Source organism: Vulpes lagopus, chromosome 6 (assembly GCF_018345385.1).
Source record: "Vulpes lagopus strain Blue_001 chromosome 6, ASM1834538v1, whole genome shotgun sequence".
Lineage (NCBI taxonomy): Eukaryota > Metazoa > Chordata > Mammalia > Carnivora > Canidae > Vulpes > Vulpes lagopus.
Window position 1 is genome coordinate 74,571,201 of NC_054829.1, and position 63,098 is coordinate 74,634,298.

Genomic DNA, 63,098 nt, shown 5'->3' on the forward strand with positions numbered 1-63,098 from the left:
TAAGTGTAAGAAACCAATAGACAGAATTGACGATTTAAAAGTGAAAGTACCCAAACTAATAAAATCATGAATGAATGAGGAGCGATCAAAATGATCACCCAAGAATTACAAGCCATATTAGAAGAAATTATGGGCAGTCAGCATATTCGATGATCTGGAGAAACGAATGCAATCCTAGGAACATGAAGACAACCCAAACAGAAATAGCAATGAAGGGACAAGCTGCACGGAACTGGAAATAAAAATCAATCATAATTAAGAGTCTCCCAAAAGCAGGATTACATGAACAAATGGTTCCCCGGGAAAATTCCACAGAAACAATCAATATCTATTCTGCTAAAACTATTCCAAGTAACAGAGATTGAAGGAAAACTTGCAGACTCATTCTGTGATGTTGGTATTACCTTGACCCCAAACCAAACATCCCAGTAAGAAGGAGAATTACAGAATAATGAATTAATGATACTCAGATGATGAATCTGGATGCAATTTTCTCACCAAGATCCTAACCAGCAAGATCCAACAGTATATTGATAGGATTATTGACGACAATGAACAAATAATCTTAATTCCCGTGCTGCAAGGTGGTTCAGTATGTGTAAACCAATCAATGTGATAATCGCATTAATAAAAGGAAGGATAAGAGACATTATTTCCTCTCAACTGATGCCCCAAAATAATATGACAAAAGACATTATTCTTTCTTAATAAAAATCCTTTTCCTGTGTAGGGATAGGGGGATACACCCAAATTCATGAAAGCCATCTACAGAAGATACACAAAGAATGTCATCCTCAACATGGAAAACTGAGAGCTTATCTCCTAAGATCAGGAACATGACAGGAATGCGCACTGTCAGCACTGTTATTCAACATAGCACTAGAAGTCTGAGACTGAGCCATCAGACAAAAAAAAGTGAAAATCATCCAAATCAGCAAAGAAAAAAAAATCAAACTTTCAGTATTCACAGAAGACAAGATCCTTTAAAGACAAACCCCCAAAGAATCTATCAAAAAATTGCTGGAACTGATACAGGAATTCAGCAAAACTTGAGCATACAAAATCAATACAAGGAAGTCAGTGGTATTCCTATATACTACAAAATGAAACAGAAGAAAGAGAAATCAAAATCAGTGAATCCCATTTATAATTGCATCAGAAACTTCAGATAATGAGGAATAAACCTAACCAAAGACAGAAAGGATGTATTGTCTATAAATACTAAAATACGTATGAAAGACAGTAAGGAAGGCACAAATATGTAGAAAACATTCTATTATTATGCATTGGAAGAATAAATATTGATATAATGTCTATCCTACCAACAGCAATACGCATTCAATACAAACCCTATCAAAACACCACAAATATTTTTCTAGGAAATTCAACAAACAATACTAAAACTTGTAAGAAAAGAAAAAATATTCTGACTAGGCAAAAGAAACTTGAAATAGCCCAAAGCAGAAGGCACCAAAATTGTGGATTTCAAAGTTCTGGTCATCAAGAAGGTATAATGGTGGCAGTAAAATATGCACATGGTCAATGGAATAGAATAGAGAACCCAGGAATGGACACACAGCTCTGAGGGCAACAAATCCTCAACAAAGTAAAAAAAACTATCGATTGGAAAAAGGACAATCTCTTCATCAAGTGGTGTTGGGAATATTGGACGACTGCAAGTAGAAGAATGATCCTGGGCCACATTCTTACACTCCACACAAAGATAAACTCAGTAGATGAAAGACCTAAATGTGAGGCAGGAAACCATCAAAATCCAAGAGATTTTGTGATCTCAGCCACAACAGGTTCTTGGCACTATAATCTCCAAAGGGAAGGAAAACAAAAACATAAATGAATTCTGTGAACTACACCAAGGAAGGAGCTGTCATACAGCTATGGAAACAGTCAAAATAATCAAAAGTCAACCTAACAAATGGTAAGAAATAGGGACGCCTGTGGAGCTTGAGCATCTGTCCTTGGCTCAGTGATTCCAGGGCTCTGGGATGGAGACCAGCATCAGGCTCCCTGTGGGGAACCCACTTCCCCCTCCGCCTATGTCTCTAAATCTCTCTCTCTCTCTCTCTCTCATAAATAAATAAATAAATAAATAAATAAATAAATAAATAAATAATTCCCTCCATATATAAGAATGGGAGAATATATTTGCAAATCTATCTTCAGATTAGGGCGGGTTTCAAAAATTGATAAATAAATTATCAAACTAAACCACAAAGTGAAAACTACAATCAGGTAGCTCAACTACATGCAAAATGAAATTTATTGTCTCCTCTAGGTCGGCCTTATATCAACTGCATGATTTAACCAGATAATAATGGATCCAAAAGGTGAGATGAAAGTATTTTCTGCCCCAGTTGAAGGACCTAGCAGAAAACCTGGAAAGGAAACTACAAAAAAGAAATGAAAAATTGGTAAATGGAAAGAAAATAATTTGTTTGCCTATGACAATGTTTTAATAGAGTCAATGAGTAAAAACCTCACATAACAACTAGAAGAAATAACTAATGAACTCAGGAAAATTTTAGGATTCAAAATCAGCAAATAAAGATACGGTCCTACAAACAAACAACAAATTACCTATACAAAATTACTATATAATCTGCTTTACCCTGGTATCAAAAATAAATATTTAGGATTAAAATTTACTAAGGAGATAAAATATTCTATGGGAAATGACCTACACTGATGAGAGTCTTGAAATTGCAGCGAGAAATGCAAAGATAACTCTGCTTACAATTTGGAACTTCAAATAGTCATAGTGCCATCTACACAAATTGCTAGAGAATTGTGGTGTAAGGTTTGTGTTGACTTTAAAGACTCGAATGTAAGTCTGGAGCTGAATATATAGTCAGAGGACATGCAAATAGGGCCCTCCTTGCACTGATTAAACCAGCCCAGCCCCGACCCTGCAGCTGGGAGTGGAGCCCCAGCCCTAGGATTCCAACGTGACCCCATTCAGTGCTCAGGACACAACACAGTCACACAACCATGGAGTCTGTGCTCAGCTGCATTTTCCTTGTCATTATTTTAAAAGGTAATTCATGGAGAACAAGAGACCTTAAGTATGTGAGTGGAGATGAGTAAGAGAAACAGGTGATGGGGGACCATTTCCTGACCAGGATGTCTTGTGTCTGTAGGTGTCCAGGATCAGGTGCAGCTGGTGGAGTCTGGGGGAGACCTAGTGAAGCTTGGGGGGTCCCTGAGACTCTCCTGTGTGGCCTCTGGATTCACCTTCAGTAGCTGCTGGATGCATTGGGTCCGCCAGGCTCCAGGGAAGGGACTACAGTGGGTTGCAGAAATTAGTGGTAGTGGAAGTAGCACAAACTATGCAGACGCTGTGAAGGGCCAATTCACCATCTCCAGAGACAATGCCAAGAACACGCTGTATCTGCAGATGAACAGCCTGAGAGCCAAAGACACAGCTGTGTATTACTGTGTGAGGCACACAGTGAGGTGACCTCAGCGTGAGCCCAGACACAAACCTCCCTGTAGAAGGGGATTAGGACCACCAGGGGTGCACACTCCTCACCACTTCTGTCTTGAAGGCCCAGGAGCAGGTGCAGATGGAGGTTCTGGGCAGGTTTCCTTTCAGTGCCTGGGCTTCCTCTCCAAGGAGCAGTTTCCCCCAAGGAGCCTCTCTGGGCACAGGATTCTGTGCTTACATATTCAGGGATAAATTTTGATACATAGACCAAGTATTAGCCCCTTCATTATAGAGTACAAGCTGATGGTTACCACATGGGAGGTAAGTGGGGGATGGGTGACCTGCCAGATGAGGATTAGGGAGTGTATTATTTTGCAGGACACATTGTAGGAACCCACATCCTGGGAGTGTGAGAAACCCTGATGAGAGAAGAGCTGTGGGGGAGGGCTGAAGAGGTGACAGGGACAAGGATTCTCCTGACTTCCTCACACCAATGAGTCAGGGGTTTGGGACAGAGATAATGCTCTTGTGTGCATGACATTCTCTCTAGGAAGGTTTGAAGAAACAGCTACACTGAAGGAATGATACAGGTTAAACACTTTGCATCAAGAAAGAAACATTAGTTTTGTAGTGGGGATATTTTCAATCACATATGGATAGAAGATGATTAACCTTGAGGCACCATCTGGGAAGACTTGGGAGGTGTCAGGCTGCAGAGTCTGGGACTGTAGATCCATCATTATCAAGCCTGGGATATCTCCCTCCTCTCCTTTTTTTTGAAATGTGATAATTTTCTTCAGGAAAAGAAACAATGTGAGCACCATGGGTGAATTTCTCTGTCCCAGTCTCCGTGTGAGCATTACAACCATCACATTCTGTTAGGACATTCATGAACTCATGGTCACAAGTCCTGGGCTGACAGGTGTACCAGGTTCAGGCTCAGTTAGGTCAGCACATCATCTTTGCAGTTCCCCTTCACTGCTGAGTTCCTGCAGAGGCTCCTCCGCACACAGCTAAACCCATGTGTGGTCCCGTCCCTGGGACAGTACTGGTGTTCACCACAAACTTGGGCATTGTCTGACCTGGAATGTGACACTGAAATCCAACCTTTATTCTTTCCATGACCACAGGGTCCAGGTACCACACAAAGAGCTCATGTCTACACACCTTTATTCCCCTAACGTCTCGAGGTCTATCTGAAGTCAGCTCCACCAGCTAGTCCATGCTTGCAGGGCTACATCCTTGCAGATTCCTGGGTGCTCCTTGTGGGTTCCACCTGGCATCCTGAAATCAGGTAATGTTTTTTTGAGAATCATGCATCCTCAGGTTTAGAGGAGACTTTCCCAGGGTGATCATACGCTGAGTCCTGCCCACATGTGTTTCAGATAATGAGAAGTGGAAATTTGGGATGAGGATATTTAGACAGATTTGGAGTGGAGATTATTTCCCCTCCTTGTTTCCAGAGCAGCCCTCCCTGAATTTTCATGTCATGATTGTTCATCAACCTTCACATAGAAAAGACCATTGACCACCCATGGTCTCATTACTTCTTCTGGGGCCTTACATCCCTCTATTACCTCTCATAAAAACACTGACATTACTTGAGGAGCCACCAAGATGCTCCATAAGGGATATTCTTTCCTTTTCTGTCGCTATGTGTACTTCTCACACACTGTTTCATGTTTTTGGAGTACAGCATAGTGACAGGATGGAATGGTGGACTATGTTTTGCCCAGGGGCTCCACCATCAGGAAACTATATTAATCTTAGGATGTCTAAATTAAAGAGACTCAGAAATGTCCCTTTTACCACGTAATAAAATATTCAGTTTCTGTCCATGATCAGGACACCACATTCAACCGTGGGACTCCAAGCTCCACATTCAGGCCACATGCTAAGTCACTTATCACATCCCTACAGCCCTCAAAACTTCATCTTAGAAATGCATAATCTCCACTCCAAATCTGTCTAAATATCCTCATCCCAAATTCCCACTTCTCATTATCTGAAACACATGTGGGCAGGACTCAGCGTATGATCACCCTGGGAAGGTCTCCTCTAAACCTGAGGATGAATGATTCTCAAAAAAACATTATCTGATTTCAAGATGCCAGGTGGAACCCACAAGGAGCACCAGCTGTAAAACCTTCCCAGTGTGGGGATCATATGGAGGGGATATAGGAGTTGGACAGATATTTCTAAGAATAACTCAGAAAGAATTAGGTTCTGAGGCCTGGGATTCTCTCTGGTTCCAGGATCTACATGGGGTCTGTGGCTCTTCCCTTGGGGAGCTCTATCCCTTTCATGATCGGTGCAAATGTGAGAATATGTGTGTTTACCAGCATGCCCTCTGTTCTGAGAATTAGGGGGGCCCGTGGCCATCTTTCAAGTTATCCTCTCTCTCCCTGTCACCCCATGGGGGTGTGATCCTACCTCTACACCTTCTTAAACACTGTGCAGGGCTCTGCTGCATGAGCAGGGATTCATTGCACATGAATAAAATCAACTCACAGCCACACTACGACACTGGAAATAATCATATTTTATTGAAGATATAATCCCCAACTTTCACAAATTCTGGTGCTTAGTTTGTCCACCATTCAGATGTCTAACATGGTAGTGATTCAGTATCATCAGTTATCTGCATTTAGTTATACATAGTGTTGAGGACAATCTCCATGGAGGAATTCTCCAGGACTGACGTGAAATGAGACCGTATCCAGTTCAGGGACAGATGAGGATAGGGGTGAACATGCTGCCAACCAGCTGCCCAGCGACCCTATGCAGTATTGGGCTGATGAACAGGGAAGGGGATCATATGTGGTATCCTGAGTCTCAAACCTGACTATGCACATCAAGATATTCATGAATTATTGTTAAGGGAAAGTACACACTGTGCACATATCTCAAGAACATGCCCTTACTTCCACAGTCTATGAAAATGGTCTGTCCATTGACCCCATCTTATTGAACAATGTCATCCCTCTCTCTCCTAATCACAGTGACGCTAGTACAAGGTCCCCACAATAGATTCCTGCTCTTTGAAGGATGACACCACCACCTCAGCAGGCAGGAGGAACGGGCCCATTCTACACATCTACAGTAAATCCTCTAGTCAAGAAGCCCCAGGGTGAGGGTCCCTGGATCAAGTTGAGGAGAGGGTTTCGTGTCCTGAGGGCTCCAGTCCTGAAGGTTGGAGTGGTCCGTTTGGGATCTAGGACATGGGTTCCCAGATGTAAGTGCTTCTCTGTTCCTCCCAGGCAGCCTCAGTCTCTATGTGGCAAGGCCCTGAATCCCATGCACATGTGAGTCAGGACATTTGTGAGGATGGAATAATCCACAAATCCTCCCCTTGGTTGAAAAGCCAAGCATTGTGTTTAGGGAAGTGACTCTTGCATGCCCGCCTGGGCATCCTGTGCTCCTCACGCCTGCTGCTGACCATCATTCCCTCTGAGTGCTCATGTTGGAGGCTCACTCAGGGAAGGCAAGTCCTGTCCCCATCCTGTGGTGCCCTTGTCCACAGGAGATCTGTCCCAGTTTCCCCTGCAGGACTCTGGATCTGGGCTGGGGAAACCCAGGCAGACCCTTACACTCACCTGCCCCTTCTCTGGGTTCTCACTGCGCATGTCACTGAGGGTGTCGTATGGGTACATCAGCCGCCAGGGGAAGGCCCTGGAGTCAATGCCAAAGTCTGGAGGGAAAAGGCTGAGTACCACAACCTGTCTCTTAACAGCAGCAAGATGTATAGAAAGTCCAACACCTGGAAAGATAAATGATAATGTTTCACAGCAGAATCACATCTATTCAACGTGATGAACAACCAGCTGATGAGATACAGCAGAGCATCTGCCATGAAATCACAAGTTCACATTTGAGCATGGGAACAGAATTGCTATAGTTTATGAAAACCATACCATGAAAATCAATTCCCAGAATCTATATTTATATAATATGTAAACACTGAGTTACTACAGACCAATTACGGAACAGGTCAACACTGAGGAGACCAGGAAAAAAAAAACCACAAGACTTTTCAATATATTGTCAACAGAGAAACTATTCATAGGCAATCATTAATCATGAAATAGGAATGTTATAGATAAAATATCAATATGCATAATACCAAATATTAAGAATACACTTTGTGAAAAATCAACTAGGTGAACCTGTTGAACAACCAGACTGATCAGATACAACAGAGCATCTTACATTAAATCACAAGTTCACGTCTGAATATGAGAAAAAAATTCGTACAGCTTACAAAAAGAGCAACATGAAAATCAATTGCCAAATTCTATATTCATATAAAAAAATAACACTGATATAGTAGAGACAATTAGGGGACAGGTCAACACTGAGGAGACCAGGAAAAAGAAAACAAGACTTTTCAATATATTGTAAATGGAGAAACTATTCATAAGCAATCATTAATCATGAAATCAGAATGTTATAGGTAAAAATAATTATGCATAGCATCAAATATTAAGAATACACTTAGTGAAAATCAGCTACATTTTTTTACCCATATATTAATCAAGGTAATACAAGATATGGACCAAGAGAAAACTTGCACAAATTTCATAACCAACAAAGAACTTTCACCTGAATATCATAAGAACCCTCAAAACTCAATGGAAAAAAAAACAACAGAATTCATCTATAAAACAGGCAGAGCCTTGTGTGGACATGTTATACAGGAGGGTACAGATACATGAAGTAAGCACAGGAGAGGACACATCCCACCAGGATATTTCAGGGTAATGAGATGCTCTATACACTCATCATGGGGGCTCAGGCATGAAAGAAGCAATGACCAGAATATCCGGGGAGCATGCAGGGCACCTGGGTTTCAACCCTGCAAGTAGAAATGAAAAATGGAACAGAAGCCCTGGAAAATCATTTTTCTGTTCCTCCTGAAATTAAAGATGGATAACCTACCAGGGGACCTGGAAATCCCACTCCTCAGTGATTGCTCCAGAATAAAGAAACCCAATGTTCTTGTAAAAATGGCATGTGATGAATTATAATGTCTTCATTTCTGTTAGATGCCTAGAAAACCCCCCAAAAGCCTGATTTAAAGAATAATGCCAGTGGAAAACATCCATTAATGGGACAGGATTCTGCAACAAGAACCACACTATTGATGCCCACCTATGATCCCAGGGGAACATCAAGGACATGCTGTTCCATGAAGGTCAGCAGTCTCAGACATGACAGGCCGTGCAGCCTGGGGCATTTGTACAGCCAGGCCAGGGTCACAATTGTTTGGTTGGGCTTTCTCTCCATCTCTCTTCCCCAAACCCAGATGATGAGCTCCTCTGCATCAGGCTGCATGCTGCCCTCCTGTGCACACTGAAACAAACCTGCATCAGGCTACATGCTGCCCCCACTGAATCAAACCACCTCTTGTCCTCTGTTGGGGGGTTCCTGAGAGTCTGACGTGTCTTGTGATAGGAACTGTCCCCTCCAGCATCTCTGGCTCTGGCTCTCTCCTGTAGATGAGCAGGACTAGGTTAAGACACCTCTACTGATTCCATCTGTCTCCAGCTACCGTCTCTCCCCACAACCTGAGGTCTAGACCTTCCTCTCACTCAGATGGAAATGAGGTCAAGTGTTTGGGAACAGAGTGAGGTCACAGTTTTAATCAACTGTCTGCACAGGATCCCAGTACTGTTTGTTTTCTATACAGAAATAAATATAGAAGAACTTGTCCAGATTAAAAAATCATATTTTATATATTTATTTAGAGAGAAAGAGAAGGAGAGGAGTCGGAGAGAGAGAAAGAAAATCTCAAGCAGATTCCCCATGACCAGAGCCTGACTTGGGGCTCAATTCCAGGATCCTGAGATCACGACGTGACTCACAACCAAGAGTTACATCAAGAGTTAGATGCTTAACCATGTGAGTCAACCAGGCGACCCATCCTTGAGCAACTGTTTAAAGAGAGATTTGTGTTTGTTATTATTGTGTTTTGTCAGACTTTCTATTGAGGTTATAAGTCTCTTCTGTATTTTGGAGACTAAATCCGTCTCAGTATATAGTTGAACACACTGTCTCCCATTTCATAGGCTACCTTCTTGCTCTGCTAATATTTGTTCTGCACACTTTGTGCATGAGGTAGGCTCACTCATCGGTCTTTGTTTTTTTGGCTGTGATTTTAATGTTATATCAAATAAATCATGAAATGCCTGGGTGGCTCAGGAGTTGAGTGACTGCCTTTGGCTCAGGGCGTGATCCTGAAGTTCTGGGATCGAGTCTCACGTCGGGCCCCCTGCATGGAGTCTGCTTCTCTCTCTGCCTGTGTCTCTGCCCCTCTCTGTGTCTCTCATGAATAAATAAATCTTAAAAAAACAAATAAATCACAGCCAAGTTAATATCACAATGTTTTCTGTTTAGTTTACCTGTATAAGTTCTAGGGTTGAGGCTTCTGCTTAACTTTTTAATCCCTTTTGAGCTTTTCTTTGTCCTTGTATCTGTGTGATGTTTGATAAGGACCAATTATCATTATTTGTATGAGGTTGTCCCACACCATTTTGCTATAGAGACTATCCTTTCCCACTTTGCATTCCTAGATATCTTGTGGTTGAAGGAATTCTGACTCTATATGCACACATTTACTTCTGGGCTCTGTAATGTGCTCCACTGTCTCCATGTCTGATGTTAGGCTGTCACTGAAATGTTTAATGTGTGACTGAAATCCATTTCTGTAGAGGGATGTGTGATGTCTGACTATTGTTCTTATTTCTTCAAACTGTATGGTGACTTTCATGTGATTTTATTTTCCATATGAATGTGGAGTTTTTCTATTATGTAAGAAAACAATTAATATTTGATAACTTAACATTAAAACCATTAGAACAAAATATATTTGTGTATTTGTATAAACCAAGAAAAATACTCAGAGAGAGTTAATAAGTATATAGAAAATAAAAATGAAATTTAACTCATAGGCACTCTAGGAAAATAGGTAAGCCTTAATACATATAAGAAGATTTCAAAGAGAAGAAATTACTGACACAAAAAAATAGAAAGGACCATGAAAAAAATTCTAAGATTTTAATAGTGCAAATAATGGATAACCAAGGCAAATTAAAAAATTCCTAGTATTATCAATAAACGAAAACTGTTTCATGAAGAAATAAAAAATGAACAAAACAGAACAAATATGAAGCCTGAAACCATTATCTAAAAATTATGCCTGGGGCAGCCCAGGTGGCTCAGGAGTTTAGCTCCACTTATGACCCAGGGCCTGATCCTTGTGACCCAGGATCGAGTCCCGCATCAAGCTCCCTGCATGGAGCCTGCTTCTCCCTCTGCCTGTGTCTCTGCCTCTCTCTCTATGTCTCTCATGAATAAATAAAATATTTTAAAAAGTTCTGCCTCAAAAAACACAATGAATAATTTAAAAAGAATAATGCAATGAAAAAAAAACAAAATCAGAATGCTTTATCTACGAATATTCAAAATATTTTAAGAATTAAGGCCAAACATTTCAGTGTCTTTCAAAACGTATTTAGAATGGATCGTGACCAAATTGATTTAAGGAGGCCGGGATGAGTCTGACAGCAAACCCACACCACGGACCCCACAAGGTGGGTCTCATGGGTAATATCTCAGATGCATATAAATGCAAAAATCCTTGCATCCTGAATCCAACAGCATATGGACAGATCGCACAGGATGACCTAGAGGGAATCATCCCTGGGATGCAAGGATGCTTCAGTATGCCCAGACATAAATGGGAACCCTGTATTGACAGAATGAAGGACTGATTGTACATGATTCTTTCCTATGATGCCTAAAACCGCTTGAAAATGTCTAACATGGTTTTATCTTGAAAACATCTTAACTGTTGAGGCAGAAGTGATTGCCTCCACAAATTAGTCACATTTTATGAAAAACCCAACACTGCATTCAAAAGTTAAAACCTGAAGCCCTTCTGTCAAGTCAGGACCCACAAAAAGTCAAAAGGAAATGAAAAGTCCATTTTTTCCCATATATTTGAACACTTCATAACGTCAAAAGACATTACACACAGTGGGCTAGAGACGTAAAGCAATCCCTGTTAATAACTTGTATAGAATCACATCTAGGTGTGGTGCTGATTATATATTCAAAGGACATGCAAATAGGACCCTTCCTCCACTGATTAAACCAGCCCAGCCCCAACCCTGCAGCTGAGAGAGGAGCCCCAGCCCCAGATCCCCAGGTGAACCCATTCAGGGATCAGGACAGAACACAGACAAAACACCACGGAGTCTGTGCTCTGCTGGGTTTTCCTTGTCGCTATTTTAAAAGGTAATTCATGGAGAACTAAAGACCCTGACTATGTGAGTGGAGGTGAGTGAGAGAAACAGGGGATGTGGGACATTTCCTGACCTGGATGTCTTGTGTCTGCAGGTGTCCACGGTGAGGTGCAGCTGGTGGAGTCTGGCGGAGACCTGGTGAAGCCTGGGGGGTCCCTGAGACTCTCCTGTGTGGCCTCTGGATTCACCTTCAGTAATTATGGCATGAGCTGGATCCACCAGGCTCCTGGGAAGGGCTGCAGTGGGTCGCAGGTATTAGTGAGAGTGGAAGCAACACAGTCTATGCAGACACTGTGAAGGGCCGATTCACCATCTCCAGAGACAATGCCAAGAACACTCTGTATCTGCAGATGAACAGCCTGAGAGCCGAGGACACGGCCGTGTATTACTGTGCAGACACAGTGAGGGGACCACAGTGTGAGCCCAGACACAAACCTCCCTGTAGAAGGGGATCAGGACCACCAGGGGTTGCACACTCCTCCCCACTTCTGTCTTGAAGGCCCAGGAGCAGGTGCAGATGGAGGTTCTGGGCAGGTTTCCTGTCAGGGTCTGGGCTTCCTCTCCAAGGAGCAGTTTCCCCAGGGAGCCTCTCTGGACCAGGAATCTGTGCTTAACTATTCAGTTTCTGATTTTAAAAGTTAGATTCTTTAGGAAAACAGTTATTTTATATGCACAGAAGACAAAGGTGCTTACACTTATTTACTATTTCCCTAAATATGAAAAATATACAAATGTCTCCATGTATCTCAAGGGTGAGAAGGATCCGGGGATCCCTGGTTGTTGCAGTGGTTTAGCATATGTCTTCAGCTCAGGGCATGATCCTGGGGTTCCGAGTTCAAGTCCCACATCATGCTCCCTGCATGGAGCCTGCTTCTCCCTCTGCCTGTGTCTCTGCCTCTCTTTGTGTGTGCGTTTCTCATGTATAAATAAATAAAGTCTTCAAAAACATAAAGGAAAAAAGAATACAAAAATACAAATTCAAAGGGACACATGCACCTGGATTTTTAAACTTTTTTTTTAAATTTTTATTTATTTATGATAGTCACAGAGAGAGAGAGAGAGGCAGAGACACAGGCAGAGGGAGAAGCAGGCTCCATGCACCGGGAGCCTGACGTGGGATTCGATCCCGGGTCTCCAGGATCGCGCCCTGGGCCAAAGGCAGGCGCCAAACCGCTGCGCCACCCAGGGATCCCGCACCTGGATTTTTAAGCAACATTATGTACATTAGTCAAACTATTGAAACTATTCATACATGGGATGAACTCTAATCCATTTCGAACTATGTGGATGGAGGTAGCAATTATAATGCTAAGTGAAGTGAGTCAATCAAAGTAAGGCAATCACTGTATGACTTCAGTCATATTTAGATATGTCATTAATGAGCTTGGAATATCTCCTTTTTTTGAAATCTGACAACGTGCTTGGGGTAAAGAAATGATGTGAACCCCATGGATAAATTTCTCTGTCCCTGTCTCCGTGTGAGAAACACAAACATCACATTCTGGTAGGACACTCATGAACTCATGGTCCCAATTCCTGGCCTGAGACGTGCCAGGTTCAGGCTCAATCTAGGTCAGGACATCATCCTTGCCATCACCCCTTCAATGACCAGTTCCTGCAGAGGTTCCTCCTCACAGGGCCCTGTCCTGGACAGGTACTGGTGGTCACCACAACACAGGGCAGTAGTGGAGCTTGCAGGACGCCAGGAAATCAAACCTGCAGGTGTGAAAGAAATATGAAACAGAAGCCCTGGAAAGTCATTTTTCTGTAATGGTAATGAACTGTTTTTTCCTGGAACAGGAAGACAAGAGGACGGCTTTCCTTTAGGAGATTGATTTCAACTCAGACATCGAGAGGGTCAATATATCTCTGCATTGGCTCTTTCTCGAGGAGTGTAAATTCCAGGTACACACTTAGGGTGTCATATTCTGTGCCCATTCACAATGTACTACTGGAGTAGAGACACTTCATCTCTACTGCAGTAGAGATTTAGTGCAGTAAATACCCTGTGAGCCCAGACAGGGTCCTCCAATCAGAGTCGGGGTCTGGGCTACAGGGGGCTCTCAGGACCACCCAGCACAAGGCTGGTGTCCCAGGAGCAGGTGCACAGGGATCTGGGGAGGGCTTGCTCAGAGAAGTTGGGGTCGCCTTGTTCAAGGAACTACCTAAAATTCAGGTAGGACAGAGAGTGCTATAGGATGTGTAATATTTTTATATAAAATACTTCCATAAATAATACTTAAAAGTAAAATTTATTGGTGGACAAAATACTGAAAGATGTGATTACTAACCATTGACTCTATATCGATAACTACATGAATTGATCTTTAAAATTTCAATTCATTATTGTACTCATTTTATTAGAATATCTCTTAGTCAAAATCATTATCTGCCTGTCTTACATACATGATGATATCACCCTCAGATCACATCTGCACTTCCCTGTCCTAATCCTGCATGGTTTAGGAATTTCTCCCAGGATGAGCAGAAACTGTCTTCCCCCAAGTGAGTCCAAGCTCGAGATGTCTCTTCCTTCTGGATCATGAGGCTTCTCCAGGATCTCATAGCTGCTCATTATCCTCAACCATCTCTGGTCCCAAACACACAAGATGATGCTTAATTCATAGCAATTTGCTTCTCAGGACTTTATAGGATGGCATCTTTCTGAAATTACTTTACCCACAAGAGGTAATAGCATGCATTTTGAAGGGTTCTCCTGAGGAAATGGACCCATAGCCCATTGGGTCCCATGACTGAATAGGCTGACAGGTCCTTGATCTACATTCATGAGGTGGGGACCCAGGGGAGCCAGTGGAGTAATTCTCGTCTTACTGTGAAGGAGTCTCTCAGTGGAGAATCTGGAGACGTGCATGTGTAACTGTCTCCAAGGCAGGAGGACATGGATGTTCAAATCAAGCCTCCAGGCAGAAAGAATGATGGAAGTCTTCATCCTTCTGCTATTTATTCTATTCAGAATAACTCAGGTATCCCTTTTTCTTTTCTTTTTTTGAAAATTTTATTTATTTATTCTTGAGAGATACAGAGACAGTCGCAGAGATGGGGCAGAGGGAGAAGCAGGCTCCACGCAGGGAGCTCAATGAGGCTGTTACAGCAGCCAGAACAGGGTATGGCCCTAGTGAGACATGAACCCAAGTAATGATGCTCTGGCATTTTCACAAGTCATGTCTCTGATGACCCTGAGGGATTTGAGTGGTACCATCTCCTTCCAGAGTTGTGTTATGCTGACTGCTGTGAGGTGTGCACCTCACCACTGGGAAAGACATTGGTCCCCCACGTCCCCAACCAAATACTCACCTACATCTGTTACTCTCCCTCCATAGACGAAAGAGGTTTCACTAGGTGATTTCATTACTGGAATCCCTCAAACACCTACAATAACTGTTTATCCTTTATCTATGTTTATATGCAATCATTCTTCTAGAAGGGTTCTACACCATCCTAGTGGCATGACCTGATGTTCACAGTGTCACTCAGCTCTTCCATCCTATTGCATAGTTTACACATGAACAAACTGGCAGAGAAGCTGTTTCAGGAAGTGAAATCCACTCATGGAAAATGAGTACCCCTGAGGGCAGGAAATATATCTCTGGTGAGAACGACCCCTTCTTTGGATCATGAGGGAAAAACTATACTCAGAATCAGAGTAGAACATACGCTGTTTGTCCAAGGACAAACAGTGTATGTTCTCATTCATTTGGGGAATATGAATAATAGTGAAAGGGAATATAAAGGAAGGGAAAAGAAATGTTGGGAAATATCAGGAAGGGAGACAGAACATAAAGACTCCTAACTCGGGGAAATGAACTAGGGGTGGTGGAAGGGGAGGAGGGCGGGTGTTGGAGGGGAATGGGTGACGGGCACTGAGGTGGACACTTGACGGGATGAGCACTGGGTGTTTTTCTGTATGTTGGTTAATTGAACACCAATAAAAGTTAATTAAAAAAAAAAGAATCAGAGTAGAGTATGTAGGGCCCAGAAGGCTCTGCAAAAAACCCTTGTCAGTTCCTCACTCATTCACTGACCCAAACCTAAATCCAGGCCTTAAATATCCACCAATATAATGTCATATTGTCTAACAGACAGAAGTGTTGCCTACAGTGGTCATTGGGTGTCGTATTTTACATATTCATGCACGTGGAAAATGAAATGCATCTCTCCATAGATATGTCTTATATCTGCTGATTTATTAGATGAGAAAAAGAAAGCAGAAGAACAGAAGAGAAATCTTTTGGCCACAATAGGTTGAAGACCTACTAAGGGAAATTTAGCACTTAAAAAATTAATCAGAAGAGGGAAGAAAAGTTATTTGTTTCTATATGACATGATTGCTACAGAGGCAATTTCTACAAATTTCACAAACTCTAGGAATTAATTAATGATATCAGGGAATGTTCCAGATATAAAATAAACAAATATAGCTATGATTCCAAAGACTAAGGAAAATTATCTATATAAAATTCACAAAAATATGACTTTAGCTAGCATCAAAAATAAAGATTTAGGATTAAATTTCAATAGGGGATAAAATACCATAGTAAAAATGATGTATTTTGACAAAAGGCTTTTTTTTAAGAAAACAGAAATGAAAAGTTAACAACGCTCACAGATGAGAATATCATATTTTCACAGTGACATCTGCACAAAGTGATCTGCAAAGGTAATGCAATCCTTGCTATTAACTTGTTAGAATCGAATTGTAGTCAGAAGCTGAATATATACTCAGAGGACATGCAAATAGGGCCCTCCCTCCGCTGATTAAACCAGCTCAGCCCCAACCCTGCAGCTGGGAGAGGAGCCCCAGCCTCAGGATCCCAAGGTGACCCCATTCACAGATCAGGACAACACACACAACTCACCATGAAATCTCTGTTCTGCCAGAGTCTCCTTGTCGCTATTTTAAAAGGTAATTCGTGGAGAACCAGAGACCTTGGAGGTGAGTGGCAGAAACAGGGGATGTCAGACAGCATCCTGACCAGGATGTCTTGTGTCTGCAGGTGTCCAGGGTGAGGAGCAGTTGGTGGAGTCTGGGGGAGACCTGGTGAAGCCTGTGGGGTCCCTGAGACTCTCCTGTGTGGCCTCTGGACTCACCTTCAATAACTACTGGATGTACTGGGTCCACCAGGCTCCAGGGAAGGGGCTTCAGTGGGTCTCAGAAATTAGCAGTAGTGGAAGTAGCATGTACTACGCAGACTCTGTGAAGAGCTGATTCAGCAACTCCAGAGACAGTGCTAAGAACACACTGTATCTACAGATGAACAGCCTGAGAGCTGAGGACACGGCCCTGTATTACTCTGGAAAGGGACACAGGCGACCTCAGTGTGAGCCTAGACACAAACCTCCATGTAGAAGGGGATCAGGACCACCAGGAGGTGCACACTCCTCACCACTTCTGTCTTGAAGGTCCAAGAGCAGGTGCAGATGGAGGTTCTTGGCAGGTTTCCTGTCAGGGCCTGGGCTTCCTCTCCATGGAGCTGGTTCCCCCAGGGAGTCCCTCTGAATACTTCCTTATATGTTTACCTCTTCGGTCTTTCTTAGAGACTTAGAAATTCAAGTATAGCACTTACACTTACTTGTACTTAACTTTTCCTGTCCAGAAATATTAATCAATTACAAATAACTCCATTCACATCAACTGAACATTTTCATGAGTCCTAGTGGCACTCACTGTGTATCACAGGACCCCAAACTGACATACTGTCTTGCACATCATGGTATAGAGGAGTCTCCAATCAACTTAATAGAAAGAGACATTCTGCAAAAATGTTAATAACATTTGGGGAGTGAGAGAGATTCCCAATATGACATGGTAGGGAGGTGGACTCAGAGGTCACTCTCACACACACACAATCACAAGAGTATAAGCTTTTATCACCTTCACCTTCATGTCTGATGAGAGCCAGGCAGGCTTCTCATTATGTCATAAATACCTGGATGGTGCTAGGGAAGGACACTGACTTAGGGTGTGTGTTGTGGGTCAGTGGTGGGGATGGGGTCCTGCTCCATGGGATTTGTGGAGGAGGTGGTGCCTTAGGGGAACACTTAGGTCAAGAGGTCCAGTCTCATAATTGCATTAAAGCCTTTATGCACAGGGACTGGATAAGCTCCCTGCACCCTGACCCCATGTGAGGTGACAGGGAAAGGATGGGCTAGGACGTGGGTGCTCTCCCAAAACCACACTTGCCTGCACCTGGACCTCAGACTTCCCAGACTCCAGAACTATGGGAATGAGTGTCTGTTTTTTGATCCACCCAATCCATGTAGGTTGTTCCAGCTGGGGGCACATGCTAATCTCAATTTTTTCTTTGTTTAAATTGAATTTACCACGTTTACTTTGCACTCAGTGCTCATCACATCATGTACCCTCTTAACACCCATCACCCAATTACCCCATCCCCAGCCCTCCTTTCTAGTGAACCTTAGTTTATTTTTTCCCAGAGTTAAGTGTCTCTCAAAATTTGTCTTCCTCTGTAGTGTTACCCCACTAGGTTTCACTCCTTCCCCAATAGTCTCTTTTAATATTTCTTATATTCCATGAGTGAGGCCATATCATTGCGTTTTGATGATTGATTTATTTCTCTCGAAATAGTGCCTCCAGTTCTATCCATGTTTAAGGAAATATTATTTCATGCCATGCATCATTTCTGATGGTTGTGTAATATTCCATTGTATATATAGACCATATCTTCTATATCCATTCATCTGTTGATGTACAAGGAGGCGCCTTCCGCATCTTCTTCATCACTCTTCTGTAGAAGGGCATCATGACTCCTCCCAGAGTTTTGCTATTGTGGCCTTTGCCTCTGTCAACTTTGAGGTGCAAGTGTCCCTTCGTTTCATTAAAACGAACATCCTGAGAGGCAGACTGATTCCCACCAGGGCATGATATGAATATGGACCCTGAAGGACACACACACACATACACTCTCTCTCACACACACATCACACACACACAAGTATATAAAAACTTTATCATCTTCCACCTGATGTATTATTTATTTCCCTTAACCTTTACTCATGATCTTCTAATACTTTTTCTGTTTTCTCCTCAGCTGTCTTCATTGCCATCAAGTTGTCTTCTATGTTGCTCACTCTTTCTTCCACCTCATTAACCCTCATTGTTGGGACCTCCAATTTAGATTGCATCCCATCTAATTGATTTTTAATTTCAGCCTGATAGATCTAAATTCTGCAGTCATGAAGTCTCTTGAATCCTTTATGCTTTTTTTTTCCAGAGTCACCAGTTGCTTTATAATCAAAAGATGAATGGATAAAGAATATGTGGTCTATGTATACAACGGAATATTACTTAGCCATTAGAAACGACAAATACCCACTATTTGCTTGGATGTAGAGGGATCTCGAAGGTATCGTGCTGAGTGAAATAAGTCAATAAGAAAAGGACAAACATTATATGGGCTCATTAATTTGAGGAAAATAAAAATTAGTGAAAGGGAATAAAGGGAAAAGAGAGAAAATTAGTGAAAATATCAGTGAGGAAAAAAAAAAAAAGAAAATATCAGTGAGGGTGACAAAACACGACAGACACCTAACTCTGAGAAATGAACAAGGGGTAGTGGAAGGGGAGGTGGACAGGGATGTTGAGGTGACTGGGTGATGGGCACTGAGGGGGGCATTTGGTGGGATGAGCACTGGGTGTTGTGTTAAATATTGGCAAATTGAACTTCAATAAAAAATAATAAAAAATAAAATAAAATAAAGACTGTAATAAAGAATGAAGAAGGATACTATATTATAAACATGGTTTATCCAACAGGAGATCTACCTTTTCTAAAGGTTCTTACCGCTAACTTTGGAGAGGACAAGTGCACAAACCAATTAACCCTAAATTTAATGATACATATGGCTACTATTACCTTAACAGCAGGGACTTCATTGTCCCCCAGACATCAGTGAGAATCATCTAAGCAGAAGCTCAACAAGGAAACAAGAGGTTTGGGAGACATACTGGATTGGACATACTTAAAAAATGTATCGGAACATTTTTCCTAAAGCAGAATACACGTTCTTTTTTGCACGTGGAAATACTGCAGAATTGATCATATACATGGTCACAGGTCATGTGTCAAGTGGTACAGAATGGTTGAATTCACTCCATGCATATTTTCAGACCAATATGCTATGAAACAAGAAGTCAAACACAATAAAACATGGAAGGGCCCTAAGAGACAATACCACCTCATACCAGTGAGAATGGTGGAATTTAACAAAGCAGGAAAAAAATGTTGGAGAGGATGTGGAAAAAGCGGAACCCTCTTTCTTGTTGGTGGGAATGTGAACTGGTGCAGCCACTCTGGAAAACTCTGTGGAGGTTCCTCAAAGAGTTAAAAACAGATCTGCCCTACGACTCAGCAATTGCACTGCTGGGGACTTACCTCAAAGATACAGATGCAGTGAAATGTCAGGACACCTGCACCCCAATGTTTATAGCAACAATGTCCACAATAGCCAAACTGCGGAAGGAGCCTTGGTGTCCATCGACCAATGAATGGATTAAGAAGATGTGGTCTATGTATATAATGTGATACTACTCAGCCATAAGCGAGGAGGAATACTCACCATTTGCTTCAACACGAGTGGAACTGGCGGGTATTATGCTGAGTGAAGTAGGTCAAAGAAGGACAAACATGATATGGTTTCATTCATTCGGGTAATATAAAAAATGTGTAAAGTATTATAGAGGGAATGAAGGAAAATAAGTGGAAAAAAATAGAGAGGGTGACAAAACACGAGAGACTCCTAACTCTAGGAAATGAACAAGAAGTAGTGGGAGGGGAAATATGAGGGGCTTTGGGATGACTGGATGACAGGCACTAGGGGGACACTCGACGGGATGAGCCCTGGGTGCTATTCTATATGTTGGGAATGAATTGTCAATAAAGAATGTATAACAAATAAATAATTGCAGATAAAAGAACATCTAACTGAAGAAGATATTGGTCAATGAAGAAATTAAAGTAATTAAAGAAAATTTTAATCAATGAAAATTAAATCACAACACGGTATGGCTTTGGGACACATCAAAAGCAATTCACAGAGGGAACTGAGCAGTACAGGTCTTCCTCAAAAACAGGAAAAATCTATAACAAGCAAGATAAACTTGCACCTAAACGAGCTGGGGAAAGAGATTAAAGAAAGCCTAAATCTAACAGAAGAGAAGTGGGATCCCTGGGTGGCGCAGCGGTTTGGCGCCTGCCTTTGGCCCAGGGCGCGATCCTGGAGGCCCGGGATCGAATCCCACATCGGGCTCCCGGTGCATGGAGCCTGCTTCTCCCTCTGCCTGTGTCTCTGCCTCTCTCTCTCTCTGTGACTATCATAAATAAATAAAAATTAAAAAAAAAACTAACAGAAGAGAAGTAATGAAAATTAGAGTAGAACTCAATTATATAAGAATTACAAAAAAGAAGATAAAGAAACCTCAGAGCTAATATTATGAAAATGTTAGTAAGTGTAAGGAAACACTAGACAGATTTGACAATTTAAAAGTGAAAGTACCCAAACTAATGAAATCATGAATGAATGAGAAGAGATCACAACGAACACCCAAGAATTACAAGCAAGTGTTAGAAGAAATTATGAGCAGCTATAAGCCAAGATACCGGGTGTTCTGGAGAAATGGATGCAATCCTAGGAACATAAAGACAACCAAAACAGAAACAGCAATGAACGGACAAGCTGCACAGAACAATTACTTGGATATAAAAATCAATCATAATTAAAAGTCTCCCCAAAACAAGATTACACAGACAGAAGTTTCCCCAGGAAAATTCCACAAGAACAATCAATATCTATTCTTCTAAAACTATTCCAAATAATAGTAATTGAAGGAAAACATCCAGACTTGTTCTCTGATTTCAACAATAGCTTGACCCCCAAACCAAACATCCCAGTAAGAAGGAGAATTACAGAAAAATACCATTGATGTATCTGGATCCAAATTTCTCACCAAGATACTAACCATCAGGATCCAACAGTATATTAATAGGATTATTCATGACACTGAAGAAATGAGCTTAATTCCCGGGCTACAAGGGTGGTTCAGTATGTGTCAACCGATCAATATGATAATCACATAATAAAAAAAATGATAAGAGCCATTTTATCCTCTCAACTGATGCCCAAAAATAATTTGACAAAAGACATTATGCTTTCTTCATAAAAACCTCTTCCCGGAGCAGCACAGGTGGCTCAGTGGTGTTGTGCTGCCTGGCCCAGGGCATGATCCTGGAGTCCTGGGATCAAGTCCGCATCTGGATCCCTGCATAGGGCCTGCTTCTCCCCCTGCCCCTCCGATTACTAAATAAATAAAATTTATAAAAAATACCTATTTCTGTGTAGTGATACACCCAAATTCACAAAAGCCATCTACAGAAGATACAAAAAGAATGATCCTCAACCTCAAAAAACTGAGAGCTTTTCTCCTAAGATCAGGAACAGGACAGGAATGTGCACTGTCACCACTGTTATTCAACATAGTACTAGAAGTCTGAGCCTGAATAATCAAAAAAAAGTCAAAGTCATCCAAATCAGCAAAGAAAAATCAAACTTTGACTCGCCAGAGAGGACAAGATTCTTTAAGGACAAACACCAAAGACTCTATCGAAAAATTGCTAGAGCTGATACAGGAATTCAGCAAAACCTGAGCATACAAAATCAATACAAGGAAGTAAGTGGCATTCCTATATACTACAAATGAAACAGAAGAAAGAGAAAACAAGGACAATGAAACCCATTCATAATTGCATCAAAACATCAGATAATGAGGAATAATCTTATCCAAAGACAGAAAGTATGTGTAGTCTAAAATTTCTAAAATGCTTATGAAAGACATTAAAAGGACACAAATATATAGAAAACATTCTATTCTCATGGATTGGAAGAATAAATAATGTCTATGCTACCAACAGCAATCTACACATTCAATACAAACCCTATCAAAACACCACAAACATTTTTCTAGGAAATGGAGCAAACAATCCTAAAATTTGTAAGCAAACAAAAGGATTATGACTTGGCAAACGAATGTGGACAAAACAGCCAAAGGCATCACAATGCGGAATTCAAATTTATGGAAGGAGCCTCAGTGTCCATCGAAAGATGAATGGATAAAGAAGATGTGGTTTATGTATACAATGGAATATTACTCAGTCATTAGAAATGACAAATACCCACCATTTGCTTCAACGTGGATGGAACTGGAGGGTATTATGCTGAGTGAAATAAGTCAGTTGGAGAAGGACAAACATTATATATGTTCTCATTCATTTGGGGAATATAAATAATAGTGAAAGGGAATAGAAGGGAAGGGAGAAGAAATGGGTAGGAAATATCAGAAAGGGAGACAGAATGTAAATACTCCTAACTCTGGGAAATGAACTAGGGGTGGTGGAAGGGGAGGAGGGCAGTGGGTGGGGGTGAATGGGTGACAGGCACTGAGTGGGGCACTTGATGGGATGAGCACTGGGTGTTAATCTGTATGTTGGCAAATTGAACACCAATAAAAAATAAATTTATTATTAAAAAAATCAACGTTGTGGTCATCAAGACAGTATAATAGGGGCAGTAAAACAAACACATAGGTCAATGGAATCGAATAGAGAACCCAAAAATGGATTCACAGCTCTGTGGTCAACTTATCCTCATCAACGTACAAAACTCTATCGACTGGAAAAAGGACAATCTCTTCAAAAAGTGGTGTTGGGAATATTGGACACCTCAAGTAGAAGAATGAACCTGGGCCACGTTCATACACTCCACACAAGCATAAACTCAGAGTAGGTTAAAGACCTAAATGTGAGGCAGGAAACCATCAAAATCAAGGAGATTTTGTGACCTTGCCTACAACAGGTTCTTGGGACTCGAATCTCCAAGAAAAGGAAAACAAAAGCAAAAATGAACTCTATGGACTACACCAAGGGAGGAGCTATGGACAGCTATGGAAACACTCAACATAATTAAAAGACAACCTAACGAATGGGAAAAGCTAGGTATGCCTGTGGAACATGAGCATCTGTCTTTGGCTCAGGGAGTGATCCCAGGGCTCTGGGATTGAGACCAGCTTCAGACTCCCTGTGGGGAACCCACTTCTCCCTCTGCCTGTGTCTCTGCATCTCTGTCTCTCATGCATAAATAAATAAAATCTTCCAAAAAAAGAATGGGAGAAGATATTTGCAAGTCTATCTTTAGATTAAGGGTTTCCAAATTCGACAAACAAATTATCAAAATAAACCACAAAGTGAAATCTACAATCAGAAATGAGCAGAAGACATGAAGACACACCCTTTCCTGGTATGAGTTGCTGACTCTAACCTTATATTAGGTAGGTCCTCCACATGCAAAATGAAATCTATTGTCTCCTCTAGGTCAGCCTTATATCAAATGCATGATTAGACCAGACAATGAATCCAAAAAACCAGAGGAAAATATTTCTGCCCCAGACTGGAGGATCTAAAAGAAAACCTGGCATAAATACTACATAAAAGAAATGAAAAGTTAACTGGAAAGAAAGTAATTTGTTTGCCTATGACAATGTCTTACTAGGGTCAATGAGAAAATACCTCACATAAAAACTGGAAGAGGAGATCTCTGGGTGGCTCAGGGGATTGGCGCTTGCCTTCAGCCTGTGGCGTTATCCTGCAGACCCAGGATTGAGTCCATGTCAGACTTCCTGAATGGTGCCTGCTACTCCTCTGCCTGTGTCTCTGCCTCTCTCTCTCTTTCTGTGTCTCTCATGAGTAAATAAATAAAATTCTTTTAAAAAGTGCAGGAAATGATGAATGAGCTGAGGAAAAAAATCAGGATATAAAATAAGCAAATAAAGATATTTTTCTACAAACTAGTAACAAATTACCTACACAAAAATAACAAAATAATCCGCTTTACACTGGAATCAAAGATAAATATTTAGGATTAAAATTTACTAAAGAGATAAAATATTCTATGGAAAATGACCTACATTGATGACAGCCTTTTGAAACTGCACTCAGAAATGCAAAGATAACTCTGCTTACACATTAGAACTTCATATAGTCATAGTGCCATCGCACAAATTGCTAGAGAAATTGTGGTGCAACACTTGTGTTGACTTTTAATGACTCAAAGGCAAGCATAGATCTGTTATATAGTCAGAGGACATGCAAATAGGGCCTCCTCTCCTCTAATTATACCAGCCCAGCCCCAATCATGCAGCTGGGAGAGGAGCTCCAGCCCCAGGATCCCCAGGTGACCCCATTCAGTGATCAAGACACAACATAGACAAACCACCATGGAGTCTGTGATCAGTGGGGTTTTCCTTGTCATTAATTTTAAGGGTAATTCATGGAGAACAAGGGACCATGAGTATGTAGGTGGAGGTGAGTGAGATAAATGGAGGATGTGGACAGTTTCCTAACCAGGATGTCTTAGTCTGCAGGTGTCCATGGTGAGGTGCAGCTGGGGGAGTCTGGGGGAGACCTGATGAATCCTGGGGGGTCCATGAGACTCTCCTCTGAGGCACCTGGATTCACCTTCAGTAGCTACAGCATAGACAGGGTCCACCAGGCCCCAGGAAGGGGCTTCAGTGGGTTGCATACATTAGCAGTGATGGAAGTAGCACAAGCTACGCAGATGCTGTGAAGGGCCGATTCACCATCTCCAGAGACAACGCCAAGAACACGCTGTATCTGCAGATGAACAGCCTTAGAGCCGAGGACACAGCCATGTATTACTGTGCAAATGACACAGTGAGGTGACCTCATTGTGAGCCCAGACACAAACCTCCCTATAGAAGGGGATCAGGACCAACAGGGGATGCGCAGTACTCACCACTTCTGTCTTTAAGGCCCAGGAGCAGGTGCATATGGAGATTGTGGGCAGGTTTCCCATCAGGGTTTGGGCTTCCTCTCCAGAAACTGCTGGGGATTTACCCCAAAGATACGATGCAGTGAAACAGCAGGACACCTGCACCCTAACGTTTATAGCAGTCATGTCCACAAGAGCCAAGTTCTCAGAGAAGCCTAGATGTCCTTTGCCAGATAAATTGATAAACGTGATACAGTTTATATATATACAAGGGGATATTTCTCAGTCACCAGAAAGGATCAATAGCTATTATTTCCTTCAAGGTGTACAGAACTACAGGGTTTTATGCCAATGAAATAAGTTAATCAGAGAAGGACAATCATCATGGTTTCACTCACATGTAGAATAAAGAAATAGTGAAAGGGATCATAAGGGAAGGAAGGAAACTGAGTGGGGATAAATCAAAGAGGAATACAAACCATGAGAGATTCCTATCTCTGTGACTCAAACAAAGAGGTGCAGAGGGGAGGTGGGTGGTGGGACATGGTACCTGGGTGATGGGCACTAAGGAGGGCACATGATGAGATGAGCACTTGGTATTACTATATGTTGGCAAATTGAAATTAAATAAAATATTTAATAAATAAATGAAAAATAAATTACTGAGGAGAGACAATATTATGAGCAATAACATGCCAACATATTCAGCAATCTGGAAGAAATGGATGCCTTCCTATAAATGTAGAAACAACGAAATCTGAAACAGGAATGAATAGAAAAGCTGTACAGACCCAAAACATGGAAATGAAAATCATATATATTTAAAAGTCTTCTAACAATCAAAAGTCCAAGGACAGAGGGCTGCCCATAGGAATGCAACAAGCATTTAAAATGACTTAATACATATCATGAAAATTTTTCAAAAAATAGAAATTAAAGGAAACTTCTAAGCTCATTATCCAATGGTAGCATTTCCTTGACCTCAAAAGCAAAGATCCAACTGAAAAGGAGAATTACAGACTAATATCCTTGATGGATATGGATGAAAAATTCTCACCAAGATCCTAACTAACAGCATCCAACTGTACATTCATAGTATAATTCATCATGAACAAATGGGATTAGCTTCTGGTTTGCAAGGGTGGCTCAGCATCTGAAAATCAAAACATGGGATTTGACTCATTCATAAAAGAAAGAATAAGGACCATTTTGTCCTTTCAACTTAAGCCCAAAAATCTTTGTCAAAAGATACTATACTTTCTTCATAAAAACCTTTTGCTGTCTAGAGATAGGGAGACATCCTCAACATCATAAAAGCCACCTACAGAAGACACATGGAGAATGTAATCCTCAAGAGGAAAATTTGAGAGATTTTCCCCTAAAATCAGCAACAGGACAGAGATGCCCATGGTCACAAGTGTTCTGCACCATAGTACTAGAAGTCCTAGCCTCAACAATCAGACATAAAACAGATGCAAAAGTCATCTAAATCAGCAAAGAAAAAATCAAACTTTCACTCTCTCACATGACACAATACTTTAAGTTCAAATCCCAAAGATTCCTTTGAAACAACTGCTGGAACTGATACTGGAATTCAGCAAAATCAGTGCATGTAAAATAAATACAAGAAAGACAGCAGCTTTTCTATATAGTGCAAATGAAACAGAAAAAAAGAAAATCAAGGACTGGATGTAATTTATAATTGCACCAGAAATAATCAGATAATGAGGAAAAATCCTAACCAAAGAAGGATGGATGGATAGGTTAAACATTCCAGAACACTTATGAAAGACAGTATGGAAGACACAAGAGCACAGAAAATATTATTCTCATAGATTAGAAGAATGAATATTGATAAAATAACTATGCAACCAGGAGGAAGCTAAACATTCAAGGGCATCCACATAAAAATATCACCAGCGTTGTTCACAGATCTAGAGCAACCATCAGAAAATTTTTAGGGAACTAGGAAGACCTCAAATATCCAAAGCAATCCTGTTGAAGTAAAGCAAACCTGGAAACATGCAGATTCTGGTTGTCTAGATAAATTACAACGTTGTGATCATCAGGACACTATGGCACTGGCACAAATATAGAAAAGTTTGAGAACCCAGAAATGGACCCTAAACCCTAAGGTCAAAAAATCTTGACAAAGCAAGGAAGAATATACAAATGAAAAAGAAAGTCTCTTCAACAAATTGTGTGGGGAATATTGGAGAGCCACATGCAGAAGAATGAAAGGGGACTGTTTCCTGAAATCATTCACAACAGTGGACTCAAAGTTGATGAAAGACCTAAATGTGAGTCAGGAAACCATCAGAATCCTCACAAGAACACAGGCAGCACCTTTTCTACCTCAGCTGCAACCACTTCTGGATGTGTCTCCAGAGGCAAGGGAAAGAAAAGGAAAATGAAGTATGGGGACTTCAAGGAAAGAGCATTTTAATAGCAAAGGAATCACTCAGTGTAATTAAAAGGCAACCTATAGAATGGGGGGAGATATTTGGTAAAGTTTTATTAGATTAAAGGCTCAAATTCAAATCTAAAATAAACTTATCAAGCTCAACAGCCACCAGTATCTCCAATGAGAGTTGGGCAGAAGTTGTGAACAGACTTCCTGTCCTGACCTGATATCTCACATCACATCATATATTAGGGAGCTCATCCACATGCAAGAGGAAATTCTTTTGCTCTCCTAGATCTGCTATATATCAAATGAAATATTAGAACAAAGAATCTGACCGAAAAGAGGGAAAACTTTTATGCCCCCTAAGTCAAAGATTACCATAGAAATTAAGCAATAATAAAGTAAAATATATTAATATCATTCAATAGGAAGAAAAGTAATTTTCTTGTATATGACATTGTCGAATAAATAGTGAATGAGGGCAAACCTTACAAAAAACACTTGAAGTAACTACTGAGCTCAGGGAAAATACAGGATATAAAACCAACATATACAATAAAGTTAATTTCTACACACTAACAACAAATTATCTGTACAAAATTTAAAAAACAATCCCCTTTACACTGGTACCAAAAATAAATATTTATGATTAAACTTCATTAAGGAGAGAAAATACTTAAAATGACCTATATTAATCACAGAGTTTTAAAAAGACACAAAGGCAAAGATAAATACATTGATGGATTAGAACATAATAAATCCACTGTGAAACCAAAAGAAAGTGATCTACAGTTGTGAAGTAATGCTTGTATATAACTTGTAAAGAATTGATCAGAGTTGGGAGCTGACTATATAGTCAGAGGACATGCAAATAGGGCCCTCCCTCTAGTGATTAAACCAGCCCAGCCCCGACCCTGCAACTGGGAGAGGAGGCTCAGCCCCAGGATCCCCAGGTGACCCCCTTCAGGGATCAGGACAGAACACAGACAACTCACCATGGAGTCTGTGCTCAGCTGGGTTTTCCTAGTCGCTATTTTAAAAGGTAATTCATGGAGAACAAGAGACCTTGAGTATGTGAGTGGAGGTGAGTGAGAGAAACAGGATGTGGGACCGTTTCCTGACCAGGATGTCTTCTGTCTGCAGGTGTCCAGGGAGAAGTGCAGCTGGTGGAGTCTGGTGGAGACCTGGTGAAGCCTGGGGGGTCCCTGAGACTCTCCTGTGTGGCCTCTGGATTCACCTTCAGTGACTATGCCATGGACTGGGTCCGCCAGGCTCCAGGGAAGGGGCTGCAGTGGGTCGCATACATTAACAGTGGTGGAAGTAGTACAAGCTATGCAGACACTGTGAAAGGCCGATTCACCATCTCCAGAGACAACGCCAAGAACACACTGTACCTGCAGATGAACAGCCTGAAAGCCGAGGACACGGCTGTGTATTACTGTGCGAAGGACACAGTGAGGCAAACTCAGTGTGAGCCCAGACACAAACCTCCCTGTAGAAGGGGATCAGGACCACCAGGGGGTGCACACTCCTCACCACTTCTGTCTTGAAGGTCCAGGCGCAGGTGCAGATGGAGGTTCTGGGCAGGTTTCCTGTCAGGGTCTGGGTTTCCTCTCCATGGAGCAGTTTCCTCCAGGGAACCTCTATGTTTCAAATTATTTTTTTTTCAAATATTACCAAGTGACCTTTATTTCACAAAACTATCTCCATTAAAATTATTTCATATACCACTGTTATAAATTATAAGATTGTATTTAAATGAAACACAATTGGCAAACTCACAAATCACCCACTTTAAGTCCTTTCTTGTACTCTGAGGCTGCCCACATCAGACAGAGTTCATTCCCAAGCCTGAGTAACCTAATGTTTTTAAATTGACATTAGTTAGGACTTCCGTATTGGGTTGAGTGTGCATTACACCAAAGGAGCTTTGGAACCATCTGTCACCTAATTCAGTTCGCCAACATATATCATATCATCCAGGGCTCAGGGGGCCTGTCTTGACACCAGGTTCTGTGTGTACCAATGCAGTGTCTCACTTGATAATTTGTTTCATGGAAAAACAACTATTCTTATATGCACAAAAGATAGAGTTTCATAGACTTATTTAAGTTCTCATAAATATATATCTAAGTTCTCCCTACATATGAGTAATACATATGAATTATACGTATGATTAAAACACAAATGTCTACATGTACCTCAACTTCTATAGGGATCAACAATCCAAGCAAAACAAAACAAAAAACTGAACTCTGAGAAAATGAGCATTAGGATCACTCACACACATACACATGCACACACACACGAGACTCTAAACCTTTATCACTTTCACCATCATGTCTTTTGAGAACAAAGCAGTCCTCTCAGGAAGTCATAAATACATGCTTGGAGCAGAGGACCCTGGCTCAGGGTGTGTGTTGTGGGTCAGTCAGTTGTTTTGATGAAGTACTAATCCAGGGAGCGCCTATGTGGAGTCAGTGTCTCCCCTGAATGAAAGGAGGGAACTCGAGGTTTCCTGCTGGATTTCCTATATGTGGGGCAGGAGGTGAAGATGGAAGATTGGTGATCCAGGTGGTGGTAAGTAATACTCCAAGAATATGGTGTGATGGCAAATTCCACTATACATTTATGAGAACTTAGAGAACAAAAATGGAGGAGGACCTGCCACCTGCAGAGAATAACTCTTAGATCCTTCAGGTGCTGATATCAGCTCACGGTGTGGGACCTCTACCATCCCCATATTGGAAACTAGTACCCATGTGATGGGAAGAGGAAGTGTGGTCTTATGGGAGTTCTTAGGTCATGAGGTGCAGCCTCATGTTGGGATCTGGTCCCTTATACACCAGGACTGGGAAAGTTCCCGGCCTCCTGGCCCCAGGTGGGTGACAAGGAAAGGACCTACGAGGACATGGGAGATCTCCAGACACTGTGTGCCTGCACTTGGACCTCAGAGTTCCCAGACTCTAGATCTCTGAGAATGAGTGTCTGCTGTTTATTTCACCCAATCCATGTACGATGTTCCAACAGTGGGCACAGGATAAGGTAGTCTATATTTATTTATTTTAACTCAATTTGCCAACATATTGTAACACCTAGTTCTCATCACATCACGTGCCCTCCTTAATGCTGGTCAGTCTCCCCAGCCCCCAATCCACCTCCCTTCCAGAGACCTTCACTTTGTTTCCCAGACTAAAGTGTCTCTCATGGTTTGTCTCTCTCATGAATTTTCCCAACTCAGTTCCCCTCCTTTCCCTTTTAGTCCCTTTCACTATTTCTTATATTCCACGTATGAGTGAGACCATATGTTTCCTTTCTTTCTATCACTGACTTGGATGAACTGAACACTGTTCTAGCAGTGTTCATCCACTGGACCTGAGCTGGGGTTTGGAATCATGTCTAAGATGCACAGTGCATTTGTTATTAGATTGTTATGTTTAAATATTTTGCTTCCTATGTATATGCCCCACCCTACCTTGGTGAGGATTGTGCCGTGGGCTGTGTGGCTCTCTCCCTGGCTGCACTGGAGAGCTGTGCTGGCCTGGGTGTCAGTTGTGAAGTGTGTCTCTCTGTGTCCACCCAAGACTTCAGATTCCTTCAGGGATCCCCTGTTTCATTCCCTGAATGGCTTTGTGTTCTCCTTGTTCTCTTCCATGTAGAACCTCCCTCAGCTCCCTCCAATACACCCACTGCTCTACTCACGTGACAATGGTTAATGTGGGGGAAGGAGTGGGACCACCAGGATGCTCTTACATGCTGAATGAGCCTTATCATCAGGTGTTCATGGGACCCTGGGTCTGGAGGAAGGCTGCTTGGGCCCCTGACCCTCCTCCATCAGGAGTCCATTTCCATTGATTCGTGCCCATCTCTGGGTACAGAGCCACTTCTTTTATTCCCTTGTTCCCTCCCACAGCTCCAGCTCTCCCTGGGTGTCTTCAGTTTCCTCCTTTTTAATATTTTTATTAAATTTCAATGTGCCAACATGTAGTAGAACACACAGTGCTTATCCCTTCAAGTGCCCTCCTCAGTGCCTATCACCCGGTCAACCCATCCCTCCCTGCCTCCCCTTCCACTACCCCCTGTTCACTTTCCAGAGTTAGGAGATTCATGTTTTGTCACCCTCTCTGATATTTCTCACCCATTTTCCCTCTTTGCCCTAATAGTCCCTTTCAATATTTCTTATATTCCTCATATGTGTAAAACCATATAATCTTTGTCTTTCTTCATTTGACTTACTTCACCCAGCAAAACACCCTCCAGTTCCATCCATGTCAAAGCACATGGTTAGTATTTGTGATTTCTAATGACTGAGTAATATTCATTGAATATATAGACCACATCTTCTTTTTTTAAGATTTAGATATTTATTCTGAGAGACACACAGAGAGAGAGAGAGAGAGTCAGAGACAAAGGCAGAGAAAAGCTCCATGCAGGGAGCCCAATGTGGGACTTGATCCCGGATCTCTAGGATGATGACCTGGGCCGAGGGCACTAAACCTCCAAGCCACTCGGGCTGCCCTACACCACATCTTATTTATTCTTTCATCTGGAGATGGACATTGAAGCTCTAAGTTCCCTCTTTTCCTACCTTTCCTCACACTAGAACTTTCTTTTGAAATGAAACATCTGTTCAGTCCTCAAGAAAACTTTGCTGTTTAAATCTGTTCCACTTTCAGGAAGAGAGGGATCCCATGTGATCCCTCCTGTTACTACAGGATGCTGGATTGGAAGGTGTTCTATTGCAGGCAAATTCTGTTTCTGGACTGGACACAGGCCATGTGTATCTCAAAGCATTTCTTCTCAGTGTCATCTTGCCCCCCTCCAGCAGGAACCATTGGTGAGGGTTTTATGTGATAGGTTCCCATCCTACAGGGGAGGGAAGTATGAGTGTGGAATCAGTTTAATGATGTGGTCTTGGATAACATCATGCTATAGCACCATCATCACAAAGGATGTCAAGAAACCTATTAAATGTTTAGGATGAATCTCGTGATCCTTTTTGTGCTTCTTTTGTGCCAGGGTCTGGGGCTTCTTCTCCATCAAATATGTAACCCAGGGAGACTCTTTGGACACAGGATTCTATGTTTACCTATTCAGTGCTAACCTACAAATATACTTGTCATAGGAAGAGAAATACCCTAAACTACACACATGAAACATTCATGTGTATTGCTTATTCATGTCTCTAAATACAAATACACAACCAATATCCTGATGCTCATCAACTTATTATTCGCAGGAGACATACTGACTCAGTGTGCATCACAGGACCACCAGATCAACTAGCAAGCATGCTACAAGGAGCATAAAGTGCATACTGGACACGAAGCTCCAGAAACATTAACAATCCAAGCATCAGAGTAAAGGACTCTGGTGTGTTCACTATCTTGGACCATGATCACAGCACCATCATCAGTGTTCTTCATGTTCGATAGCCACATTAATTCGGAAGAAGTGTTCTTCTTCATCTCTTATTTCTGTCTTCGTATTGAAACCAGTTTTCTGATATAAGAATTGTTACTGCAGGTTTCATGGATGTCCATTTGCAAGAAAAAAGGTTATCCACTAACTCAATTTCAATTTAGAGGTGTATGGATTTAAAATGACCCCCTTAAAAGCAGAGAAAGATGATATCATGCAATAAGGTCAGGAACATGATGGGAACCTCCACTCTCCAAAATGTTCTTCAATATAGCGCTGGATGCCCTTGCCTCAGAAATCAGACAATAAGAAATACAAGTTCCCAAATCTAGAAAGAACAAGTCAAAACTTCATTCTCCATGTATGAGATGCTACTCAACATAGAAAACTCAAGAGACTTCAGGAAAATATTTTATATCTGAGTCAGCAATTTAGCAAAATACCAGGATATACATTCAATGCACAGAAGTCAGGCACATTTTACACTAACAATAATAGAGGAGAAAGAGAAACCCAGGAGTCCATGGCATTTACAATTGCAACTACACACAGTGAACCAAATCAGATGTGTACACTGAGAAGTCTAAAACACTTAGGTTGAAAATTGAGAAAGACACAAATATATGAAAAACCTTCCATGTTAAAGGATTATAAAAAATAAATCCTTCAATCTCTATGCTACCCAATGAAATCTACATAGTTACACAATCTCTATGAAAATACCATCAACATTTTTCACATATAGTACAATCGTAAAATTTGAATGGAACCAGAAAAGATCCTAAATATCAATGGGATGTTGATAAAGACAACCAAAGCTGGCAGCATCGCAATGCCTGATATCAGGCTGTATTACAAAGCTGTGATCATCAAGACCCTGTGGTACTGCACAAGAACAGACACATAGATTAATGGAACAGAGTAGAGAACTCAGAAATGGACCCTCAACCCTATGGTGAACACATCTTTGAAAAGAAGGCAAGAGTATCCAATGGAAAAATTGAGGCTCTTCAACAAATGATGTTGGGAAATTTGGACAGCCATATGCAGAAGAATGAAACTGGTCCAGGTTCTTACCAGACACACTGATGAACTGAGAATGGATGAAAGACCTATATGTGAGGCAGGAATCCATCAGAACCCAGGCAGTAACCTCCCTGATATTGTCCAGACCAAAATTTTACAAGACATTTTTCCAAAGACAAGTGAAACAATTGCAAATATGAATTTTTCGGTGTTCATGAGGATAAACAGGTCTGTGAGAGAAAAAAGTCAAGAAAACATAAACACAACCAACAGAATGGGAGTAGATATTTACAAATGAGGAATTATTTAAAGGGATAGTAGCCAAAATCATTAAAAACTTAGTAAATTCAACACTCAAAGAACAAAAACCCCAGGCAAGACATGAGCTGAAAATACAAATTGGTATTTCCCCATTAAAGATATATAAACATGCAAGCAACTTGAAAAATGATTGTCCTTCTCTGAAAGACTTATTTCACTCAGCATAATAGCCTCCAGTTCCACCCACATCTAATCAAATGGTGGTTATTCTTCCTTTCTGATGGCTGAGTGATATTCTTTTGTATATAAAAACCATATCATTTTTATCCATTCACCTGTCGAAGAACATTGTGGGTTCTTACACAAATTGGCTATTGTTGGAATTACTGCTATAAACACTGGGGGGGCATGTGCCCCAAAATTACATTACAACTGTACCTTTGTGGTAAATACCACAGAGTGCAATTGGGAGGTCACAGGTTAGCTCTATTTTTCTTTTGCCAAATTTCAACATGTGTTCCTGATTAAAACTCTTCAAGTGGAGGATACAGGGAACATTCTTCTATATCATAAAAGCCATCTATGAACTTTCACAGTGAATCTCATTCTCAATAGGGGAAAACAGAGTTGTCCCTATGTTCACGAAGACATCAGGGATTCCCAGTCTCAACACTTGTGTTCACCATAGAAGTAGAATTCCTACCATCAGCAATCAGATAACACAATAAATAAAATCCATTCAAAATGGCAAAGAAATAAGTCAATCAGAGAAGGACAAACATATGATCTCATTCATTTGGGGAATATAAAAAATAGTGAAAGGGAATAAAGGGGAAAGGAGAAAAAATGAGTGGGAAATATCAGGAAGGGAGACAGAACATGAAAGACTCCTAACTCTGGGAAACGAACTATGGGTGGTGGAAGGGGAGGTAGGCGAGGAGTGGGGGTGACTGGGTGATGGGCACTGAGGTGGACACTTGATGGGATGAGCACTGGGTGTTATTCTATGTGTTGGCAAATTGAACACCAATAAAAATAAATTTATTAAAAATGGCAAAGAAGAAATCAAAATCTCCCTTTACAGAGGACATAATATTTGTATCTGAATCCCAAGAGACACCACCTAAATTTTCTAGAAATCACATAGCAATGTAGCGATATGATAGGAGACAAAACCAAGGCCTAGAGGGCAGCTGAATTCATACACACAAACAGTGAGACTGATAAAAGAGAAATTATGGAATTTAACTCATTTACAATGACACCAACCATAAGATACCTAGGAAGAAACCTAAACCATGAGGTAAAGGATCTGTCCTTTAAATCTAGAAGACACTTATTAAAGAAATAACTGAAGACACAAATAAATGGAGAAACATTCCATGCTCATGGATCAGAAAAATAAACATTCGGCAAATGTCTATGCTATCCAGCGCAATCTAAACATTGAATGCAATTCCTATCAAAATACCACAAGCTTTCTTCCCAGTGATGGAATAAATAATCCTCAGATTTCCATAAAATCAGAAAAGAGCTCCAATGGCCAGAGTAAGGTTGAGAAAGAAAGCCAAAGCTGGGAGCATCAGAATGCCTGCTTTCAAGCTGTTCTACAAGGCTATGATCATTAAGACGGTGTGGTCCTGGCACAAAAACAGACACATAGATAAATAGAACAGCAGAGAGAACTTGGAAATGGACCCTCAAATGTATGGTCAATAATCTTCGACAAAATAAGAAAGAATATCTACTGGGAAAATAAAACATTCTCAAAAAGCATTAGCATGGTCAGGATTGAACAGCCCTTGTAGAAGAATTAAAGTGGAACAATCACTTGTACCAGATAAAAATATGAAGTCAAAATGGTTAAAAGATCTAAATGTGAGAAATGTGAGACAAGAATCCATCAAAATCTCTTTGAGGAGAAGACAGGGAACAAGTTTTTGGAATGTAGCCACAGCAGTTACTTGCATGTCATGTCTATAATGGTGAGGGAAATGAAAGAATAAATGCATTTGGGAGCTCCATCAAGATAAAAATTGTTCTGCAGAGCAAAGGAAACTGTCAACAAAACTAAAACACAACATACAGAAGGTAAGGTGATATTAGCAAATGACATATCAGACAAAGGGCTTGTATCCAACAACTATAAAGAACTTATCAAACTCAACACCCAAGAGCAAGGAATCCAGGCAAGAAATGGTGAGAAAAACATGAACAGAAATTTCTCTGAATAAAACCTTCATATTGCCAACAAGTCCATGAAAAACATGCTCCACATGATTTGCTATCAGGAAAAAACACAACCGAACCACAATCAGTTGCCACTTTACAAAACAGAGAATAGCAAAAATTAATGAGAAAGAAAAGATCAAATATAGGAGAGTATGTAGATAAAGGGAAACACACTTGCACTGGGAATGTTGGTGGGAATGTGAAGTGGTGCAGCCACTCTGGAAAACTGTGGAGGTTTTTCTCAAAGACTTAAAAATAGAGTTACACTCCAACCCAGCAATTATACTACTGGGGACTTATCTGCAAAATACAGATATAGTGAAAGGCTGGGACACCTGCACCCCAATGTTTATACCAGCAATGTCCACAATAGTCAAATTCTGGGAGAAGCCACGATGAACTTTGACAGATGAATTGATAAACATGCTATGGTTTATATATACAAAGGGATATTTCTCAATCATCAGAAAGGATTAATAGGTACCATTTCCATCAACGTGTATGGAATGACAGGATATTATGCCAATGAAATAAGTCAATAGAAGAATAATCACCATGGTTTCAGTCATACATGGAATATGAGAAATAGTGAAAGGAATCATAAAGGAAGAAAGACAACAGAGTGGGATAAATCAGAGAGGAAGACAAACCATGAGAGACTCCAATCTCTGGGACTCGAACAAAGGGTTGCAGAAGGGGAGGTGTGTGGTGGGACACGGTTCCTCGGTGATGGGCACTAAGGAGGGAACATGATGAGATGAGCACTTGGTGTTAACATATGTTGGCAAATGGAACGTACATAAAATATTGAATAAATAAATGAAAGATACATTATTATAGAGAGAGAACATTATGTGCAATAACATGCCAACAAATTCAGCAATCTCAGAGAAATGGATGCCTTCCTATAAATGTAGAAACAACCAAATCTGAAACAGGAATGAAGAGATAAGCAGTACAGACCCAAAACCAGGAAATGAAAATCAAACATATTTAAAAGTCTTCTAACAATCAAAAGTCCAGGGACAGAGGGCTGTTCAAGGGAATGCAACACGTATTTAAAAAGAATTAATGCTCTCCTGAAAATGTTCCAAAAAATAGAAATTAAAGTAAACTTCCAAACTCATTCTCTGAGGGCAGCATTACCTTGACCTCAAAAACAAAGATCCAACTTAAAAGGAGAACTACATACTAATACACTTGATGGATATGAATGTAAATTTCTCACCAAGATCCTAACCAACGGGATCCAACTGTACATTCATAGGATGATTCATCATGAACAAATGGGATTAATTTCTGGTCTGCAAGCATAGTTCAGCAACTGCAAATCAAAGAGTGGAATTTGAGTCATTAATAAAAGAAAGGATAAGGACCATCTAATCCTCTCAACTGATGATGAAAAAGCTTTTGGCAAAAGCGATTATACTTTCTTGATAAAAACCTCTTGCTGGAGCTCCGCCCCCTCCAGCTCCTTTCCCCTGCGCTCCTCCTTTGGTCGACAGCCGCGCTTTCCCGCTCGCGTCGCAGCCTCCGGTGCCACCGCCGCCTCCGCCATGCCCAACATCGTGCTCTTCAGCGGTAGCTCGCACCAGGACCTGTCCCAGCGCGTGGCCGACCGGCTGGGCCTGGAACTAGGCAAGGTGGTCACTAAGAAGTTCAGCAACCAGGAGACCAGCGTCGAGATCGGTGAAAGCGTGAGGGGCGAAGATGTCTACATCATCCAGAGTGGCTGCGGAGAAATCAATGACAACCTGATGGAGCTCCTCATCATGATCAACGCCTGCAAGATCGCGTCATCATCCAGGGTGACTGCCGTAATCCCGTGTTTTCCATACGCCCGACAGGATAAGAAGGACAAGAGCCGAGCTCCGATTTCTGCGAAACTTGTGGCCAATATGCTCTCGGTCGCTGGGGCCGATCACATCATCACCATGGACCTGCATGCTTCTCAGATCCAGGGCTTCTTTGACATCCCGGTGGATAACCTGTACGCGGAGCCCGCCGTCCTGCAGTGGATCCGAGAGAACATTGCTGAGTGGAGGAACTGTATCATTGTCTCGCCCGACGCCGGGGGAGCCAAGAGGGTCACGTCGATTGCAGACAGGTTGAATGTGGAATTCGCCTTGATTCACAAAGAGAGGAAGAAAGCAAATGAAGTGGACCGGATGGTTCTGGTGGGCGACGTGAAGGACCGCGTGGCTATCCTCGTGGACGACATGGCTGACACCTGTGGCACCATCTGCCACGCCGCGGACAAGCTGCTCTCCGCCGGAGCCACCAAGGTTTATGCTATCCTTACACACGGGATCTTCTCTGGGCCAGCTATTTCCAGAATAAACAACGCCGCCTTTGAGGCTGTTGTGGTCACAAACACCATTCCGCAAGAGGACAAAATGAAACACTGCCCCAAGATTCAGGTCATTGATATCTCGATGATCTTGGCAGAGGCGATCCGAAGAACGCACAACGGTGAATCCGTGTCCTACCTGTTCAGCCACGTCCCGCTATAGGCCCAGACGTGAGGTGTGGAGCAGGCCTGCTCGGGCCGCTGCCTTGTGTGCGTTTGCCTGACTTTAGTTTTAGGACTCAGCAATCCTAGGATAATGCAAAAGCGTCCGATCTTTGTACCCTGCAAGATCCATTGTTTCCCTCCTCTCAAGCTCAAGACCATTTACTTCTGGTTTGGGAGGGGGAGGGGGAGGGTGGTGGTTATCTGATCTTTTTACGTGAACTGTCCTTAAGGTCATCTTGGCTCATTCTGACAGGTGACCTTTCTTTTGTTTTACCAGTACTCCGAGGCCACAACTTTCAAGTATGTAATTCCACTGCGGAAGGTCATAGTCTATTTCGAGGTCGCCAAAGGTGACTTCAGATTAAAGCCTTCTGTGTAAATACTGATAATGCCTATGGACATTTGGGTCAAACCCTGTATACAGAATTAGCCTTTTCCTTCCGAGTGCACCTTAGAAAATTTATAATACCCTGAATTCGGTTGGGTTTTTTTTTTGGTTTTTAGTAACCAGGTTTCAAATAAACCTTTGTTATCATGCTCAATTTGACCAAATTTTAGGTAGCTTCAGAGGGCTGCTGACACATTTACTTTCAGATAAACATTAGACATTATCACAAGCAATTCAGCATTTCTTTGGTTGTTGTTGCCACTGCTGAGAAACGCATTATAACTGCCACTTACCTGAAATGTCACGTTCTGAAATTCCAAAATTATGTTCAGCAATGGATCTAATTGAGAAAGTGTCAAGATAGACCCTACAGGCTCGCTGGTGCCACTCACGCTGTGCTCTGGCCATCCGAGGCGGACAGCTCTGCAAGCAGCAACTCCGTCCTACCATCTTGTTTTATGGCCTCTTTTTAGCTCTAGCTTTTACTTCGCCTTCTTTCCAATAATCTCACGTTGTGGGTTTCCACCAAAACCAAGACTCCCCTAAGTTCCCTCAGGCTTACTAGTGTCTGTTCGTTATTTGTTCCTGACATCATAAAAAGGCGAATTTTTGTGAGTACCACCAAATGCATATTTAAACATCACCTCCTTCGTTTTGATTTAATAGTCTTTTGCCTTTTGTAATCAGAAGTAGCAGGTCTCCTAGACAACTGATTGTTTTAACTAAAACTGTTACATGAAAAATGTGGGTAAGAAAGGCCTACAAAGAAAGTACAAATAAGTAAGCATTAATTGCTTCATTGAGATAAGGTTCAAGTGGTGGCCCAAGAGTGATCATGGAGGCAAAGATTGCTTTATCCACAGATGGCGCTTGACAGCATCTTCCTCAGTGGGGTGCATCCCTAAGGCGAGCTTTGACTTCCCATGAGTCTTGGTAGCTGCGCACTGGTGCACAACCAACTAAATTCTTCAGCCCAGAAAGAAGAGAATTTGCCTGCGTAGACAAAGGCTGGGAATAATAACAATCCCTCCCTTCTGCTGAATCTTAAAACTTGAAGAGAGGAAATTGCCTGATCTAAGTTTTGCAGGTGGCAAAACCAAATCTTTAAGTCACTTGAACAGCAATTTTTAAGATTTCAAACTTCAGTCCAGCAGAGGTTGAAGTTTAGCAAGTATCGTGTTGGTCATTGCCGAGACTGGCATTTTGCTGTACCTTAAAATGGTTTTTGAGAAAAACAATGGCATTCTAGCCTGGTAGAGTCAGCTACGCGATACCGATTGGCTCTACCTAGGAAGAGTTGACTTGATAATGTAAAGAGCCTCCTTAGATGTATGTAATTTTTAGTTTTGATAAATGAGTGATATCTATTTCTTGGAATTTCTATGCAAAGACAGATGAAAACGTAGTTACAGACACACGCAGGTAGACGGCCTTGGCATATAAGCGTAGACATGTTGACATGACTGACGAGAGGTGATTTAAACATGATCATTTCGTCATCAGATTGAGTCTAAGATACAGAGCTAGTTTTAAAATAATCCTCAGATAAAAATCTGCACTGTCATCGAATTAACTGACTTTTTCTCTCTTTTGGCCTCACTTTTTGTTTTCAAGTAGTTCTGCTATATTCACTAATTCGACTAGACTTGGCCATACACGGGGGCGATGTAGACCTCAACCATTTGATGGTTTCAGCTCCGGAAAGATGATGGGAGTGGCCTCAGGAGCGGCCCGATCGCAGAACTTGCGTATCCCTTGCCCCTGGTGTGCAAGCATTCAGGGAAACCACCCAGTGTATCGGTTCTGTCCAACTCTGCCAAATGGCGCTGGACTCACGGATATCTAGCCGAAAAGGGGAGCCAGAGAAGTACACGCATACCAAAGCTGCTCGTCCTCCAACTTAAATGATATTAATCAACCTGCAGATAATTCATACTAGAACTTGCCTTTGTTAGATGTCCCTTAGATTCAGGAATGTATCATTTTCAGTGCTTGTATTGGTTTAGAACATACGATTTTAAGATCATCCACCACTGTACTAAAACATTTCAATAAAATCATGCTACTTCTTTCTATCAAAAAAAACAAAAAAAAACCTCTTGCTGTGTAGAGATAGGGGGACACATTCAAAATCATAAAATCCATCTACAGTAGACACATGGAGAATGTCATCCTCAACAGGGAAGGGTTCAGAGCTTTTTCCCTAAGATCAGGAACAGGACAGAGATGCCCACCATCACCATTGTTCTTCACCATAGTGCTAGAAGTCCTAGCCTCCACAATCAGACAACAAAGAGAAGGAAATATCATCCAACTCAGCAAAAAAGTCAAACTTTCACTCTTCACACACCACAAGATACTTTAAGTTCTAATCCCAAAGATTGTTTTGAAAAGTTGCTAGAACTGATTCTAGAATTCAGCAAAAGTGGAGCATGTAGAATCAATACAAGGAAGTCAGTGTCTTTTCTCTTTAGCACAAATGAAAGAGAAAAGATGAAAATCAAGGCCTGGAGGCAATTTATAATTGCACCAGAAATCATCAGGTATTGAGGAAAAATCCTAACCAAAGAGGGGTGGATGTAGAGTCTAAACATTCCATAACACTTATGAAAGACAGTATGGAAGATACAAGTGGATAGAAAATATTTACTCTCATAGATTAGAAGAATAAGCATTGATAACATATCTATGCTACCAAGAGCAAGTGACACATTCAAAGCCCATCTGTATAAAAATATCACCAGAATTTTTCACAGAGCTAGAGCAAATGATCAGAGAATTTTTGGGGAATCTCAAGGATCTCACATAGTGAAAGCAATCCTGAAAAAGTAAAGCAAAGCTGGAGTATCCTGATTCTGGTTGTCAAGATAAATTAAAATGCTGATATCATCAGGACAGTATGCCACTGACACCAATACAGACATATAGATATATACAAAAGATGGAAAACCCAGAAATGGACCCTGAACTCTGAGGTCAAAAAATCTTGACAAAGCAGGAAAGAATATCCAATGGAAAAAATGAAAGTCTCTTCAACAAATGGTGTTGGGAATATTGGAGACACACATGCAGAAGAATCAAAGGGGACACTTTTCTTACATCATTCACAACAATGGACTCAAAGTTGATGAAGGACCTAAATGTGAGTCAGGAAACCATCAGAATCCTCAGGAGAACACAGGCAGCACCTTTTCTTACCTCAGCTGCAACGACTTCTGGACGTGTCCCCAGAGGCAAGGGAAAGAAAAGGAAAATGAAAAAAAAAAAAAAAGAAAAGGAAAATGAAGTATGGGGACAACATCAAGGAAAGAGCATTTTTACAGCAAAGGAAACACTCAAAGTAATTGAAAAGCAACCAACAGAATGGGAGAGGATACCTGGAAATGTCTTATCAGATTAAAGGCTCGAATTCAAATCTAAAATAAACTTAGTCTCAACACTCACCAAAGATATATAAATATATATATCTCCCATCAGAATTGGGCAGAAGTTGTGAATAGACTTCCTGTCCTGTCCTGAGGTCCCACATCACACCATATATTAGGGAGCTCATCCACATGCAAAACAAAATTCATTTTATCTCCTAGATCTGCCATATATCAAACAAAATATTAGAACAAAGAATCTGACGGAAAACAGGGGAAAGTGCTATGCCCCAGAGTCGAAGATTACCACAGAAATTAGGCAATAATAAAATAAAACATATTGAAATCAGTCAACAAGGAGAAAAATATTTTGTTTGCATATACATAGTCAACGAGGAAAATCATTGCAAAAAACACTTAGAAATAAGTAACAATTTCAGGGAAAATTCAGGATATCAAATCAACAGAGAAAATCAAGTTAAATTCTACACACTAACAACAAATTTTCTGTATAAATTTACAAAACATTCACTTTTATACTGCTATCAAAAATAAGCATTTATGATTAAACTTCACTAGAATAGAAAAATACTCTTAAAATGAATATATTTATGAAAGACTTTTAAAAGGTACAGAGAAAGGCACAGATAAATACGTTGATGGATTAGAACATCATAAATCCACTGTGAAACCAAAAGGAAGTGATCTACAGTTGTGAAGTAATGCTTGTATATAACTTGTAAAGAATTGATCAGAGTCTGGAGCTGACTATATAGTCAGAGGACATGCAAATAGGGCCCTCCCTCTAGTGATTAAACCAGCCCAGCCCCGACACTGCAACTGGGAGAGGAGGCCCAGCCCCAGGATCCCAAGGTGACCCGATTCAGGGATCAGGACACAACACAGACAAATCACCATGGAGTCTGTGCTCAGCTGGGTTTTTCTTGTCACCATTTTAAAAGGTAATTCATGGAGAACAAGAGACCTTGAGTCTGTGAGTGGAGGTAAGTGAGAGAAACAGGGGATGTGGGACAGTTTCTTGACCAGGATGTCTTCTGTCTGCAGGTGTCCAGGGTGAGGTGCAGCTGGTGGAGTCTGGGGGAGACCTGGCGAAGCTTGAGGGGGTCCCTGAGACTCTTGTGTGGCCTCTGGATTCACTTTCAGTAGCTACAGCATGAGCTGGGTCCTCCAGGCTCCAGGGAAGGGGCTGCAGTGGGTCGCGTACATTAACAGTGGTGGAAGTAGCACAAGCTACACAGATGCCGTGAAGGGCCGATTCACCATCTCCAGAGACAATGCCAAGAACACGCTGTAGCCGCAGATGAACAGCCTGAGAGCCAAGGACACGGCCATGTATTACTGTGCAGACAGAGTGAGGGGACCTCAGTGTGAGCCCAGACACAAACCTCCCTGTGGAAGGGGATCAGGACAACCCGGGGGTGCGCACTCCTCGCTACTTCTATCTTGGAGGCCTAAGAGCAAGTGCAGAGGGAAACTGTGGGTAGGTTTCCTGTCAGGGGCTGGGCTTCCTCTCCATGGATTAGTTTCCCCCAGGGAGTCTCTCTGAACACTTGATTGTGTGTTTACCTATTCAGCCTCTTTCTTAGAGCCTTAGGATTCAAAGATAGGGCTTGCACTTACTTGTACTTAACTTTTCCTGACCAGAAGTATTAATCAGTTACAAATAACTCCATTCAAATCATCTGAACATTTTCATGAGTCCTAATGACACTCACTGTGGATCACAGGACCCTAAGCTAACATGCTGTCTTGCAACATCACAGTATAAAGGAAACTCCAATCAACACAATAGAAAAGAGATGTTCTACAAAAAAGTTAAAATGTCTGGGGGGTGAGAGATATTCCCAGCATGACATGGTAGGGATGTGGGCACAGAGGTCACTTACACACACACACACACACACACACACACACACACACACACACAATCATGAGAGTATAAGCTTTTATCACCTTCACCTTCATGTCTGTTGGGAGCCAGGCAGGCCTCTCATTATGTCATAAATGCCTGGATGGTGCCATGGAAGGACACTGGCTCAGGTTTTGTGTTGTGGGTCAGTGGTGGGGATTTGGTCCTGCTCCACGGGGGGCTTGAGTGGAGTCAGTGTCCCAACTGTATCAAAAGATGGAACTCCTCGGTTATTGTTTCATTTCTTATCCTTTGGGTGGAGGAGATGAACGGGGATGGAATGTCAGGGAGCTATCAGGCAATAAAGAATGCACATGGTGCGAGTAATAATTTCACTAAACAAGCATCAAACTGGGAAGACAAAAGAAAGACATGGTCATTCTGAGTAGACACATGCCTGAGTCACAGGAAAACAAGGTGGATAAAATATGGAAGCAGCATGAAACCTAAAATGATAATACAAATATGCCAAGATCCTACCAGTTCTCAGATGGAAGCTGTCCTCTCCCCACAGTCACCAGCTGCTTTTGAAGGTCATGTGTACTCCGTGTACCCAGAGACCAGAAACTTCTACTGAATCCATGAGGATCCTCAGTGTGAGGAGCTGGATTGGAGGACCTTTGACCTGCAGGGAATAACTCATGGATCCTTCGGGTGCAGACATCAGCTCATTGTGTGTGACCTCAACCATCCCCGTGTTCGAACATAATACTCATAGGATGTGGGGAGTGGGTGGGGCCTTAGGGGTGCAGTTAGATCAGAAGGTGCAGCCTCATTGTCGGAGCAGCCCTTATAAGCTCGGACTGGGAAAGTTCCCTGCACCCTGGCCCCACGTAAGGTGATGGGGAAAGGATGGGGTAGGATGTGGGTGCTCTCCAGACACCACCACTTCCTGCACCTGGACCTCAGACACCCAGACTCCAGATCTGTGAGAATTTGTGTCTGTTGTTTGATCTTCCCAGTCCATCTACGATGTTCCAGCTTGGGGCATGGGCTAAAGTCATTTTTTCTTTTTTTAAATTGAATTTACCAACATTCACTATACCCTCAGTGTTCATCACATCATGTACCCTCCTTAACACCCATCACACAGTTACCCCATTCCCCACCTCCTCCCGTCCACTGACCCTCAGCTTTTGTTCCCCAGAGTTATGTGTGTCTCCTGATTTGTCTTCCTCTCTAGTCTTACCCCACTAAGGTTCACTTCTTCCCCTATAGTGTCTTTCTTTTCTTAATAATAAATTTATTTTTTATTGGTGTTCAATTTCCCAACATACAGGAAAACACCCACTGCACATTCCATGAAGTGCCCCCCTCAGTGCCCGCCACACGGTCACCCCCACTCCCGCCCTCCTCCCCTTCCACCACCCCTACTTCGTTTCCCAGAGTTAGGAGTCTTTATGTTCTGTCTCCCTTTCTGATATTTCCTACCCAATTTTCTCCCTTCCCCTCTATTTCATTTCACTATTATTTATATTCCCTCCCAATGAATGAGACCAAATAATGTTTGTCCTTCTCTAATTGACTTATTTCACTCAGCGTAACACCCTCCAGTTCTGTCCATGTCGAAGCGAATGGTGGGTATTTGTCGTTTCTAATGGCTGAGTAATATTCCATTGTATACATAAACCACATCTTCTTTATCCATTCATCTGTCGATGGACACCGAGGCTCCTTTCACAGTTTGGCTATTGTGGACATTGCTGATAGAAACATCGGGGTGCAGGTGTCACGGTGTTTCATTGCATCTGAATCTTTGGGAAAAATCCAAAGCAGTGCAATTGCTGGGTCGTAGGACAGATCTATTTTTAACCCTTTGAGGAACCTCCACACAGTTTTCCAGAGTGGCTGCACCAGTTCACTTTCCCACCAACAGTGCAAGAGGGTTCCCTTTTCTCCACATCCTCTCTAACATTTGTTGTTTCCTGCCTTTTTTTTTAAAGAAATGTTCCTCTTTTTTTTATGATAGTCACAGAGAGAGAGAAAGAGGCAGAGACACAGGCAGAGGGAGAAGCAGGCTCCATGCACCGGGAGCCCGACGTGGGATTCGATCCTGGGTCTCCAGGACCGCGCCCTGGGCCAAAGGCAGGCGCCAAACCGCTGCGCCACCCAGGGATCCCATGGGGTGTGCAGGGGTGAGCCCCGTGGCCTCTCCTGGGGTCTTCCAGCTGTGGCTCTGGTTGTATTTCACTCTGGACAGGGATTGAGGACCCCCGCCCTAGAAGGGGGAGGACCCCTCCCCGTCCCTGGGCTGCATCCTGTTCTTGGCTGCCAGAGCTTTGTTGCCCCGATGCGGGTTCCGGGACCTTTCTGTCTCCTCTTTGAGGGCTGGTGGCGTTGGTGTGGTCTGGACCCGGCCTGGCAGGATCCAGGGATGGGTGCCTGGGGTCCTGGGGAGGGGGCCAGAGAAGACCCCCATTTTGCAGCAGCGCTGGGAAGGGTCTCGTTGGCCAGTCTGGGGGGGGTATCCTTGCCCGCAGGCCCATCTGTGCCCACACCTTCCTTCCCAGCACCCGGTGAGATGCCTTAGTCTGCGGGGGCAGGCTAAGGTCCCCTTTCCCCCTGTGTCTTATGGACGTCCTCTGGATCATCCCATCCCTGGCTGGTGCCTCTTGTGAGAGGGAGGGACCATGGGTCCGAGGGCCCAGGAGGCTGAGGACGGGTCCAGGGACCTGGAGAGACCCGTGCCCCTCCTCCCCCCAAGAAGCTCGGGGCCACTGGGACCTGGTTGCAGCCGCTGAGCTGTGGCATCACGACGGGGGAGGGGGAGGGGCTCCAAGGGACTTGTGCTTTCAGGTGACCCCCGCCCCTGCCTGGCCTCTTCCTTGTATTTAATTAAACCCTTTTTTAAACCCGAAAAAAAAAAATCTGTTAATCTGTTAATGTTAATCTTCCACATTGTCACTGCTGTGAGGTGGTATCTCATTGTGGTTTTGATTTATATTTCCCTGATGGTAAGTGATGCGGTGCATTTTCTCTTGTTCCTGTTGGCCATGTCCACGTCTTCCTCTGTGAGATTTCTCTTCATGTCTTTTGCCATTTCATGATTGGATTGTTTTTTTGCTGTTTCGTTTAATAAGTTCTTTATAGATCTTGGAAACTAGCCCTTTATCAGATACGTCATTTGCAAATATCTTCTCCCATTCTGTAGGTTGTCTTTTAGTTTTGTTGACTGTATCCTTTACTGTGCAAAAGCTTCTTATCTTGATGAAGTCCCAATAATTCATTTTTGCTTTGTTTCTTTTGCCTTCGTGGATGTATCTTGCAAGAAGTTACTGTGGCTTAGTTCAAAAGGGTGTTGCCTGTATTCTCCTCTAGGATTTTGATGGAATCTTGTCTCACATTTAGATCTTTCATCCATTTTGAGTTTATCTTTGTGTATGGTGATAGAGAGTGGTCTAGTTCCATTCTTCTGCATGTGGATGTCCAATTTTCCCAGCATCATTTATTTAAGAGACTGTTTTTCTTTCAGTGGATAGTTTTTCCTCCTTGATCGAATATTAGTTGACCATAAAGTTCAGGGTCCATTTCTGGGTTCTCTATTCTGTTCCATTGATCTAGGTGTCTGTTTTTGTGCCAGTACCACACTGTCTTGATGACCACAGCTTTGTAGTACAACCTGAAATCTGGCATTGTGATGCCCCCAGATATGGTTTTCTTTTTTAAAATTCCCCTGGCTATTCGGGGTCTTTTCTTATTCCACACAAATCTTAAAATAATTTGTTCTAACTCTCTGAAGAAAGTCCATGGTATTTTGATAGGGATTGCATTAAACGTGTAAATTGCCCTGGGTAACATTGACATCTTCACAATATGAATTCTGCCAATCCATGAGCATGGAATATCTTTCCATCTCTTTGTGTCTTCCTCAATTTCTTTCAGAAGTGTTCTATAGTGTTTAGGGTATAGATCCTTTACCTCTTTGGTTAGGTTTATTCCTAGGTATCTTATGCTTTGGGGAGCAATTGTAAATGGGATTGACTCCTTAATTTCTCTTTCTTCAGTCTCATTGTTAGTGTATAGAAATGCCACTGACTTCTGGGCATTGATTTTGTATCCTGCCACACTGCCAAATTGCTGTATGAGTTCTAGCAATCTTGGGGTGGAGGACTTTGGGTTTTCTATGTAGAGTATCACGTCACTGGCGAAGAGGGAGAGTTTGACTTCTTTACCAATTTGAATGCCTTTAATGTCTTTTTGTTGTCTGATTGCTGAGGCGAGGACTTCCAGTACTATGTTGAACAGCAGTGGTGAGAGTGGACATCCCTGTCTTGTTCCTGATCTTAGGGGAATGTCTCCCAGTGCTTCCCCAGTGAGAATGATATTTGCTGTGGGCTTTTCGTAGGTGGCTTTAAAGATGTCAGGGAATGTTCCCTCTATCCCTACACTCTGAAGAGTTTTGATCAGGAATGGATGCTGTATTTTGTCAAATGCTTTCTCTGCACCTAATGAGAGGATCATATGGTTCTTGCTTTTTCTCTTGCTGATACGGAATCACACTGATTGTTCTACGAGTGTTGATCCAGCCTTGTGTCCCGGGAATAAATCCTACTTGGTCATGGGAAATAATTTTCTTAATGTACTATTGGATCCTATTTGCTAGTGTCTTGATGAGAATTTTTGCATCCATGTTCATCAGGGATATTGGTCTGTAATTCTCCTTTCTGGTGGGGTCTTTGTCTGGTTTCGGAATTAAGGTGATGCTGGCCTCATAGAACGAATTTGGAAGTACTCCATCTCTTTCTATCTTTCCAAACAGCTTTAGTAGAATAGGTATGTATGGTTTCTTCTTTAAACGTTTGATAGAATTCCCCTGGGAAGCCATCTGGGACTTTTGTGTCTTGGGAGGTTTTTGATGACTCTTTCAATTTCCTCCCTGGTTATTGGCCTGTTCAGGTTTTCTATTTCTTCCTGCTCCAGTTTTGGTAGTTTGTGGCTTTCCAGAGATGCACCCATTCCTTCTAGATTTCCTAATTTATTGGCGTAGAGCTGTTCATAATATGTTTTTAAAATCGTTTGTATTTCCTTGGTGTTGGTAGTCATCTCTCCCTTCTTATTCATGATTTTATTAATTTGAGTCTTCTCTCTCTTCTTTTTAATAAGGCTGGCTTATGGTTTATCTATCTTATTAATTCTTTCAAAGAACCAACCCCTGGTTTTGTTGATCTGTTCCACAGGTCTTCTGGTCTCGATTTCATTGAGTTCTCCTTGAATCTTTATTAACTCTCTTCTTCTGCTTGGTGTAGGATCTATTGGCTGTTTTTTCTCTAGCTCCTTTAGGTGTTAGGTTAGCTTTTGTATTTGAGTTCTTTCCAGTTTTTGTCTGGATGCTTGTATTGCAATGTATTTCCCCCTCCATACTGCTTTTGCTGTGTCCCAAAGATTTTTGAACGATGTATCTTCATTCTCATTATTTTCAAAGAGCCTTTTTAATTCTTCCTTAATTTCCTGGTTGACCCTTTCATCTTTGAGCAGGATGGTCCTTAACCTCCACGTGTTTGAAGTCCTTCCAAACTTCTTGTTGTGGTTTAGTTCTAAATTGAAGGCTTTATGGTCTGAGAATACACAGGGGATGATCCCAATCGTTGATATCGGTTCAGACCCAAGTTGTGACCCATTATATGGTCTATTCTGGAGAAAGTTCCACGTGCACTTGAGAATAATGTGTATTCAAACTAGTTGAGTTTGGATGAAAGGTTCTGTCAATATCTGTGAAATCCATCTGGTCCAGTGTATCATTTATCATTTCAGCAGGAGATGCCTGCTGTGCTGATTTTCAGGTGTTAGCACTTGGGGAGCTGTTCAGCCCCCTGCCTTGTGCAGGGCTCAGTGAAAGATATTTATCCTGTTTATCTGGTGAGGTCAATGTGAGGCTCAGTCGGGATTGTTTATCCTGTGAGGAGAAACAACCACAGTGCTGGTGGCCAGCTCTGGAGCCCTGGATTCAGCTCCCACAGTAACTACTGAGCTCTCAGTCTGCAGGGGCCTGGATGCTCCAGAGGTGGGGCCACTGATCTGTTCAACTCAGAGCAGGAGCGTCCTTGCTGTCCTGTGTCCTCCTGGCCTCTGCCTGTCCTGGGGGGAGGTCGGATCCTGGGCTGTGTCCCCAGTGCCCTGTGCTACCAGGCCTGCACTGTAAGATTTATGCTCCCAGCCAGGCAGCCCGCCCTCCATGTTGCTGCTGCCTGAGGCCCTCTGAGCTGCTCTTGGGTCTGCGCAGCCCCCTCCGCACGGGGCCCTGCCCGAGCCCCTCAGAGCTGCTCCCGGGTCCAGCCATGCACGCCCTGCAGCCCTTTAGGGAACTTGTCCATGGGGTGTGGCATGATCTCCCTGGGGCACAGGTGATCTGTTAGTGTCCCAGGGAGCCTGAGAGCATCACGCCCCTCATGGCATCCTGCTCTAACTCCCTGCAAGCACCTTTCTTCCCAGGAAGATTGGTGAAGCTCCTGCTTCCCCAGGACAGGGCTTTCCTGTCCTGGGTGCACTCGCCTCAGCCTTAGCCTACCTCCTCATAGGGCCCCTCCCCCTTGAATGCCTTTTGTTTCTTTATTTCTTTTTTTCCCTGTCTTCCTACCTTGATAGAAGTGTGAAATCTTCTCACTGTAGCATTCCAGTTGTTCTATCTTTAAATCTTAGTCAAATTTGTAGATTTTCAGGATGGTTTCAAGGTTATCTAGGTAATTTTGTGGGGACAGGTGACTGGGGACCCTACTCTTCTGCCATCTTGCCCCTCTGTCCCTTATCGTCTCTTTCAATATGAATGAGACCATATCATTGCCTTTCTGTGATTGATTTATTTCTCTCAATATAATACCTCCAGTTCCATCCATGTTGAAGGAAACATTATTTCATGTTATTCATGATGTCTGACAGCTATATAATATCCCATTGTATATATAAAGCACATCTTTTTGTCTATTTTTTATTAGAGTGCGATTTGCCAACATATAGCATAACACCTAGTGTTCATCCCATCAAGTGCCCCACTCAGTGCCCATCACCCAGGCACCCCATCCCCCACCTACCTCCCCTTCCTCTACTTCTTGTTTGTTTCCCAGAGTTAGGAGTCTAATGTTCTGTCTCCCTCTCTGATTTTCCCGCTCATTTTCCTTCCATTCCCCTATCATCCCTTTCACTATTTTTATTATCCCCAAATGAATGAGCCAATATAATGTTTGTCCTTCTCTAATTGACTTATTTCACTCAACATAATATGCTACAGGTCCATCCACATCGAAGCAAATGGTGGGTATTCATCCTTTCTAATGCCTGAGTAATATTCCTTTGTATACATAGACCATAGCTTCTTTATCCATTCATCTGTCAATAGACACTGAGGCTCCTTCTACTGTTTGGCTGTTGTGGACTTTGCTGCTGTGAACATTGAGGTGCAAGTGTCCCTTTATTCATTAAATCTGTGTCTTTTTATTCTTAGTGAAAAGGAATAAAGGGGAAAAGAGAAAAAATAAGTGCGAAATATCAGAAAGGGAGACAGAACATGAAAGACTGGTAACTCTGGGAAAAGAACTAGGGGTGGTGGAAGGGGAGGTGGGCGGGGGGTGGGGGTGACTGGGTGATGGGCACTGAGGTGGGCATTTGACGGGATGAGCACTGGGTGTTATTCTATATGTTGGCAAATTGAACACTTATAAAAATAAATTTATAATAAAAATTAATAAATAAATAAATCTGCGTCTTTGGTGTAAATTCCCTTAAATGCAATGGCTGGGTCCTGGAGTTGCTCTATTCTCACTTTTTCATGACATTCCATTCTATTTTCTGGTGTGCCTCAACAAGCCTGAATTCCCACCAATACTGGAAGAGGGTTCCACTTTCTCAATATCCTCCCTTATATTTATTATTTCTGGATTTGTTACTTTATCCATTCGGAGTTTTATAAGTGGGATCCTAGTGTGGTTTGCATTTGTTTTTCCATGATGACAAGTCATGTGGATCATTTTTCTCATCTCCCTGTTATCCATTTGACGGTCTTCTTTGGAGAAGGCCTGTTCATGTATTCTCCCTATTTCCTGACTGGATTCATTGTTTTGTTGGGTGCTGAATTTGTTAAGGAAATATCTTGTCCTATTCTGTAGGTTGCCTTTCATTTTGTCACCTGTTGCATTGTTTTACAGATTCTATGTTGATGAAGTCCTAATAGTTTATTTTTCCCTTTGTTTCCTATGTCTTGTGAGAGGTGCCTTGCTAACAGTCACTGCAGCTGAGGAAAAAAGTTGGTACCTGAATTCGCCTCTAGGATTTTGATGAATTACTGTCTCAGATTTCGGTATTTCATCCATTTTGAGATTACCTTTGTGTTTGGTGTAGCTGAATGGTCCACTTTCATTCTTATGCAGGTGGATGTCCAATTGTTTTCACATCCATTTACTGATGAGACTCTCTTTCATTAGATATTTTTTTCTTTCTTCTTGAGGAGTAGTTGTCCATACAGTTGAGGGTCCATTTCTGTGTTCTCTGCTCTGTTCCATTGATCTATGTGTTGTTTTTGCCAGTACCAGGCTATCTTGATGATAAAGACCTTATAATAGAGCTTGTCTGCAAACATAGTGATGCTTTCCAGCTGTAGTTTTGTTTCTGTTTTTTTCCCCAAGATGTTTCTACCTGTTTGACGACTAAGAAAAAAAATTGAAGAAGACACAAAGAGATGGAAAACATTCCATGCATACGGATATGAACAATGAATATTTTCAGGACACTTGTGTTGCTTAGAGTTTTAGTGTCTGCAATTGGCTCAGGTTGTGACCCTGGGGTCCTGGGATTTTGTCCTGCATCAGGCTTTTGTAAGGGAGCCTGCTTCTCCCTCTGCCGATCTCTCTGCATCTGTCTCCAACTCTCCTGAATAAAGAAATAAATTTTAAAACAAAAACAAAAATAAATACTGTAAAAATCTCTATGCTACTCAGACCCTTCTACATATTCAATGCAATCCTTATCAAAACATCCTGGACATTTATCACAGAGTATGAACATATAATCCTAGGATTTTTATGGCACACACAGAGATATTAGGGACATATTGATGCTCTGAAATTTTTCTGCTGTATTTGTTGTGAGAAGTATTAGGTAACCACCCTCATCCAGTGAAGGGTGCATTCCTGACCTGGAACTTGGACTTATGTGTTGCAAACCATAGGTATCTGACAAAAAGTCATAGTAGACGCATAGAAGGAGAACAATGATACAAGAGAGCCAGAGATACTCAGAGACTTTAGAACACCAGTTTAAGGATGTTCTTTTACAACGTTTCCAGAGGATGATGATGTGATGACCCAGTGGGATTTGTGTCTCAGCATCACCTTACAGGGTTGTGTTGAACTGATGGCTGTTAGGTGTGTCCATTGTCACTGGATGAAATTTGGTGTCCCGTGTCCTCATTTCAACCCACCTGCATCTGTGACTCTCCCTCTGGACATGAGATAAGTTTCCCTTTAGGATTTCCTCAATAGAACCCCTCATGGGTCCTACACGACTTATTTGGCCTTTATCATTTTATTTAAATGCAATCATTTTTGTCATGGAATTTGTAACAACCAAGTAACATGACCTGGTTATGTCAATATATAACAGCTCTACCATCATATTCCATAGTCTACATGTGAACTTACATGACAGTGAAGCTATTTCAGGGAAGGTAAGTCCATTCATGGTCAGCAAGTCAGGGGAGCATCTCTGAATGCTAGAAGCAGGGCATTGGTTGGCTGTGATGATTTCATCAACATTTATACAAATAGCAGCTGTCCCCAGACATGAACACTCAGAAAATAGATGTGAGATGATGGAGGAAGGGATGGAGCATACAGTTTCTCTTGCAGTGTGCAGCCCTGGACCTGAGCTGGGCTTACATCGATGTCTAAATGCACAGTGCAGTTGGAAATGGATTGTTATCATTTGCTGTTGGTGTTGTTTCCTCTGTAGATGCTCACACCCCACCTTGTTGAGGCCTGTCTTGGGGTTTTGTGACTTCCTGGCTGCATTGGAGAGCCGTTATGGACATGGCCTCTTATCTCTAGCCTGAGATTGAATGTTTGCACCCCGGAGTCTTCAGGGAGCCCTCATAGGAGAGCCATTTCTGTCCTCAGTTGACATCTGAATCACGTGTTCACCATACCTGTCTCTGAGCTGGTTTATCTCAGGCACATGAATGGGTCTCTAAATGACAATATGAAAGGCTCCTGTAATATGGACCTGGGCTGGTCCTCTGAGGGGGTGACACAAAAGCGGGTCTACTTCCTGCCTGCTCGTCTCAGAATAGAGGTCACAGGACCACAGAGCATTCAGTTTATGGAAACAAAGCACAACGCCTGCACTCAGACCCAATCTTCACACGTCTTCAGGTTCCTTTCCTTCTTAACCATCCATCACATGGTGCCACTTTTTCTTCTTGGCACTCAGGGGGTCCTTGGATCCAGGAAATTTCCCTATTTTTCCATTTGAGCACCATCATGTGAGGTTTGTCCCCCGCAGGAGTAGAATTCTACCAGTATATATGTTCCTCTCTTGTCCTTAAAAATCCTTGACAGTAGCGTCTGCAAGCAACCTCCCTCCTGCTGTCCTCTTCATGGTTTTATCTCCCCAATGTCAACACCGCACAGCTCCAACACTCCAAAACCTGCTCAGTATTCTATTAGGAGTTTTTCTGTTGTTTTTTCACCTCTGATCAATTTCATGGATGTTCGAAATGATTCAATAACTATCCAGCTGTTCCAGGGATGTGACAAGCCCTGAGTCCCCTAAATCTTCTGACATGTTAACTTCTCTCTTCCATATTTTCTTATACTAAAGATGGTGTGGTGAATTTTTTCTGATTTATATGTTGGAGGTGAACTTAGCACCCTGGTGTTTTGTTTCAGAGTATCGCTAACTTATTTTCGCCCCTACTCTGATTCTGGATCCTAAGGACTCATTTTTGTTTGTACAAGCCTACTGAGTATTTTACTAATATTATATTATGTTTCAAGAAGTAATTATAGACATAAGTGGTCCATGCACATAAGATCATCCAACAAGTGACATAAGGAGCAATGCACCACCTAGCCATGAGACCGGGGCTTCAAGAGGGCACAGATGCTCCCAAAGGGCCAGAATTGCAGGAATATTATTGGCAGATCTCCATGTCTCTGTGCAAGTGACACAGTTGCAATTTCGGTGGTAGGCTCTGCTTGCAGTCTTCCTGATGCATATGATCCATTCAAAGATGGAAAGGTGGTGGTACCTGGGTGCTCAGCAGTTTAGTGCTGCCTTCAGCTCAGAGGCAGATCCTGGAGATCAGGGATCAAGTGCCACATCAGGCTCCGTGCATGGAGCCTGCTTCTCCCTCTGCCTGTGTCTTTGCATCTCTCTCTCTCTCTCTCTCTCTCTCTCTCTCTCCCTGTCTCTCATGAATAAATAAATAAAACATTAAAAAAAACAAAGATGGAATGGGTCAATTTGGAAACAGAAGTCCTGTATGCAGCCTACAGGGTCAGGGGGACTGATCTAAGAAAACCAAAATTATGGTTGATCAGAGGCACAAATTGAAATTGGTTTAAAACTGAAATTTACTGCTGCATTTGTTATCAAAAATACCTGATAAATCCATAAAAGGGTTCATGGTAGATAGTTTTCTTCTCTTAAATGGAATATAGTATCTGAATGTAAAAAGAATTCATGAAAAACTTACAGTTGCAAGGCAGCACTATATTGTTAGTTTAGGAGGGATAAGAAAATAGAAATATAGGGTATACAATGGAAAATGTTCATTCTGACACGAGTTTATTATATCCCAAACTCTGCTAGAATGAGCTCATTCTTCATCAGGTAAGCTCATCAAAGCGATTACAGAAGATCACAGAGTTAACTGCAGTGAAACACAGTGACTGAGTTGTTAGAGACTTACAAATAGAACTTCATTACCTGAAACCCTCTGAAATTCAGCTAAATTCGAAATTTAGAATTGCAGGAATATTATAGGCAAGACTCCGTGTCTTTGTGAAGTGGACACAGGCGTCTTTTGGTTGATGGGCTCTGCTGGCAGTCTTCCTGTTGCATGTGATCCATTCAAAATTGCAATGTGTTAGATATGGAGACAGAAGACAAGTCCTGTACATAGCCCATAGGGTCAGGGGGAAGAATCTGAGAAATTCAAATTTAAGGTTGATTAAAGGCACAGATTGAAAAGAATTGAAACTGAATTTTCCTACCACATTTGTTACCAAAATACCTGATCAAACTGTAGAAGTGTTCAAGGGTAGATACTATTTGAATGTAAAAGGAATTCATCAAAAACTTACAGTGGAAAGGCAGCATTGCACTGTTCATTTAGGAGGGATAAGAAAAATAGAAATATAGTCTATACAATGGAAAATGTTCATCCAGACACCAGTTTATTTTATCCCTAAATCTGCATGAATGCAGCTCATTCTGTATCATGTAAGCTCATTAGGACCATTACAGAAAACCACAGATTTGACTGGAGTGGACACAGTGACTGAGTTGATAGAGAGTTACAAATCCAACTGCATTAATTGAAATCTGCTGAAATTCAGCTAAATTCTAAATTTAGCAAAATCATGTGATCCTCAATATAGGAGGGGTCCACATTTCTAAGTAACCCTGCCACTCTGTCATTCAGGTGATTCAAGAGGGCCAGTAAGTCCTGTGGAGAGGAGCACAGGCCAAGATTCTGACTCACTGAAATGTGCCCAAGGGCAAATCACAAACCCTCTATAATTTAAGGGGTAGGATAAAATCACTGTATGGGGAAACCTGACACCTAAAAAAACAAGATTTCTGTGCAAATATCATTACAAAGTACGACATGAACAAAAAGTCTGAAGTCTGGGATATTACCTAATAACATAGTTTCTCAAACTAGTCAATATGAACACACAAAGGCAGTCACATCTGTTCTGGTCACAGCAGTTTGACACAAATGATCCCAAGCTGAGTATGTTTTGAGAGGACATGTATATAAGGGCCTCCTTCCATGGACTAAAACAGCCCAGACCTGAACCTACATGTAGGACAGGAGCCCCAGCCCCAGGACCCATAGGTAACCCCATTCAGTGATCAGGTGAGGATACAGACAACTCACTATGGAGTCTGTGCTCAGCTGCATTTTTCTTGACGCCATATATATATATATATATATATATATATATATTTCAATATGCCAACATATAGCATAACACCCAGTGCTCATCCCATCAACTGCCCTCCTCTGTGTCTGTCACCCCATCACCCCAAACACCTACCCACATCCCCTTCCACTATCCCTTGTTCTTTTCCCAGATTTAGGAGTCTCTCGTGTTCTGACTCCCTCTCTGATATTTCCCACTCACTTTCTCTGCTTTAGCATTTATTCCCTTTCACAATTTTTTTATATTCCCCAAATGAATGAGAACATATGTTTGTAATTCTCCTATTGACTTACTTCACTCAGCATAATATCCTCCAGCTCCATCCACATTGAAGCAAATGGTGGGTATTTATCATTTCTAATAGCTGAGTAATATGCCACTGTATACATAGACCACATATTTTTTTATCCACTCATCTGTCAATGGATACCAAAGCTCCTTCCACAGTTTAGCTATTGTGAACATTGCTACTATAAACATTGAGGTGCAGGTGTCCTGCCATTTCACTGAAACTGCATCCTTAACGCTATTTTAAAAGATAATTCATGGAGAACAACACAACTTGAGTATGTGAGTGGAGATGAAGTGAGAGAAATGGGATGGGCAACAGTATTCTGACCAGGATGTCTTCTGTCTGCAGCTGTCCAAGGTGAAGTACAGCAGCTGGAGTCTGGGGGAGACCGAGTGAAACCTCAGGGGTCCCAGAGACTCTCCTGTGTGGCCTCAAGGTTCACCTTCAGTAGCTACAGCATGCATTGGCTCCATCAGTCTCCTGGGAAGGGGCTACAGTGGATCACATACATTAGCAGTAGTGGAAGCAGCACATACTATGCAGATGCTGTGAAGGGTTGATTCGCCATCTCCAGAGACAAAGACAAAAACATGCTGTATCTGCAGATGAACAGCCTGAGAGCCCAGGACATAGCCCTGTATTACTGTGCAGATGCAGTGAGGGGATGTCACTGTCAGCCCACACAGAAACCTTCCTGCAGGGACTAACACATCGATGAGCTATAGGGGCTCTCATGTCACCAGGGAGTGCTCAGGTCACCAGACCCTATTCAGGACAGCAGAGGTGCAATGGAACCAGGATGTACAGGTGAAGGTTCAGGAAAATATTTATTTTCATTTGACTAAAATACAAAAATAAGCTCTTTTGGGTTGAAAACTGGATTAATACAGTTTGTAATATTTTATTTATATTATTGCTGTTAATGTTAGTTTTATGATACAATAATATTTTTAACTATAATTATTTTTTATTATTTTTATTAGAGTTCACTTTGCCAACATATAGCATAACACCCAGTGCTCACCCAGCCAAGTGCTCCCCTCAGTGCCTGTCACCCAGTCACCCCAACACTCCACCCACCTCCCCTTCGACTACCCCTTGTTCATTTTCCAGTTAGGTGTCTCTCATGTTGTGTCACCCTCACAGAAATTTTCACTCATCTTCTCTCCTTTCCCTTTATTCCCTTTCACTAATTTTTATATTCCCCAAATGAATAAGACCATAAATATTTTTCCTTTTCCAATTGACTTTTTTTTAATCAGCATAATACCCTCCAGGTCCATCCACATTGAAGCAAAAGGTGGGTATTTGTAATTTCTAATGGCTGGGTAATATTCCATTGTATACAAAGACCATATCTTCTTTGATACCATAATATTTTTAAATAAAATAGCTTTGTTTTTTGTTACATTAAATTAGCCAACTTATACTACATACTTCTTTTCTCATGTTCAATAATCCATCAGGTGTCTATAACAGTATTGATGACATCATTTGACTTCTTTAATGCACATCACACAATGACCCAGTAGACCCACTAACCTCCCCAGCATTATACCTCATTCTGTTTCCTATAGTTAATGGTTTCTCATGTTCTGTCTCCTTCTCTAATGATTCCCAGGCTTCCCAGCCTTAGCCAATGTTACCTTAAAAGGTTACATATATTCCACATTAGACAGAAATGATATGATAATTGTCCTCTGATTGACTTATTTTACTCAGCAAAAAACCCTCCAGTTCCATCAATATCACTGTAACTGGTAGGTATTTGATATTTCTGACGGCAGAGTAATATCCCATTGTATATATTCCACATGATATTTATCCTTTCTGTGGTGGACATCATATCTCTCTCCAAGTCTGGCTATTGTGTACTTTGCTGCTATGAACACTGGGGTTCAGGTGCCCTTTGCATCACTACATCTGTGTGCTTGGGGTAAATACTCAGTAATACAATTCCTAGAGCATATTCCATTCACAACAAAGGAAAGAACCAGAGGTAATACTCTCTGCCATAGATATAATTAAGAAGGATAAAGTAAAAAGTAAGAGCTCAAATACAGGATATTAATTTTAAAGTTACTAGTTCTGGGATCCCTGTGTGGCGCAGCGGTTTGGTGCCTGCCTTTGGCCCAGGGCCCGATCCTGGAGACCCGGGATCGAATCCCACGTCGGGCTCCTGGTGCATGGAGCCTGCTTCTCCCTCTGCCTGTGATTCTGCCTCTCTCTCTCTCTGTGACTATCATAAATAAATAAAAATTTTTAAAAAATTAAAAAAAAATAAAGTTACTAGTTCCATTTCAGGAAAGCTAAAACACACTACATTATAACTTAGTGTAGAAATGAACCAATTCAGTTAAAAATTTAAAATGATCAATGTGAGATAGGGTCTAAACTAGATGCTGTAACAGCCATAGTAAATGAGGTTGAATGGAGCATCGGTGACATAGAAGACAAGGTGATAGAAAGGAAAGAAGGTATGGAAAGTAGAGAAACACAAATAATGGACCACGAAAGGCTTGATAAATCACTAGTGCCATTAGTTCAAACTAAATTAAAATATTTAGGGCCCATGAAGGGAAGGAAGAGAGAGAAGGACAGAACATATATTTGAGAAAATTATAGCAAAGACTCTTTTTCTTTCTTTTTTTGAAAGATTTCATTTATGTATTCATGAGAGACATAGAGAGAGAGGCAGAGACATAGGCAGAGAGAGGAGCAGGCTCCATGCAGGGACCCTGATGTGGGACTTGATACTGTGTCTACAGGATCATACCCTGGGTCAAAGGCAGGTGCTGAACAGCTGAGCCACCCATGTGTTCCACCAGACTCTCTTTTTCAATAAAAAGACACATCCAGATTGAAAGTGAGGGAGTAAACTCCCACTAATCATGTCAATGGACGTCAAGAGGGAGGAAGAGGAGCAATACTCATAGGAGCTGATCTAGAATTTAAAACAAAGCCTATAATAAAGGATGAAAAAGGATCCTATATTATAAAAATTGTTTATCCAACAGAAGATCTACCTTTTCAAAATATTCACACTACTAACTTCGGAGAAGACAAGTGCACAAACCAATTAACCCTAAATTTAATGACACTCATGGCACTTACCTTTACAGCGGGGACTTCAATGTCCCCTGACATCAGTGAGAATCATCTAAGCAGAAGCTCAACAAGAAACAAGGGGTTTGAGAGACATACTGGATCACACATACTTCACAAGTATATCAGAGCATTTTTCCCAAAGCAGAATACACGTTCTTCTTTATTGCACATGGAAAATACACCAGAATTGGTCACATATGGTCACAACTCATGTGTCAAGTGGTACAGAACGGTTGAATTCACTCCATGCATATTTTCAGACCAATATGCTATGAAACAAGAAGTCAAACCCAATAAAACATGGAAGGCCCCTAAATGACAATGTGGTACCACCTCACAGCAGTGAGAATGGGGAAAATTAAGAAGACATGAAAGAACAAATGTTGAAGTGGATGTGGAGAAAGGAAACCTCTTGCATTCTTGGTGGGAATGTGAGTTGGTACAGTCACTTTGGAAAACTGTGTGGAGGTTCCTCAAAGATTTAAAAATAAACTGTCTTATGACCCAGCAATTGCACTGCTGGGGATTTACCTCAAAGATACAGATGCAGTGAAATCCCTGGACACCTGTGCCCCCATGCTTATAGCAGTAATGTCCACAATAGCCAACCTGTGGAAGGAGCCCTGGTGTCCATCGAGAGATGGATGGATAAAGAACATGTATTCTATATTTACAATGGAATATTCCTCAGCCACCAGAGAGGAAGAATACCCACCAATTGCCTCAACGTGAGTGGAACTGGAGGGTGTTATGCTGAGTGAAGTAAGTCAATTGGAGGACAAATATTATACGATTTCACTCTTTTGGGTAATATAAAAAATGGGGTACAGAATTATAGAGGAAATGAGGGGAAATAAGTGTACAAAATTAGAGAGGGTGACAAAACATGACAGACTTCTAAAACTGGGAAATGAACAAGAGGTAGTGGGAGGAGAAGTGGGTGGGGCATGGGGTGACTGGCTAAAGGGCACTGAGCGGAACACTTGAACAGATGAGCCTGGGGTGCTATGGTATATGTTGGAAATCAACCTGCAATAAAAAATACATAACAAATAAATGCACATAATATATACAATGGGATTTACATAGTTGTCAGACATAATGAATAACATGAAATAATGTTTCTGTAAACATGGATGGAACTGGAGGTATTATATTGAGAGAAATAAATCAATCACAGAAAGGCAATGATATGGTCTCATTGATATTGAAAGAGACAATAAGGGAAGGAGTGAAACTTAGTGGGGTAAGACTAGAGAGGAAGACAAATCATGGGACACACTTATCTCTGGGGGAAAAACAACTGAGGGTCACTGGAACAGAGGAGTTGCAGAATGGGGTAACTGGGTGATGGGAGTTAAGGAGATTACATGATGTGATGAACACTGAGGGTATAGTGAATGTTGGTAAATTCAATTTACATAAAGAAAAAATCACTTTATCCCGTG

At 41.8% G+C, this 63,098-nt stretch overlaps 1 protein-coding gene, 2 pseudogenes and 3 gene segments (V, D, J or C); all 6 read left to right on the top strand.

Annotated features, from left to right (window-relative positions):
* The first annotated feature begins 2,982 nt into the window (after positions 1–2,982).
* Positions 2,983–3,475, top strand: LOC121493705. The segment is given in 2 exon segments: positions 2,983–3,052; positions 3,156–3,475. Coding segments are annotated over 2 exon segments (366 nt in total).
* A 7,520-nt stretch (positions 3,476–10,995) lies between these two features.
* On the top strand, positions 10,996–12,322 carry LOC121492611 (annotated as a pseudogene).
* Positions 12,323–23,395: 11,073 nt separating this feature from the next.
* LOC121492612 lies at positions 23,396–25,517 on the top strand. The segment is given in 2 exon segments: positions 23,396–23,506; positions 25,302–25,517. Coding segments are annotated over 2 exon segments (327 nt in total).
* Positions 25,518–28,886: 3,369 nt separating this feature from the next.
* Positions 28,887–29,523, top strand: LOC121492613. The segment is given in 2 exon segments: positions 28,887–29,015; positions 29,117–29,523. Coding segments are annotated over 2 exon segments (453 nt in total).
* An 8,867-nt stretch (positions 29,524–38,390) lies between these two features.
* Positions 38,391–41,889, top strand: LOC121492400 (ribose-phosphate pyrophosphokinase 2). Its single transcript, XM_041757629.1, has 2 exons — positions 38,391–39,439; positions 41,434–41,889. Exon 1 carries the CDS (start codon positions 38,470–38,472, stop codon positions 39,424–39,426), a length of 957 nt encoding a protein of 318 aa, XP_041613563.1. The 5' UTR covers positions 38,391–38,469; the 3' UTR covers positions 39,427–39,439; positions 41,434–41,889.
* A 2,208-nt stretch (positions 41,890–44,097) lies between these two features.
* Positions 44,098–59,102, top strand: LOC121492614 (annotated as a pseudogene).
* The last annotated feature ends 3,996 nt before the right edge of the window (positions 59,103–63,098 follow it).

Coding starts and splice junctions, on each gene's coding strand:
- LOC121492400 (XM_041757629.1), top strand. CDS start 38,470: ATGCCCAACATCGTGCTCTTCAGCGGTAGCTCGCACCAGGACCTGTCC.